The sequence below is a fragment of the Schistocerca cancellata genome, chromosome 6 (genome assembly GCF_023864275.1).
Source record: "Schistocerca cancellata isolate TAMUIC-IGC-003103 chromosome 6, iqSchCanc2.1, whole genome shotgun sequence".
NCBI lineage: Eukaryota > Metazoa > Arthropoda > Insecta > Orthoptera > Acrididae > Schistocerca > Schistocerca cancellata.
Genome location: NC_064631.1, coordinates 15,916,985 through 15,989,073, shown reverse-complemented (window position 1 = coordinate 15,989,073; position 72,089 = coordinate 15,916,985). Strand labels below are relative to the sequence as shown.

The 72,089-nt window shown below is 45.1% G+C and overlaps 1 protein-coding gene across 1 annotated transcript; it reads right to left on the bottom strand.

Moving 5' to 3' along the window:
- Nucleotides 1–46,009: 46,009 nt before the first annotated feature.
- On the bottom strand, nucleotides 46,010–66,923 carry LOC126191135 (thyrotropin-releasing hormone receptor-like). The gene is made up of 4 exons (XM_049931885.1): nucleotides 66,882–66,923; nucleotides 66,369–66,568; nucleotides 50,210–50,504; nucleotides 46,010–46,021 (listed from the first exon to the last, which is right to left on the bottom strand). Exons 1-4 carry the CDS (start codon nucleotides 66,921–66,923, stop codon nucleotides 46,010–46,012), a joined length of 549 nt encoding a protein of 182 aa, XP_049787842.1.
- Between the last annotated feature and the right edge of the window lie 5,166 nt (nucleotides 66,924–72,089).

Below are 72,089 nucleotides of genomic sequence, written 5' to 3'. Positions count from 1 at the left end.
TTGTACAGGTGTATAATCAGTTTAAATAAAACTTTCTTAAAATTTGCGTGTGACTTGATTATTTTTTATCAGGGAAAAAATAAAGGTAGCTCAAGATATCTTTAGCGATCCCTCCTTGAGGTTTTTCTGTATCTACCACCGAGGGAAACGCATATTATTGAAGAATAAACAAATAAAAATAATTTCCGTACTACTAACAATGTACGGTGGCCATATATTTGGAAAGGCACACGGATCTAAGTCATTTCCACTCACCATCACGCAGTAGACATAATGACCAACGAGCCACATGATGGTATTGATCTTCGATCGAGGAAAGGAGGTTGAATCCGGACGCACGAGAATCTCCCCCGAGGTAGCCGCCTCCGACGTCCTGAGGAGAAAAGCCAGTTGTCGGCGAAGCCATCTCCAATGGTAATGGCCGCAGGAAGTCAACCGATGAGATAATGTGTCAGTTCCATGGCAACGATTGCAGTGATCCGTTACACTGAGGCCAATACGAAGAAGTCGCACGCTGGTAGGTACAGTATCATGACGAACTTGGTACCACCAGGACGTCACTTCATTCGGGAAAATCGGGAGGCTGATGTTAGGCCAAACAATCTTCCAGTTCATTTCTGGCGACAGGGCTTCCACAGAGGGAAGACTATAAGGAACTGGCCAGCGGCTTAGCTGCATTTTTAGGGAGAGAATCGCTTGTGAAAGGATATTTACTCCTAAGTAACTGACCTCAAGAAAAAATTCCTTGACGTGCCGTAATTTATAGCTAATTCTACCAATATCCACTGGAGGGGTTAAACTCGCCGGTCGGATACAGTCATAATGGCGGGCTGCAAGTGACTGGGGGGCGCTTTGACACGTTAACACGGTGTGACGGATGAATAAGGCAGAAGCTTTAACCCGAATGTCAGGGAGGCCCAAACCTCCCTGCAGTCGAGGGCGCGCCATGTGCCCATAACGCACGCGAAATACAGAGTGGCGCCATATAAACATGCCAGTTAAACTTTTGCAACTTGCGGAACACCATCGCAGAAAGTGGAAAGATGTGTGCAATAAAATAAGCCTTACTTAACACATACGTTTCCATGGCCCTAACCTTTGATGAAGTGAGAGGGAACGACGCTCGTGTTCAATGATTGCACCCTGAATCTTATCCGTGACAGACTTCCAGTTTATCGTTGCCATCTTTAGCGGACAACTGTCAATTATAACACCCAACGATCGATATCGGGTGACCTTCGAAGCCCATGGAATTTCAACATCGTCAAATCCTCGGAAATTGAGTAAACGACATTTCTGGTCATTAACTCGCGCTCCCGTAAGACGACAAAATGCTTCCAAAGCTTCCTTCAGCAGTGGTATATCATCGTGGGTACGGAGAAGAACCATAACGCCATCAGCATATGCACGTACGGTAAACGTTTCTCCCAGTAGCGACCAGCCACCCAAACGTGCAGCTATAGTTCGCAATAATGGTTCCAGAACCCGCACGTAGAGCGACATAGATAATGGACTCCCTTGAAGGACGCCCTGACACATCGCGATGGTGGAAGTAAGACGGCCATTTACGTCAATGGACGCCCGAATACCAGTGATTAGAGAGGTAAACAGCCGTCGTGCAGCGTTGTTAAAACCAACAGTCGTCAGTACTCGCATAAGGAATCCATGATTGACGTGGTCGAACGCTTGGTGAAAATCAATGAAAAGCAAATCGCTTGGCACGGGAATGGTGGAAGCAATCGACATTAAATCTCGACTTTCGGCAACGGGAGTCAGGAGAGTACGACCCGGAAGACAACTTTGATGACTCGCGATGATGGTAGTCTATAATACCGATAGTCGGCTATTGACCGCTCGCACCACTATTTTATAATCATCGTTGAAGAGGGTTATCGGACGGACCTGATCCACACGCAAACGTCCCGACTTTTTGGGAATCAGGATTAATTTAGCAACCTTAAAGCTGGGAGGGAGAAGGCCTTCCTGGAACACTTCATTTGCCATGGAAGTTATCGTATCTCCTATTAAGGGCCAAAATCAAATAAAAAATTCTTTGGGAAGGCCATCGGGGCCAGGTGATTTGTGGGAGGGAGAACGAGCCACAATGTCAAGTATATCATCGCGATGGAATACAGAGAAAAACTCTTCCTGGTTTAACAACACGATCAAGGAGGGAGGTGAAATCAACAGACGGTGGACCGTCTGAATCCACTTCAGCATAAAGCTCGGAATAGAACTGGTAAAGTTCACGCATCATATCAGATTGGGAGGATCACTCACGCCCATCTAGAGAACGAGTGGTAGAAAGGCACGTTCTTTGAGATCGCTTGTGAAGCCGGAGAAGATGATAGAGAGAGGTCAACTCATCCTGTGTGATTGGACAGGACTGGGAACGCAGTCGGATCCCGTCCATTTGCCTACGTTTGAGTTGGAGAAGTTTCGCCTTCACTCGGTGGACGTCGACGACCCTCAAGGGGGCATCACAAGCATTGTCGTAAAGATCGCGAAGGATTGCACAATAAAATTCCCTAGTGGGCCGTATTTCAGCCGCCTTTTCAGCGCTAAAATGCTTGAGTGTATTTCGAATCCGGGGTTTAGCAAAGGTAACCCACCATTCGAGAAGTGAGGAATAACGCGTCTGGGACTGGGTTGTCCGCCGCCATACGTACGCGATGATATCTTCCAGAGAGGGGTCCGTGAGATGTAGAGTGTTTGGCTTCCGTAAAGGGCGCGAAAGATGGACCCGCTGCGGGATGTGGTTAAAAGTCATGGAAATAGCACAGTGATCAGTGAAGCTCATCAGTCGATAGAAGCTGATTACATATGGGGGCAGATAAATAAAAGCGATCCAATCGGCTACTAGAAGTAGCTGTAAAAATCGTAAACCGCACCAATGTAGGATATCTGCAACCCAAGCATCCTGGAGATGCAAGGACGTCACCATATCATTAAGTTCACTACAAAATGTATAATTTGGGGTCTGATCAACACGGCGTAAGACGCAGTTAAAACCCCCCGTAACAAAAACTTGCGCAAATAAAAAACTTCTTCCTTATAGAACCGCGAGCGATCGGATGAACGACCGGATCCAGACGGAGCGTAAAGAAAAATTAAGGTGAGGTCATAAAAACTAGTCTATACCGCGACTATCATCTAGCGTTTCGAAGTCCCTCAGCGGCATTCCATCTCGGTAAAGCAAAGCCATACCGGTAGAATTTTCAAGCGCGACATTGAAAAATATAGAATACACAGGAAGACAAAACACATCAAATAATACCTCTTGTAAACAAACGATATCAGCTTGGGAATCGTAAATAAACTGGCGTAACGTAGCAAGCCGCAATTGGAAACGTATCCTATTAACATTGAGGGTTAGAAATGTATACGCCTGCATCCGTTAACACATGTAAGGTCAATAAAGCAACATTAAGAAAAAACCACTATCATGTCCGTCCCTCCCCAAAGTGCGTTTCTGGAGGAGGTATCGAATATATTGTTTCCCCCTACTTATACCTCCCGAGGAGATCACGAATGTAAAATTAGAGAGATTAGAGCGCGCACAGAGGCTTTCAGACAGTCGTTCTTCCCGCGAACCATACGCGACTGGAACAGGAAAGGTAGGTAATGACAGTGGCACGTAAAGTGCCCTCCGGCACACACCGTTGGGTGGCTTGCGGAGTATAGATGTAGATGTAGATGTAGATGTAGAAAGTCCGGAGGCGGCGAAAAGAAGGTACAATGCTAGTCCTCCCCACCTGACGCCGACGAATCGTCGCCTTTCTTCTTAAGACGCGCCGCGGCACGGGCAGGTTGAAAACGCTGTTTCACAACACTCCGTGAAAACATACACTCTTGATGTGGAAGGGTTGGGGACACATCAAGCTCCGATTTTACAGAGAAGCCATCGTCACCGCACTAATCGGAAATCGAGGAACACAACTCAGAACGACCAACAGCAACATCAGGTACAGAAGAGACAGGTAATGCAGTTCCGGTGTCGGGTGGCACCTCCTGAACATCAGGAAGACAACCCGTAGAATCCAGTTGCTCGACCGTCTCAGTGTGGAGGAGGGGTGGTACTGCACTGGAACACTGTAAAGGCTAGCCAGCAGGCGACGTCTCTGCGGGAACAAAGAAACCCACGGGAATCGTCACGTCGACGGGTGCAGTGGGGGACGCAGATTGAACACACATTTCAACATCAACGGAAGCAGCTACATCCTCTCTGGTAATACTGGAATCACAATTAGCATCAGTAGACAACGCATTACCGCCAGAAGGTGCATCCTGTGTCAACGTCGTGTCAGAAGAACGAGACTGGAGTGGGGCGTCCTCGAAATCTGTACCGTCCTCAGTCCGCCGGCGTTTGACGTGCGCTGCAGGAGCCGACGTCCCCTCGTTGACGGAAGCCGCACTGGTACGCGTCGGTAACGGTGGAAATTCGCGAGGAGTAGGGGGTAATGTTGCCCCTACATCACTTAAACCTGGAGACTGACTGACAGCTGACTGCGAAGTTACTACGTCTGCTAACGTTAGATGAAGACGTTTTTGATAAGACGACGTCAGAACAGTGGTACGGCGCGGGCAGTCAGATCTGAGATGACCGCTTTCGTTTCAGAGAAAACAAGTTCCTTCTTGCCCTGTATACGTAACATGGATTCGGTAACCACAAACAGTTAAGTGGGAAGGAATATTCTTTTTAACGCACATGTCCACAGTCCGGATACCATTATAACACTGGAAGCGATGTTGTGCTGACCAGCGTTCCCATCGGATATGCCGTCTGACTCCAGACGGAAGCATCGCTGTTTTAAGAAGTGAATCGTCCACTTCAGGAGGAAGGTTATGAATTCTAACCGGAGTATACTCGAGTACCGCGTTTTCAAGGAGGAGTTGACTAACGGAACCATCGCGATGTGTAAACAACACTTTAGAACCAACCCGGGAGAGAAGTCTTTCTACTTGAACGGGATCATAAAACATCACAAAGAATGCATACAAATCAGAATCAAAGTAAGCAATATCTACCTGATTGGATGTAACACGGATAATATCAGCCAACCAATCGTGAATTTCTAAGGAGCTAGGTTGAACACGACGAGTACTCTTGTCAAAACTGAAACGAACAGTAGCTCGACGAGGAACAGATTTAGAAGACTCGACAGACACCATGGCGCGGGCAGAAAACACCGCCGCCAAGAGGAAAACGACAACGAACTCCGCTACGCTACTACGGTGTGACTCCGGCCGCTACCCCAACGAGACTGAATAGCTTCGACACTAGCGGCGCTGCGGGACAGGCGGAAGTTAACGACAACCTGCTCGCTCGACACGCAAGGCGACACTTTACTAGACCCGACGCTGCAGCGCGCGTCGAAGCCTACCCGCCGCACGTGGGTAGGCAAATCATTAACAGCAGTGCTGGCCAGTGCTGTAGCCCCCCTCAACCTCCCAACCCCCTCAGCCATCCAGCACCCAGGGTCACACAAGCAAGGTGGCTGCCTGCTATGAGCGAAATACCTCCATACATATCTTGCGTAAAGCAACTAGAAACGCTGAACTGGAGCAGACTGCATACGCGAATTTTTCACCCCTCTTGGTCGACTGTAGTGCGATCCAAAATATCCGGACGCTTCCGCCGTGCAGCCGCTACCCGAGAATCGCGCCCTCCCTGACCCCACCCTCTGTAGCCTCGCTCCCCTGACGCGCTGCTCGCTACTGCCGGACTTCCAGCCAGCAGTCTGCCTACACTAAGAATTTCTGAATATGCCCTGTCTCTTAGTTCCAGAAAAGTGGTACTATTAATATCCCATCACCGTGCCACATTTTTTTCCGTAAGCTTCCGTACATCATCTGGACTCTGGGATATCGTCTAATATCGTGTCGGACTTCCTTTTGCTGTGCGAAGTGGAGCAACTCCACTTGGAATGGACTCAACAAGTAGTTAGAAGTTCCCTTCGGAAATGCTGAGCGATGCTTCCTCTACAGCCGTCCGTAACTGCGAAAGTGTTACTGGTGCAGGACGCACAACTACCGTCTTGATTATCTCAAATAAATTATCGATAGCATTCATATCGGAAGATTTGTGTGATCAAATCATACGACCGAACTATCCAAAAAAAGTGGCTCTGAGCACTATGGGACTTTACATCTAAGGTCATCAGCCCTCTAGAACTTAGAACTACTTAAACCTAACTAACCTAAGGACAGCACATACATCCATGCCCGAGGCAGGATTCGAACCTGCGACCGTAGTGGTTGCGCGGTTCCAGACTGAAGCGCCTAGAACCTCTCGGCTACACCGGCTGGCTCGAACTATCCAGAATGTTCTTCAAATCAATCGTGACCAACTGTGATCCGATAATACGGCCTGTTTTAATATTTTATTAATAAAAATTCCGTCCATGAAGAACTGCACATGCCATGCAAGTAGCAAAACATAATCAACGATCGGTTCGATTAGACCACAGGACACAGTACATTCCGTATCAACACGCCCCACACGATTATTGAGTGAGCCGCGGTTTGCACAGTGCGTTGTTGACAACCTCGGTCCATAGATTCGTGGGATCTGCACCACACTCGAACCATACCATCAGCTCTTACCATCTGAAATCGGGACTCATTTGATCAGACCGCGGTTTTCCAGTCATCTAGGAACTAACTAATAAGGCTAGGAGCCTAGGAGACGCGCTGCAAGCGATGTCGAACTGTTAGCAAAGGCTTCCGTAGCTCGTTAACGCGAAAGTTGGCCGCACTCTCCTAACGGACACATTCGCAGTACGTCCCACATTGATTTCCGCGGTTACCTCACGTAGTGTCGCTGGTCTGTTAGCACTGAAGACTCACGCAAACGCTGCTCCTCTCGGTCGTTGAGTGAAGGCAGTCGGTCTCTGCGTTGTCCGTGGTGGCGGGTAATGCCTGAAATTTGGTATTCTCGTCATGCTCTTGACACTGTGGCACTCATAGTATTGAATTCCCTAACGATTTACGCAATGAAATGTCCCATGCGTCTAGCTCCAACTATCATTCCGCGTTCAACGTCTCCTAATTCCCGTCGAGCCCCGATAATCACGTCCACAACCATTTCACATGAATCACCTGACTACAGATGGTTGCTCCGCCAATGTACTGCGATACTACCACCATCTATGTGTATATGTACACTACTGGCCATTAAAAATGCTACACCACGAAGATGACATGCTACAGACGCGAAATTTAGCCGACAGGAAGAACGTGCAGTGATATGCGAATGATCAGATTTTCAGAGCATTCACACAAAGCTCCGGTCTGTGATGCAGCGTCAAGGGTAACCGCAGCCATGGTCTCCGGGCTAATAGTCCGTGCCGCTGCAAACTTCGTCGAACTGTTCGTGCAGATGGTTGTTGTCTTGCAAACGTCGCCATCTGTTGACTCAGGGATCGAGACGTGGCTGCACGATCCGTTACAGCCATGCAGATTAGATGCCTGTCATCTCGACTGCTAGTGATACGAGGCCGTTGTGATCCAGCACGGCGTTCCGTATTACCCTCCTGAACCCACCGATTCCATATTCTTTTAACAGTCATTGAATCTGGACCAATGCGAGCAGCAATGTTGCGATACGATAAACCGCAATCGCGTTAGGCTACAATCCGACCTTTATCAAAGTCGGAAACGTGATGGTACGCATTTTTCCTCCTTGCACGAGGCATCACAACATCATTTCACCAGGCAACGCCGGTCAACTGTTGTTTGTGTATCAGAAATAGGTTGGAAACTTTCCTCATGTCAGCACGTTGTAGGTGTCGCCACCGCGTCTGTAGCACGTCATCTTCGTGGTGTAGCATTTTTAATAGCCAGTAGTGTATTTTATACACTGTATGCCATCCAGTAACAGCCATTATCGTGTGTTACGAGTACTTTCGAGCAACCCAGCCCTAACGTGTGCTACTCAACGGTAGCGGTTTATTATGTAATAGCTCTCACTGCGATATCACTACCCCCACCGAGGAAATGTTTGCACATTTATCTTACGCCCATAACGTGCGACTCCCCCCTCTCATGTGGTATTTACCAGAGCAACCGATGGTACTACAGTCGCCTGACAATTGGCCATCCCTCCGCAATCACCCACATTCCCAGCTGATCCAATCTTTAACTGCCCCGGTAGACAAGGAGTCGATGCAGATCACGCTAGACCGTGCCACCATGCGTATCACGGATTGGCACAACCACCATCATCTCAGTCGTATAGTCATTCCCAATTCTGTAGGTACACCTCTAATAATTACCCTTATTGGTTTATGGCTGCCGCGCGGGATTAGCCGAGCGGTCTGGGGCGCTGCAGTCATGGACTGTGCGGCTGGTCCCGGCGGAGGTTCGAGTCCTCCCTCGGGCATGGGTGTGTGTGTTTGTTCTTAGGATGATTTAGGTTCAGTAGTGTGTAAGCTTAGTGACTGATGACCTTAGCAGTTAAGTCCCATACGATTTCACACACATTTGAACGTTTTTACTGCTGTGGGTAGCTTTCAGAAAAGGACGTTTTGCGTGACTTCGGTCGCCCCTTCTTGCTGTCTCTGAACAGCAGCCTCCCAGGGAATATCACGCTTAAGTTTTTGTAATGGGAACAGGAATGTTTCTTGTTGCCCCACACTGTAATAGTCCAGTAGAACATGGCCATGGTCAGAGTACCATATGAGTAGAAAAGGAATATTAAATAAATAAAATATCTCCAAAAAGAAAAGGCGTGGCCCTCCTTTAGGTGTAAGCAACAAAGCGAATCACCGTATGCGTGTGAAGTAATGCAACAGTGGTAATCCCCTCCCTTGTGATCTGTGCTTCGCCCCTTCCGGAGCCGCCCACTTGTTCGCTGCAGCGGAAGTCGGAGCGCGCCGCAGCCCGCCATTGCCCGCCGCGGCCAGCGACCTCCGCCGCTGCCAGCGCCAACAGCTGGCAGCCGCACCTCGCGCTGCCACTCGCAGCGCCGCACCAGCCGCCTTCGTCCAAATTTTGTCACGCAAGGTATTAACACAAAAAATATTGTCATTCTTTCAATACTTTTCCTAAGCAAAATTGCAAATTTTTTAAAAAAATCAAAAATCTATTGTAAAAAATTATGTAAGGTTGCCCTTCCCAGGAGCCCCATAGTAACTGTCAATTTGCCTCTACATGCTTCAATTCCTGTGGAGGGGAGAAGGGTGTACAGTGGGGGTGGTTACTCAATGGATGTGATACTAACGAAATTTAACTTTTTATATTTCAATTGACGTTCGCCAGTGCCTTCTGTCTGGCGGCTAGTTTCAGCTCGTAAGTCACGTTGCATTGTACCGGACAGAATCACATCAAAACTCACGTGTTGAACCGTCAGCAGCTAACTCACGTGTTGCTGACGAGGTAACGCTACCGAACCGCGCGTGTACAATTTGGCTGTGCATTAGGCAGGTTTACGGGTGGTCGCGTGGGGGTCGAGCCGCGGCCAGCCGCTGGCAGCGGACACGCCGTTCGTTGTCTTCTGCTGGCAGCTTCCTACCGGGTTAGACGCTCTCCTCTCCCGCTCTCTTGGGCAGCAGACCATTCAGTTTCGGCGGGCTCTCAAGGCCTGCCTTCAACCACTTTTTACTGAAATAAACCATGGTGTTTATCATAAAATGTTTAACTTCATCACCTCAACGGGTGCCTACTGCTTTCCCTTCTTCGTCAATCCTAACACACTGACGGTGTATCGAGCACCGTACGGAAAGCAGAAGTGAGGCAACGGAATCAGTAATATCATCCGACATAGTGGTGGAAAGAAATCCAGAAGTTAACAAGTCAGTTATGCAACCTTCGGTGGCAATAGCGGAAACACAAAAAAGTCGTGAGATTCCACTTGTATATCCACAAGAGGTTGCATCAGCAATTTCCCATACGAAACAGAAGCAAATGGGAGGAGAGCACTTAACACAGGTGAGCGAAGCAGGTAATGTTCGTTGACAGCAATAGTGTGAGAAACGGTAATTGCGCGCATTCAAACAGAGCGCCAACCGACTCTCCAAACGTACGCGAATGACGCAAGAGGAGAGCAAGTTAAGGCGACACAAGCACAAAATTCTCAATCTCCAAGTTACAGTACAACAGGTTATATACCTAAATTCAATATGAGTCAAATACAAAGACAAAACACTGATCCGGTAACGGGAAATGTAAACGTATCTTTCAGTCCAATACACGAGGAACGGTACGGTTTACATATCTGCATACCACTGCATAGATGCGACGGTAGATGGGAATCAAATATGCCATCTCAGAATCCAAATGTGGTATAACGGATAAAGGAAAACATGATGCAGTTGAAGGGAACGGAAAAGGTTGTGAAAACACAAACGCCATATAGTGAAATAGAAAAATTTGACAATGATCACTTTTTGACAGTGAGAAAATTCCAACATTACAAACAAAGCGGGAATGGCTTACACCCCCGCACGTTTTAAAATCAATTTCACATTGGTTTTTCAGAGCATTGGCCACTTAGCCATAAACTTGACTTAATTTGTGGGCATATAGATGGCGGAATAGCGGAAACCATGCAAAGAGTAGCTACAAACTGTCAGTCGTATGAGAAATTTAAATCTGCATTCTTGGAGCAATACTGGTCCACGGAAACCCAAAATAGAATAAAATATGAATTGTCACAGGAGGAGTCATTCGAAAATTCAGGTGAAAAGAAACCAGTCAGATTTCTTGAAGAAATGACAAAAAAGAATCAGTGTTTAGATAATCCACACAGTGGTGGGGGAACCGATACGGATGTGCACAATGAAGTTACCGTTGCGTTATCAGCAGTCGTTGGTTGGCAGAGCAGGAGATAATATACAGGCATTTAAAGAGATGTTAACAGAACTTGAAATCATCTTCAGCGAAGATGACGCGAAGAAACAACGTGTAGTGAGAGAAAACAGTGGTAGGGGGAATAATAGCAACCGATTGAGCTTTAATATGCTTACAGTGGGAACAACAACGTAGGAAAAGGCAACCGTTTTGCAAAGAATGGTAATCACCCTCGGGGTAACAATAGTAATTATGGTTTTGGTGGGCCATGAAATCAGGGATAGCGTATATGGTAATTGTGCCGAAACTTTCCGTGCCCACAATCATTGGAGCCGATTTCATGTGTCAAAATCGTGTTACACTCAATATGAACGAATGGTCTATGATTCTCGGGAAGGTAAGTCTTAATTTTAAAGAGAAACTCAGACATGAAGCGATGCAAGGGGTTACAAACAACTAATGTTGCAACTGGATCTGTATCAATAGGAAGAGGGACATCGACGGTATTAGGAGGCGAAAGAAACAATACCTGTAGATGACAAGGTAACGGTGGAAATTCATCAGAGATAGATAACAAGCTGCGAAAAGTAAGGGATATTTCAGATACAGACAGAGCCGAATTAGAAGCAGTATTATGACGAAATGCCGAGGTGTTTCTACCAAAACCCAGTGCCACTAAGAATTTTCAATACGAATTCCAGGTTAAAGAACACAAGCCATTTAGAGTACCGCCTTACACTATTCCACTGTGTTACCGAAGATAAGTATTTTTAGAATTACATAAGACGCTAGAATATGACAATATTGAAACTTAAACCTCAACATACAACAGTCCCTTGCAAATTGTAGATAAGAAGGATGGGAGTATTAGGTTGGTCATTGATGCAAGACAGATAAATTCCATAATCATTCCTGAGAACGATCGCCGAGAAAAATTGGAAGAGCTGTTACAAAAGTCCTTTGGGCTTAAAATTTTCTCTTCCCTAGATTTTGGCAAATAGAACTAACACCTGAATGTAGAAAGTACACGGCTTTTATCGCATGTGAACGAAGTTATCAATTCCAAAGGTGCCCTTTCGGACTGAACATATCCTCTGCTACTTTTATAAGAGGTTTAGGGACTGTGTTCGATAAAGAACTCCTTCACAGTCTCACCTGTTATGTCGATGATATATTAGTAGCTGATCCATCATGGAAACTTCATAATGAGGTGCTTGATAAATTGCTAAGGATATTAAAAGAATGTGGGGTAACCGTAAAAATAATGAAATCCAGTTTTGGGAATAAGAAGGTTGAGTTTTTAGGCCGTATTATCACTGAACAGGAAACTGAACCTAATCCTAGCTAACTGCAAGCCATACTGAACAATGGCACCCCATATAATGGAAAGACGTCGTGTGGCTTCTTGGTACTCATTAACTTCTACAAAAGATTCATTTGGATAAAATCCCCTGCTACCCCACGTTTATGTGCGTTAACTAGCAAAAAGATGCCCTGGATGTGGGATGCCCAAGCAGAACAAGAGTTCCAACAACTAAAAAGGTCACTGTTAAAGGCAGCACTTTTAGCGCATCCCGACTTAACGAAGGAAATCTGTATGGTAACCGACAGTATGAAAACAGGCTTAGGTGTTGTACTATTAAACAATACGAGGAAGACGGACAATGGATAAGAAAGACAATAGCTTTCGCTAGTCGAGTCCTTACTAAATGTGAAAAAAAAATTATTCGATCACAGATCGTAGGTTCAGATCCTTTTTGTTTGGTCGAAAAACAATTTGTTTACAGACCATAAGGCACTAAAATTTATGTTAAGTGCAAAACTATTGCCAGGAAGATTAGGTCAGTGGATGTTAATGTTGCAGGAATATGATTTTCGAATCACTTACGTGCATGGACCATCAAATACCATAGCTGATATCCTCTCACGATTGTCAGAAGGAGTTAACAAAAGCAGAGTGAGCAATACGGAAGAAGAGCAAGTAGTCATGTATTACCTGAAAAACGTGCCATTTGAAAATTACGTCACCAATACTTTGAAACATTTAGGCAGGGAACAAGACAAAGACCCAGACCTCGCCAGGATTAAAATTAATTGGAAAAATCGTGAATCAAGGGACATTAGACATTTCTACCTCATAAAGGACAATATCTTATTCTATAGACATAATACAAATACGCCTCTATACCACAGGAGCTGATAAATAAGTACATTTTGTACACTCATTTGAGTAACAGCCATTTTGGTCCTAAAAAATCTTTTTTTTTTTTAATTAAAGATGTCTTGTCACTTCACAGATGTGGAACAACAGCTTCTAGCTAAATGTAAGAGATGCCAGAGAGAGATAAACATGTAACCTTTCAAACGAGACCACGAATGTTCCCTATCATTCTGGAGAAATTGAGACACACAGCAGCAACAGATCTCATGGGTCCATTACCTTGTACACAGAGAGTTAATGTATTCATTTTCGTGGTCCTATAATTAACGTCAAAACACGTGACGTTTACTTCCTCGAATAAAACAATGGGGAGGGGCATAAGCACAGCGCTGACACAGGATTTCCTTCAACAATGGTCCACAATATCCTTAAACACAATGGCAAAACATGCTGTGGCGACATAAAATCAAACCTATTTACATTTCCAAATACAAGCCAAATACCAACCAAGCTGCACAAATGATGAGAGATTTGGGCACCCTCTGTCGTTTGTATTGTAGCAAGCAGCATAAGACATGGGACAGACATTTGTCTGACTTCCAAGATGTTATAAACGAAATACCACATAGCAGTACGTTATTACCTCCAATCACTATTCTGAAAAATAAACCAGCACCAGATAAAATCTGAGAAATAATTCAATTCCCACCAGTACCCCGAGTACAACATCAACATCTAGTTAAATTAGCAGTGAGCAATTTGAAAATTGCAGTGTTAAAGAAAAAGAACCGAGTAGAGAAAATGGCAAGCTGATGAGTATTTTCACTAGGACAAAAGCTACTAGTAAAAACCCACCATCTCTCTAGCAGGAAAAAACACCTAAGCCATCAGTTCCTTTCAATGTATAAAGACCCCATGGAAATGAGTGTAGCAGTCCATGATAATGCAGTTGAAATGATTAATCCAAAAACAGGAAAATCATTGGGTTTGCACCATGTGAGTCATTTGAAATTCTTTAAAGGATAAACAAAAGGAAAAAGAGTAACTCCCCAATAAAATTAAGTTGTGTTAAATGTCCAGAAATCAAAGAGTAGGAAAGATAACAGAATGCATACAAATAAAGCTTTTTAACTTGTACTTATCTCTTTTGAATAAATAAAGCAAATTTCATACTAAGGTATAAGGATAATTGTGAAGGAAAAACAGTAAAGTCAGAACAAAAGTAATTCTTCTGCAAACGAAATATGTTCTGGGGATAAGTAGAGAACAAGGAGAAAGATAGATCGGCATGTGGATAGTTTGATGGAATACTAATAGTTTCTCTCTTAAGAACGTAGTTGATGATTTGTGGAAGGTACCACAATTTGATACTGAAATAGAGATATGAGGGAAATAAATATAAGAGGTCGTTAGGAGGTAGGAATTGAAAGAGAGAATTGAATTATTAATCTAAGCAAGAAACATGTTATTTCATGAAAGGGGGTAGCTAGAGGGAGGTATGTTAAAGCTAGAAAGGACTTAAGAAGACAGAGTATGATGGGGGAAGAAAGGAATACAAAAGTTGGCTGTTTAGAAGAAGGAATAAGTACAACTGAAAAAAATAAGCTCTAAAACAATGCAATAGAACAATAGAGAAAATTTTTGAAAAAGAAAAGAAAAGAGGATAGATATATGTTGTATTTTGAAGTTTTGTTGCAGCTAATGCTGCAAAGAAGAGATTGCAGAAAAAAAGACGCTGGAGTCGAAGATGCGAAGTTTTCATGATAATATGATGTACCTGTAGTTAGAAAGAAAGGGGGTGGAGGGAACTCACTAACCTTCATCACCATCAATTTCACTCTTACTATCCGTCATGATGAAGATGAGGAAACCATGACCTTTATATTAAGAAAATATTAAGTAGAATGGGGATAAGAGATGACTAATAAAACAGTGATAAGAAAAAGATTTTGCATAATTTAAATAATAGCTTTTGTAAAATTTACTAAGAATTCAATGTTTGTATAGTTTGTCACTTTATTTGAAGGAGTAAGTATTACAATAAAGTAGATAATGATATGATGTAAATTAGAGAATATGTGAGGAGGCAAAAAAAGTAAGAAAAAAAGAATTGTGACAAGTATTAAATTAGACATGATGTCATCAAACATGATGCAGCATCATTGTGCCCAGATCGACATGAGGACTGAGGAGAGCAGTTAGGTGTGAGAGGAAGGGACACTCAGTGTGAGTGCCTTTTACATCAGCTTACGAGATGACGAAAGAAGAGGTCTTGGTGAACACAACAGTCCAAGAGGATAGCCGACCGGTGTGGCCGTGCGGTTCTAAGCGCGTCAGTTTGGAACCGCGTGACCGCTACGGTCGCAGGTTCGAATCCTGCCCCGGGCATGGATGTGTGTGATGTCCTTAGGTTAGTTAGGTTTAAGTAGTTCTAAGTTCTAGGGGACTGATGACCTCAGTAGTTAAGTCCCATAGTGCTCAGATCCATTTGAACCATTTTTGAACCAAGAGGATAACACCTCTCTGAAATAGTTTGGAGATTTTGACGCATCCTGGATACGATCAACATGTACTACAACATGAGATTTATTCATATGAAAGCCACATACACAAGCATTATAACAACGGTTTTGCGAAAGTGTTAGATACTTGACACTTCTATCGTGAGCTGGTTAGAGCAGTATTAGGAGAGATGATGAATGTCCACCAAACCGCAAACCGGAATGGAGGCGGACATATTACATCAAGGACGAGCAGGGGGAGGATGGTGGGAGGAATTACCTACGTGGTCCCGCAAGGCTAAATCTGAGGTCCACTAGTGTTCATCTTCTGTGTAACATATAATAAGAAAAATCAGTCTTTTGTAGATGACATTATTATTTCCATCAACCCAAGCACTCATACAGAAACAGAAGAAATGGGAAAGAAATTTGTTAAAAGTATCATTGTCACGTTTTCTGAGAATGGCCTCCCCCTTATTTTTTTCTTAAGAAAAAAGAACAAAGATAATCAGTTATGCACATCTAGGCGTATTACAACAATGATAAGCGTGACAAATGGTGAGGAAATAATAAATAAAGTGAAATCTTCAAAATTCTTAGGTGTCCATATTGATGAGAATTTTAACTGGACGGATCACATTTTTGAACTCTTAACATAACTTAGTTCAGCCTCATTGGCACATAGAGTCATTGAAGAGCTTGGAGAGAGGCAGCAAGTTGACATATTCTGCATATTTTCATTGGATAACGTCATATGTAATAATGTTTTGGAGTAATCTTCAAGAAACGATGTGCTGTAAGAATAATATGTGGTGCTCATCTACAGTCATCTTGTAGACATCTGTTTAAGGAGTTGGACATTCTCACTGGAGCTTCACAGTATATTTATTTGTTTACGAAGTTCGTTGTAAATAATCTGTTACGGTTCAAAAGGAACAAGGATATATACACTACTGGCCATTAAAATTTCTACACCAAGAAGAAATGCAGATTTGTCATTGGACAAATATATTATACTAGAACTGACATGTGATTACATTTTCACGCAATTTGGGTGCATATATCCTGAGAAATCAGTACCCAGAACAACCACCTCTGGCCGTAATAACGGCCTTGATACACCTGGGCATTGAGTCAAACAGAGCTTGGATGGCGTGTACAGGTACAGCTGCCCATGAAGCTTCAATACGATACCACAGTTCATCAACAGTAGTGACTGGCGTATTGTGACGAGCCAGTTGCTCGGCCACCATTGACCAGACGTTTTCAATTGGTGAGAGATCTGGAGAGTGTGCTGGCCAGGGCAGCAGTAGAACATTTTCTGTATCCAGAAAGGCCCGTAAAGGATCTGCAACATGCGGTCATGCATTATACTGCTGAAATGTAGGGTTTCGCAGGGATCGAATGAAGAGTAGATCCACGGATCGTAACACATCTGAAATGTAACGTCCACTGTTCAAAGTGCCGTCAATGCGAACAAGAGGTGACCGAGACGTGTAACCAATGGCACCCCATACCATCACGCCGGGTGGTACGCCAGTATGGCGATGACGAATACACGCTTCCAATGTGCGTTCACGGCGATGTCGCCACACACGGATGCGACCATCATGATGCTGTAAACAGAACCTGCATTCATCCGAAAAAAATGACGTTTTGCCATTCGTGCACACAGGTTCGTCTTTGAGTACACCATCGCAGGCGCTCCTGTCTGTGATGCAGCGTCAAGGGTAACCGCAGTCATGGTCTCCGAGCTGATAGTCCATGCTGGTGCAAACGTCGTCGAACTGTTGGTGCAGATGGTTGTTGTCTTGCAAACGTCCCCATCTGTTGACTCAGGGATCGAGACGTGGCTGCACGATCCATTACAGCCATGCGGATACGATGCCTGTCTTCTCGACTGCCCACCGATTCCATATTCTGCTAACAGTCATTGGATCTTGACCAACGCGAGCAGTAATGTCGCGATACGATAAACCGCAATCGCGATATGCTACAATCCGACCTTTATAAAAGTCGGAAACGTGATGGTACGCATTTCTCCTCCTTACACGAGGCATCACAACATCGTTTCACCAGGCAATGCCGGTCAACTGTTGTTTGTGTATCAGAAATAGGTTGGAAACTTTCCTCATGTCAGCACGTTGTAGGTGTCGCCACCGGCGCCAACCTTATGTGAATGCTCTGAAAAGCTAATCATTTGCATGTCACAGCATCTTCTTCCTGTCGGTTAAATTTCGCATCTGTAGCACTTCATCTTCGTGGTGTAACATTTTTAATGGCCAGTAGTGTATAATAACAATACCAGACATTAATTACTCCACATTAAGGCTATCTTTATCACAAATAGGGGTGCACAATGCTTCGACAAGGATTTTTGATCTGTTACCCACTGAAATAAAATGTTTGACAGACAGCAAAGTAAAATTTGAAAAGTCACAGAGAAAATTTGTCCTTGACAACTCCTTCTCTTCCATAGAAGAATTTCTATTACTGTAGTGTGTAAAACAAGGTGGGTAGCAATTACTAACTTACGTCTTATCTCTACAAATTAATTTGCGATGTGAATGTAAAATGACTCATTCCATGTCTTTACGACCTTTCGTGCAAAATGATCCATGGAACGTGTAACTGACTGACTACGTATGTTACAGATGGTTTTTTGCGGATGGTTTCTTCGTCGTGGAATACAGCACAATATATTAGCTTAGTGCGGTGTACATGTCGCAAAGCACTTGTTAGAGAATAGTATGTGACTGTGTAGCATAGGTCTTAACAATAGTACTTTGCTGTGGGCAGATTAATGTTTCTAACCACAAGGAAAACTACATAAACCAACAGAACAGAGGTATTGTCAGTCAGTGCTATGTTTCGATACTGAAATGTCGTCGTACCTTAGTCCTATTAAAAGCTTATGTGTGACTGATGTAGGAACAAACCAGAAAATATTGCGTAATAACAATGTGTAAAAAAGGCATTATAAAATAATAGTATCGCTACAAAAATTATTCTTACTGTAGCTGAAACAGTTTCTGACAAAGCACAGAAGGAAAGAGAAGGACCGCATTTAACACAATTATCAGCATGTCTGGATGGAAGTAATAGTGTTCTGATTTCTTCCAGGAAACAGATTATACACGGCTGAACAATGTTAGAAGCTCTCACGGTCATACAGTCTTCTTAAGCTGCCTTCAGAAGATTTGATGGAGGTTTAATATTAGCTGCGTCCATTGCAGTAACTTTTGCATCTTTTTTTCTGAGAAATATGATCCACAAAATCATTCACCATAGGAAGAAGGAGGCGATCCAGTGTCCAGGGCAGTTCTAGGATAGTGTTCGAAGAAGTATGAATACCTTATACGTCTGGCATAGGCCTCAAATGTGGTTTCACTGCATGTTGCATCCGGGACTGGGATCAAAGGTGGCTCTACCACACGTTGTGTTCAGGATAGGCTTGAAGGTCGATCCACCAGCGATATATTGGTTGGTTCATTGCTTGATTGCAGATTAGGGAAGAATGGGGAAGGAAGTCGCCCGTGTCCTTTTAAAGCAGCCACCTCGGCATTTGCCTGAAGCGATTTAGGGAAATCACGGAAATTCAGGATGGCCGACGAGGATTTGAGCTGTGGTCCTCCCAAATGCGAGTCCAGTGTGCTAAAGACTGCGCCACCTCGCTCAGGGCTGAATCTAGAGCAGTGTCTGAAGGTGGACCCACCCATCATATGTCTGGGTTTGTGATCACAGGTGGATCCATCCACCAGCGGTAGGTCTGGGGCAGCGTTTGGCCACCACACCCCTTCCCCTACCCCACTACAAACTAATATCTGCACATACAGGAAAATGCCACAATTGCACTAAATGTTTACAAATGGACGTAATTACAGGTAAATATAGAATACCTGGCCATAAGTGACATAATGATCACGTGAGCAGTAATGTTAGCGTCTTGGATCTTTAGAGTAGACTATATATAGAGAGCTTTGAAAGTGTCTTTCAGTAATATAGTGGCTGTCTGAGGCTGCTGTAAAGATGCATCTTTCGTGGGTAGAACTGTTTCTTGTATGAAAGTTGTAACTTGTGCAGATACCCACTTTCATCTTCTGAAGCAGCATCGTTGTACAGGTCCACATGTGATCTGTGAGAGATTATATTAGCTCACCCTAAATGTCGAGCATATGATATGGTTTTGGAAACCAGTGGCTGGTCGTCAGCTATTAGAAACAACGTGATAAACTAAGTATAAGTGAATTCTTTTATACCGATAATAGAGGTGAAGCCCTATGTTTTTATTGTGATGGAGATGTGAAATATTGGAATGAAATGCAAAATCCATGTACTAAACGTGCTGTAAGATTTTCCAAATGGTTGATTGTGCCCTCTGGGAAAGGTAACAATTTTGTAGATAATATTTGTCATAACAGATACGCAAAAATTCTGCAAAGACTGCAGCTAATATTAAACCTCCATCAAGTCTTCTGAAAGCAGCACCACACTACCATGAGACATGCTCACTTGTGCAAAGTCTGTCTCTGGGAAGAAATGGGGATCCTATTCCTTCCACACAGACAAACTGCTACTTGCGCTAAATATGAACCTTCCTTTTCCTTTTATACTGTGTGTCAGAGACCTGTTTCAGCTACAGTAAAAGTATTTTTGACGGAAAAGGCGATTTGGTAGGTAATATTACTATTTTCTTACATGCAGTATTTGTATATATTCTAAAAACACGATTTTAAAATGCAATATTTTCTTCTATTTTCCTACATCAGTCACACATACATCTGCTCGTTATATGCTGGCTATGATTATACTTTGATCTTAAACTTCGTTACTTGTGTTAGAGAATCGAGATTTTTTTTTTTTAGCATCGAAACATAAAACTGACAAACAATACAATAGCCTTGTCAATGGATGCAGTCTAACAAGCAGTTCAAATCATTAGTTTGTTCCTGGCAGAGTATTACTGTTAACATCTGTGCCACACAGTGCCATGTGATTCGGTAACAAGCGCTTTGTGACATGTACTGTACACTGTGCTGGTAGCGACTGCATTCTGTATTTGCAGGTGTTCAGTTATTTATTCATTTAGCCTGATCTGATGAGAGCTATCAGGCCCTCTCTTACATTGGACCAGGGTTCTCACTCAGTACCTTTTTTACGTCGTAGTTTCCCAAGAAATAGCAATTTTAATATGACAAATAGCATTCAAATGACTTCAGTGTCTGGAGTGGCAGTGTTGATAAGCAATACTGACTATGAACTACTTAAGTACTTGCAGTATTTGTACTACTGCAACTGCTGCCACTAATAGTGATAGCAGTAATAATAATAATTACAGTGACAGTAATAAAAAAATGATAGCAGCAGATATAAACTGAATTTATACCTGTACACGATAGACATTTTGTGATATAGCGAGTACTGGAGAAAGGTAATTTAAAGAGACTGTACCAGCTGAAAATACTGAGAAATGAGGAAGATCTGGATGGAAAGAAGGATGTACAAGGGCCACGAATTCGTACAAAAAATGGCTCTGAGCACTATGGGACTCAACTTCTGAGGTCATTAGTCCCCTACAACTTAGAACTAGTTAAACCTAACTAACCTAAGGACATCACACAGATCCATGTGCGAGGCAGGATTCGAACCTGCGACCGCAGCGGTCGCGCGGTTCCAGACTGCAGCGCCTAGAACCGCTCGCCCACTTCGGCCGACCGAATTCGTACACGGGCAGTGGTGATCCATATTGCTGCTTTAATAGGTACGTCTTTAACTGTCTTCTGACGCTGTAGATGTCATTCAGTTCTCTAATAGAACGCGGGAGGCTATTCCAGAATCGGATACCTGCTACTGAGAACGACTTCGAAAAAGTGGCCGAATGATGGAGTGGGACAAAAAAGAATTTGCTCTGATTGGAACTAGACTTTCCGCCATATTGTTTACAGAAGAGCGTTAAGGTCGACGTAAAATACACTCCTGGAAATGGAAAAAAGAACACATTGACACCGGTGTGTCAGACCCACCATACTTGCTCCGGACACTGCGAGAGGGCTGTACAAGCAATGATCACACGCACGGCACAGCGGACACACCAGGAACCGCGGTGTTGGCCGTCGAATGGCGCTAGCTTCGCAGCATCTGTGCACCGCCGCCGTCAGTGTCAGCCAGTTTGCCGTGGAATACGGAGCTCTATCGCATTCTTTAACACTGGTAGCATGCCGCGACAGCGTGGACGTGAACCGTATGTGCAGTAGACGGACTTTGAGCGAGGGCGTATAGTGGGCATGCGGGAGGCCGGGTGGACGTACCGCCGAATTGCTCAACACGTGGGGCGTGAGGTCTCCACAGTACATCGATGTTGTCGCCAGTGGTCGGCGGAAGATGCACGTGCCCGTCGACCTGGGACCGGACCGCAGCGACGCACGGATGCACGCCAAGACCGTAGGATCCTACGCAGTGCCGTAGGGGACCGCACCGCCACTTCCCAGCAAATTAGGGACACTGTTGCTCCTGGGGTATCGGCGAGGACCATTCGCAACCGTCTCCATGAAGCTGGGCTACGGTCCCGCACACCGTTAGGCCGACTTCCGCTCACGCCCCAACATCGTGCAGCCCGCCTCCAGTGGTGTCGCGACAGGCGTGAATGGAGGGACGAATGGAGACGTGTCGTCTTCAGCGATGAGCGTCGCTTCTGCCTTGGTGCCAATGATGGTCGTATGCGTGTTTGGCGCCGTGCAGGTGAGCGCCACAATCAGGACTGCATACGACCGAGGCACACAGGGCCAACACCCGGCATCATGGTGTGGGGAGCGATCTCCTACACTGGCCGTACACCACTGGTGATCGTCGAGGGGACACTGAATAGTGCACGGTACATCCAAACCGTCATCGAACCCATCGTTCTACCATTCCTAGACCGGCAAGAGAACTTGCTGTTCCAACAGGACAATGCACGTCCGCATGTATCCCGTGCCACCCAACGTGCTCTAGAAGGTGTAAGTCAACTACTCTGGCCAGCAAGATCTCCGGATCTGTCCACCATTGAGCATGTTTGGGACTGGATGAAGCGTCGTCTCACGCGGTCTGCACGTCCAGCACGAACGCTGGTCCAACTGAGGCGCCAGGTGGAAATGGCATGGCAAGCCGTTCCACAGGACTACATCCAGCATCTCTACGATCGTCTCCATGGGAGCCTGCATTGCTGCGAAAGATGGATATACACCGTACTAGTGCCGACATTGTGCACGCTCTGTTGTCTGTGCCTATGTGCCTGTGGTTCTGTCAGTGTGATCATGTGATGTATCTGACCCCAGGAATGTGTCAATAAAGTTTCCCCTTCCTGGGACAATGAATTCACGGTGTTCTTATTTCAATTTCCAGGAGTGTAATTACACCTTCTTCAACGTGACATTATTCTGGTGGAGGCGCCGAGTATTGTAACTTGTGATGGCGCACGTTATCCACGACACAGTGGCTCCCATCAGGCCACGACAGAGCCGCCGTTTACGTGGGGAAAAACCCGAGTTCGACCCATATTCAACAGATCGAAATCTATCGGAGACAGAAGAAGAAAAGAACGTTACGATGACAGCAACTGTGTGCCACCACATGAGGCATCCTTCCCAGTTCTCTGGTGACGATGACCAAGATCCAAACAAGTGACTGAAGCGTATAGCCAAATTTAACAAATGGTTCAAATGGCTCTGAGCACTATGGGACTCAACCGCTGTGGTCATAAGTCCCCTAGAACTTAGAACTACTTAAACCTAACTAACCTAAGGACATCACACACATCCATGCCCGAGGCAGGATTCGAACCTGCGACCGTAGCGCCAAATTTAACAGATGGGATGAAACCGTGTGTTTGGTTAACGTATCTTTCTACTTGGATGGCACAGCCAAGCAATGGTATGAGATCAACGAGGAGAATTTCACAAGCTGTGAAGTACTCCAGTCGGAGCTGGGCAAGTATTTCGGCGACACACAGCGACAGAAGTGTAAGGCTGAAGATAAATATAAAGTGCAGGGCACAGCGTCCAGGAGGAACTACAGCATCCTACATTAAAGACGTCTTGGATCTGCGTAAAATAGTGGATCCTAGAATGAAGGAGGAAGATAAGGTTGTACATCTCGTGAAGGGTGTTTCTGAGGACATGTATCAAGCCCTATTCCTGAAGGAGGTTTCGACAGCAGACGACTTCATAAAATGGTGCCAGTATATCGATCGATATAATGCATCAAAAAGAATTAGACGCAAGAAGTTTGAATGGGTTCCAGACGTCGTATCGATGTCTGTGATGGACGAAGAAACTGATTTCACAAGTGTTCTTCGTTAGATAGTGAGAGAGGAAGTCCAGAAGGGACTTGGATTGCACTACGAGCAGAAAACCGAGACGCTTCAAGAGGTCATAAGGGAGAAAGTGGAACAGGCATTGAACCCAACCTCTCGTCCTTCATTTCCGTTTCAAACGGTGAAAAAGTCGAGGCCCAGGCGGAGTTACGTTCCTAGAATGTTGCATGAGGAACCTGTTTGGGCACCAAGGAAGACAGTCACCTGGAGGACCCAGGATAACCAACCAGTATGTTTCCACTGCAGATGCCCGGGACATGTGGTGCGCTATTGTCGAGAAAGGTGGCGAATATTTGATGACCCCCGCGCCAGAAGACAGCAGACCGATCTTAGCTGACGCCAACTAGGGACGACCAACAAGAAGATGTGAGAGCAGGACGACATAGGTCACCATCGCTGCAAGCTAGCCGCTGGAGTGGACGCTCCCCAACACGCCGATCAAGGTCTCCATCGCCATTTAGAAGCTCCAGCCGGTCGCCTAGCCGCCGCAACCTGGGAAACTAAAGGGTGCGACCTCCCTTGGAGGTGAGCCCGCATAAGAGAGAAATCCTCAGCCGTCGATCACTACAAAAATGATATACCTCATGGATGGCTGACCAGCCCAAGCTCTTGAGGTCTCTGGAGCATCATAGTCAGTCATTTCGGAGAAGTACCGCAGCCAGTTGCAGAAAACCGTATTCTTCGACAGCAAAACATCTCTGCTGAAGGTGGCTAATGGGAAGTATGTAAAAGCCACAGGAAGATGTGTCATTCGTGTGGGTATAAGTGGCCATACACAGCCCGTAGAATTCATCGCCTTAAAAGAGTGTAGTCATTCTCGGATGGAACTTTTTGAAAGTTTCTCTGGCCATTACAGAGTGTGGTCGCTCAAAGATTATGTTAGACGAGACGAGATACTGTTGACAGGAAGATGCGCATCTGAGTGTGTGGAGACTATGTGTGCTGGATGAAGTGATCATTCCTGCAGTCAGCGCTAGAGAGGTAACTGTCATGTGTCATACCATGCATCAACCCATGGATTCTGTAGTGGACTGTAAAACAAGCATACCACTGAAGACTAACTTGATTATCCCAGCCTCTGTCTTCTCGTTTAAGAACGGATTCGGTGAATTGTGGATAGTTAACTGTCACCGAGAACCGTATATCCTTCGAAGACACATGTGCGAAGCAAACGCTGAGCCGTTAATTGCCGATCAGCTGAGCGTCATAGAAACCTCCCATGCCGAGTCTGTGGGAGAAATTGGCGCTACCACTACAAGTTCTATCTCTACTATCACGAGATCTCACTAAGGAACAACAGAAGAAGCTACTTGCCATTCTTTAAGAGTTCTCTGAATGCTTCAATCCACAGGTGAAGAGCAAATTAGACAAATCGACGGTGAAGCACTGGATTAGCACTCGAGACCATCAACCAATAAGCCAGAGGTCATACCGTGTGTCAGCAATGGAACGTCGAATAATTCGTGACAAGGTGGAGAAAATGATGAAGAACGATATCATTCAGCCTTCGCAGAGCCCATGGTCGTCACCAGTGGTTCTTGTCAGGAAGAAGGATGGCAGTTGGCGCTTTATCTTGATTACAGGAAGCGTAATAAGATAACTAAAAAGGACGTTTACCGCCTTCCACGAATTGACGATACACGAGATTGTCTGAAGGGGGCTACGTTTTTCTCAACCATGTACTCAGGATACTGGCAGATCAAAGTAGGTGACGCTAATCGTGAGAAAACTGCATTCATCACCCCTGAGGGCCTGCATGAGTTTATGGTATTGCCGTTTGGTTTGTGTAATGCAACAGCAACGTTTGAACGGATGACAGATAATCTTCTAAGCCACCTGAAATGGACGACGCGTCTTTGTTATTTATATATGACATTATAGCGTTCTCAGAGACATCTGACGAATACGTAAAAAGACTGAGGGCCGTTCTCACTGCACTCGAGGATCTCTCTGCTGAGCAGAAGAAGGACGCCAAGATATCTCAAATTATGCTTGCTCTAAATCGGTCAGAAGATGTAAAAGGACAATTTAAGGTAGTTAATGGATTACTCTGCAAGAAAAACTTTGATCCTTTTGGAAAGAGGTGGCTACCAGTGATTCCCAAGCACATGCGCTTAGATGTTCTACAGAAATTCCATGACACACCTGAGGCCAGACATTTAGGACTTATTAAGACATACGATAGGATCTGCAACAGATTTTTCTGGCCAGGTTTACTTAGGAGTCTCCGTCACTATGTGTCGCACTGTTGGGCGTGCCAGAGGAGGAAGGCAGTGCCTGAGAAACCAACTGGCCGACTCATACCAGTTCCATCTGCTGAAACGCCTTTCCAGCGTGCTGGGATTGACGTCCTTGGACGATTTCCAACGTCTGCTAATGGCAATAGATTGATTATTGTTTGCACTGATTATCTGACACGGTATGCCATTACAAAAGCCGTGAAAACAGCCGAAGCATTCGAGGTAGCCAAATTCATCGTGGAAGACATCGTATTGTTCCCCAAGGTCGTTAATTACAGATCGAGGGAAAGTTTCTCAATCGAATCTTGTGAAAGATATAAACCGTCGGTGCAACATTACTCATCACATGACGACTGGCTACCATCCGAAAACTAATGGGCTTATTGAACGCCTTAATTTCTTGGCCGACATGCTATCAATGTTCGTCAATGTTGAGCAGAGCAACCGGGATGAGGTGCTGCCTTTCGTGACGTTTGCCTACAACACCGCCAAACAAGACACCACAGGATTTACTCCATTTTTCCCGGTGCATGGGCGTGAGGCGACTACGACGATGGACACTGTGTTTCCGTTACAGTCTGATGACGTGGTCGACGACTACATCAGCCAGGTGTTAACCAGAGCTGAGGAAGCTCGGCAGTTAACTCGACTCCGCACGCTGCAGGCTCAAGAAAGCGATCGCCGAAGGTACGGCGCGAGCCACCGCCCTGTTGTCTACCAGCCTGGGGATCTCGTCCGGATCTTCACTCCTGTTCGGAAGGTCGGTCTCTCTGAGAAGCTCCTCAGGCGCCACTTTGGACGTTAGAAAGTTGTAAGACAGTTGTCTGGTGTTACTTATGAAGATTTTGACCCCGACACAAGACGAGAAAGATGAGAGATACAGCCCAAGTCCTTCGAATGAAGCCCTATAAGGATCCTGCAAACAAGGGTAAATTTGAAGCTCCAGCGACGGGCAACAAGCGGAAAGGTGACGAAGAGTGTAGCGGCAAAAGAAGTTCTAAGAAGATCACCGCCAGGGCGAACATCAGTCTCCAGGAGTCGGAGTATGCAGGACCGATGACTCGTTCCCCGACTAAGAGGACGTAACACCGAGACACTGTTCTCTTAAGGAGGGAGCAATGTCGCAGAAGAAACTGAGTAGCGCAGTCAACGTGGTGTAGAGGTTACGATGCTTGACTGTTGCATGGAGGGTCGTGAGTTCAAAACTCACCTGCATTGTAAAATTGTAATTTCTATATTCCGTTCGACTACATTCTAGAAGTATCCACAAATGTCAAGAATAGTTTTACTGGAATGTTCTGTAACTCTATATATACCGTACGTGTCCTGGCGGGAGGCTGTTCGCTCCGCGCTCGTGTCTGTGCAAGTTTTGAATAAGCTCTCGTTAAGTGAAGCTAGTGTTCGTCATTCATCTAATTACACCTTCTTCTACGTGTCAATATGATGGTGAAATATGATTAGTCGAACATCGCTGACGTAACGACCGCAGGAATTCATAGCCAGTTCTATGCGCATTGAGAAAGCCCTTGCAGGATGACATCGCTGTAATCAGTAACTGGAAGCGTAGGTGTTCGTACAAGATCCTTTTTGTGTTCGGAGGGAGTAGCATTTTGGCTTTTGTAGGGCATGGAGAGACAGTGATGTCTTACTGCACACTAGGCTCTTTGCTGAAGCAGAGAAGTTGATATTTGTCTCTTTTAGCTTGAAGATGGTAGGGATTCCCGATATTTTGGGCTAATGCACCTGGAACGACCAACCACTACCACTTGGATGGGTTGAGCATTAACCCTATACCCTGAGCCCATTTTGATGGTCTACAGAGATCGGTATTGAGATTCTCGATAGCAGTCTTGGATTTGCACTGAGTTACAACTCTAGGCCACCTGTGGTGTTTGCAGTGGGAGAAAACATGTCACATCGTATACATGCGATGGAAAGAGTATTGGATCTAATACCGAACCACGAGGGACGCCTAATACTATCTGCCTCCCTTGTGACTTAATAATGCCGGACGTGACGCATTGCTAGAGAGGTATGGGAGAAGCCATTGGACAGCACTTGAAGAGAAATTTAGGCTGATAACTCTGACCAATAACATGTCGAAGCTAACAGCGTCAAAGGCTTTGCTGAAGTCTAAGCCGTATATGACAGTTGCCTCTTGTGCATTCATGGCAAGCTGTAGGTCACCTCTTATCTTCATTAAGGCAGATGTTGTGCCACGATGGTTATGGAAACCTAATTGGTATTCGTCTGGTAGGTTGTTTGTAGTTATGGACTATATTTCCTAAGGTCGTGAACAGTGCAGAGAGAATGCAAATAGGTCACACTGAGATGCGATGTGGCAAGGTCCGTTTTAGGAAGTTGATTAACTAGTCCCTGTTTCCAAGCCACAGGGAGCATACTTCTAGTTAACGGGTGGTAGAAGTTACCTGTTGCAGTGGGCAGTAGTGGGTCAATGATAAGATTAATTCTTTCGACTGTGATGTCATCATGTCCAGCAGATGATGATCTGATACGCATGATGACTTTTTTGACGGTATTGCAAGTAATATTCTTTAGATACAATTTTTCGTGGCCACAGTTGCTTACTCTCGTGAAGTAGTCAATGATTCTCTGTTTTGTTTGTGGTACAGTTTTGGTTGTAGGTAATGTGAAGTACTGGTTCAGTTCTTCGGCTGGGACAATAGGATCAGTTGCAGCTTTTACTTTGCCAGTACCAAGGGGGAGAAATATTGTACTGTCAACGCACAAAATCATCCGTATCATACACATTATAGAGCGCTCCCTGCAGACACGTGTCATATCACTTTAGTAAAAGCATTAGACAGCAGATGTTTTCGGAATTGGCAGTAGATATTATAGCGTATTTTAATGTAGGCACTAGATGTAGGACGGAAGGATCAAGTCACATATCATTACCCTAATAGCGGGAAGGCTACGTGTTCTGGGGACGTAGCACCATTTACCGTACAGGGGAGCAATGTTGCAGTATCAAGAGGCACATGAGGAGAAATTGTAATGGAGGTACTGGGAATAGAAGAAACCCATACAAATCAGAACTGACTGGGATTGAAATGGAACATCACCCTAGAATATTGCAATGGTTTTGTGTGTAGATAACTATTAGCTTATGGGTTCGGATGGAAGCGACATTTTTTAACAGAATAGATATATGTGATTACCTAACGTCTGGCAGAAACGTTTACATCCTCCTCCGCTAAGAAGAACATGGTTTTTAAGTCCGACTGATTACTATGGAATGGACTATTCGAGTTTGACCATGTGGAAGGTTGCCTACGTGTAGTAAATGCCACTGACACGGTAGTGTTACATTAAGGCAGGAGAAACATATTTTTTCACCACAAAACTATCGCATATAGATATTACGGAATCATGATATTACCTAATTATAAAGATATCACAGAATTATGATAAAGATATGTTATGTCATAGGTCTTATGAAGATAGAACCACGGTGTAGAAAGAACTTAAACTACACCCTGCTAAAGTTTTCAAGTGTGAAAAAAGTACACATGTAGCGCTACAGCTGTAATCCAGCTGTTCTATAGAAGTAGAAAAATGAATACATGTGTCATCAAGAGGGTAGCGAATGACAGCATGTGTTCGATAGCAAGTGTAGTATATATGGGCTTTCTTTGCCCGATTTCCTACACTTCATTCTAAGTGTTCTAGTGGTACTGCGACAATAAACACACTAGTTAACATAATTCGTCGGACATGGTGGTGATTTAAGATCAGATAATCAGTTTATAAAAAAAAAAAAACACACGCACATCTTCCTAACCAAAAAGAATGTTTTCAGGCTCCTTGCTCCCAAGGAAGCAAAGCAGTAATATCCATAATGGAATTAAACACATATTGCTACATGCTTGATGTAGCATGTATTTAAGTGTAGCTGTTGCGTCTAAAAGGTAAGAATGCTCATTACTGTTCTGTTACGCTACTGGCTGGAATAGTAACCACCTAGGGGTAGTTGTTCAGACCAAGGTAATGTAGAATGACTGCATGTGGAAATGTAATTCATCCACAAAAGATGAAATGGCTTACACACAACACTTGTTGTTGTTGTGGTTTGCAGTTTGAAGACTGGCTTGATGCAGCTCTATCCACTGCCGATGTTAACAAATTTCTCTTCTTCAGAAACGCTTTTCTTGGCGTCGCCAGCATACATTTTATATCCCATGTACTTCGGCCGTCATCAATTATTTTGCTAACCAAATAACAAAACTCTTCTACTACTTTCAGTGTCTCGCTTACTAATCCCATTCTCTTAGCCTTACCTAATATAATTCTACTGTATTATCCCTGTTTGGATTTTGTTGATGTTCATTTTGTATCCTCCTTTGAAGATTCTGCCCATTCCGTTCAACTGTTCTTCCAGCTCCTTTGCTGTCTCTGACACAAGTACAAAATCGTCGGCAAACCTCGAAGCTTTCATTTCTTCTCCAAGCACTTCAATTTCCTTTACTGCTTACTCAGTGTACAAATTAAATAACATTAGCGATAGGCTACAACCTTGTCTCACTCAATTCTCAATCACTCCTCCCATTTCATGTCTTCACAATTCTTATTACTGTCGTCTGGTTCCTGTAAAGTTGTAAATAACATTCTGTTCTCTTTATTTTATCCCTGCTACATTTAGAATTTCAAAGAGACTATTTCAGTCATCATCGTCAAAAGCTTTCTCTAAGTATACGAAGATACAAATGCCACAAACGTAGGTTTTCCTTTCCTTAACCTATCGTCAAAGATAAGGGCTGTTCCGGCGTAACGGCAAGCGCCGTCGCGAGAATCAAGAACGAGACAGCAGGGAGGGCTGTGAGGCGACGTCAGCCAGTAGCACGCCGACTGGGACGCCACCACGACAGGAGCGTCCCCTACACGACGAGAACAAAAGCGACGCGCCGCCTAGCCAGGCCGGGCACTAGAAACCGCGCACTGGAGGCGCGCACTGGTAGACCCAGACTAGAACAGACGGCAGTGATATTAACGATAGCAGTGACTTACGAACTTGAGTGTTTAGGTTGCATTGAAACTGTATATATCAAAGGACATTGATTATTTGCATGTCGCCAGTTGCTCCGACCCATCATGTAGAAATAAAAGTTAAGTATTATCAATTCAGTTACTGTAATAAACTCCATTAACATTATTTGCTAGCATGTTGTCTAGTTATACGAGGAAACAGCTTCCTAGGCACCCTGTACGAGACGAATGGGCAGAATTCCACATGAGCTTCAGTCCCAAAGGGAGCAGGGCGAACAAAGGAAGAATGTAGATCCAGGAACCATTGGTATAAACCACCATTCCGTCTGCAGGCCACAAGTGGCCCATCGGGACCATCCGACAACCGTGTCATCCGCAGTGGAGGACGCGGATAGGAGAGGCATGTGGTCAGCACACCGCTCTCCCGGTCGTTATGATGGCATTCTTGACTGAAGCGTCTACTATTCGGTCGAGTAGCTCCTCAATTGGCATCACGAGGCTGAGTACAGCCCGAAAAATGGCAACAGCCCATGGCGGCCCGGATGGTGACCCATCCAACTGCCGGCCACGCCCGACAGCGCTTAACTGCGGTGATCCCACAGGAACCGGTGTATCCACTGCGGCAAGGCCGTTGCCTGGAACCACTGGTATAACAGTTGTAAATTGTCGTAGCTGTGTTGGGAAGGTACCAGAGCTCCAAGCGCTAATAGAAAGCACTGATACTCAAATCGTTATTAGCATTGAAAGCCAACTAATGTCTGAGATAAGTTCTGGCGAAATTTTTCCGAAGGACCTAACGGTGTTCAGAAAGAGTAGACTAAACACAATTGGCGGTGGCGCTTGTTGCTGTTAGAAGTATTTATCTTGCAGCGAGATTGAAGTATATGGTTCCTGTGAGTTAATTTGGCAACCGGAAAAAAATAATAATTGGATCCTTTTACCGACCCCCAGCTCAAATGACACAATTGCTGAAAGGTTCAAAGAAAACTTGAGCTCGATTTCAAACACATACCTGACTGATACAATTATAGTTGGTGGAGACTTCAATTTACCCCCGATCTGTTGGCGAAAACACCTGTTTAAACCCGGAGGTGCGCATAAAACGTAGTCCGAAATTGTGCTAAATGCATTTTCTGAAAATTATTTCGAGCAGTTAGTTCATGAGCACACTCGAATAGTAAACGGTTGTGACAAACACTTGACCTCTTACCAGTAAATAATTCTGAGCTAACAAGGACCATCAAAACGGATACAGGGACTAGTGAACACAGGGTTGTCGTAGCGAGACTAAATATCGTATCTGCCAAATCCTCCAAAAATAAACGAGAAATATACCTATTCAAAAAGCAGATAAAGTTTCACTTGCCACTTTTCTGAGAGACAGTCTCCACTCATACCAAACTAACAATTTCAATCCTCTGAATGCGAAAATATTTTGTTGACGCCGATCTACATAGGGAGAAACAATCATCGTAATAAAATAACGGAAATCAGAGCTCGCACGGAAAGATATAGACGTTCGTTTCTTCCTCGCGCTGTTCGAGATTCGAATAATGGAGAATTGTTGTGAAGGTGGTTCGGTAAAACCCTCTGCCAGGCACTTAAGTGTGGTTTGCAGACTATCCACGTAGATACAGACGTAGGGTCAGTATCGGTTGGCATGTTTCTACATTTCTCCAGAATCCAAACTGATCTCCCGCGACATCGGTTCTACTAGGTTTTTTTCCATTCTTGTGTAAAGAATTCGTGTCAGTATTTTGCAAACATGACTTATTTAAACTTATAGTTGGGTAATATTCACAGCCGTCAGTACCTTCTTTATTTGGAACTGGAATTATTACATTCTTCTTGAAGTCTGCGGATATTTCCCCTGCCTCATACATCTTGCACACCAGATGGTAGAGTTGTTCCATGACTGGCTCACCAAAGACTACCAGCTGTTCTAACGGAAAGTCGTACACTCCCGCAACCTTGTTTCGACTTATGTTTCCCAGTGCCCTGTCAAATTATTCTCGCGGTATCACATCCCGCATGTCATCTTCATCTACGTCGTCTTCAATTTCTAGAATATTACCTTCAGATTCATCTCTCTGGTATAGACATTGTACAAGGTATTCAAACACTGTCTGAATGGCTTGTAAGGCAGGTAGTGCCGAGAAACAACTGTTAAAAAAAATGCGATACGTTGCGTCGTTTCCGAGTTATTTACCACTAAAGTTCGCTAATCAGCCGTTGCGCGTGCAAATTCAAGTAATTCGTGAGAGACGGTTGTTCATTTAGTTTCCTACAACCGAAGAAGAGAGGGGTACGCTGGACGGCGGTAAGGATCTAATCTGAGGCAAAGGCGAAGCAGTGCCGTGCGCCGCTTTGAGAACAACTGACTCTAATTGCAGCTGGCGGGCCGTTTTAATTTGCGCGTGCAACGTCCTGATTGGCTTACTTCAATGCTAATTAAATCTGATACGGCGCAGTATACCGGATTTTCTTCGCAACCGTTATCTCTCAGAACAACCTACCCTACAACACCCTTACAAACTTTTCAGACTGTTTCTGACCACTCTGTATATACTCCTTTCTACCCTATCTGCACGATTAAAGAACTTATTATTTAACGCTCTGATCCGTGGAATGCCAGTTTTGTTTCTCTGGATTACATCTTCCTGAGTAATCTCCACCCAGAGATCCGAATGTGAGACTATTTTAACTCGCAAATATTTTACACACCATGACGCCATCACCAGTTAACAATACAGCAGTTGCATGTCTTCGAGAATAACTGTGGCTGTATTGTGCCCCTGTTTCGGCCGTTCGTAGTACCAGCATAGCAAGGGTGTCTTACTTGTTGTTGCAAGGCCAGATCAGTTACTCATGCAAACTGAGAAGGTTTCAGGAACCACACCTTCGTCTGGCGTCCCAACTGAGACCTTTGTGGTGACACCTACAGTACGGATATCTGTACAACTGAGGTACAGAAGCCAACCCACCAATGACAAGGTCTACTAATTCAAACTACTTTTTTTCTTATTGTTGTCAGCTTGGGACCCTTATCTGTTTGGATTAAATCCATCGAGGAGCGTCTTCTAAAAGAATCTCCTCCGTCAGATCCGGTATACTTTGCAACCTTGACCAGCACAGGAACTTCAGAGTGTTGTCGAAAGAATCAGCTGGAATCGTCAGATACGATTTACAAATCCTGTGAAAGCATGCGATGTGTATGTCTGAGAAGCAACTCACGGCACATCTTCTTCGGCACTTCTCAAGAGATGCTGTGCACTACCCCTTATCGTTGATCGGAAACCAACGACACTTATCAGCAAAGTTTGATCTCAGAAAGATTGAGGGAGCGCATCTCTATCTCAATGCTTCAACCGTCTTAAGCAATACAATATCACAGATCTAATGTGTCGAAATCCATCCGTAAAGTACCCATGTTCACCTTCCTTACAATGACACTGAGCTCAGTGACTCACAGGTGCACGTGCTAAGCCCCAGTAGTCAGCAGTCGTGTGAAGTTAGCACCCCTTTTTCAAGAAATATACATTTTTTTTTCACAGTTCTTGATAGATGTAGCATAGTTCTAGAGTTCTTTGTACAAAATTTCAATAGTTCTGTAGAATTTAGCGACGAAAACAACAATACTCGAAAAAATTTTCGTATCGAAAACATTCTTTGGCAATTTCCGCAAAATGTAAATAAGTACAAGAGTTCTGAGCACAGTTCTGAACAGAGCTCCAAGAGTTCTTTCGAAAATCCAAGTAACGTTTTTTTGTGCAGCTAATAGTTCACGAGATAATTCCATTTTAATGAGAAAATCTTTTCACTTACTGTGAAGTTGGCAACCTTTTTTTCAGAAATATATATTTTTTTCAGAGTTCTTGATAGATATTGCATAGTTCTAGAGTTCTTTGTACAAAATTTCAATAGTTCTGCAGAATTTAGCGAAGAAAACAACAATACTCGAAAAATTTTCGTATCGAAAACATTCTTTGGCAATTTCCGCAAAATGTAAATAAGTACAAGAGTTCTTAGCACAGTTCTGAACAGAGCTCCAAGAGTTCTTTCGAATATCCAAGTAACATTTTTTACTGCAGCTAATATTTTTTGAGATAATTGCATTTTAATGAGAAAATCTTTCCACTTACTGTGAAGTTGGCACCCTTTTTTTTCAGAAATATATATTTTTTCAGAGTTCTTGAGAGGTATGGCATAGTTCTAGAGTTCTTTGTACGAAATTTGAATAGTTCTGCAGAATTTAACGAAGAAAACAACAATACTCGAAAAAAATTTCGTATAGCAAACATTCGTTATTAATTTTCGCAAAAAGTAAATTCCGACATAAGTTCTGAGGGCAGTTCTGAACAGAACCCCAATAGTTCTATCGAATATCCTAATTACAATTTTTTGTGCAGCTAACACGTTACGAGATAATTGCAATTTAAGGAGGCAACCTCTTCACTTACTGTGAAGTTGGAATCTTTTTCTTCAGAAATATATATTTTTTCAGAGTACTTGATAGAAATGTCATAGTTCTAGAGTTATTTGTACAAAATTTGAATAGTCCTGCAGAATTTAGCGAAAAATCAACAATACTCGAAAAAATTTTCGTATCGAATACATTCTTTGTCAATTTTCGCAAAAAGTAAATTCGTACAACAGTTCTGAACAGAACACCAAGAGCTCTATCGAAAATCCTAATAATATATTTTTGTGGCGATGATGTTAGACCCACTTTCTCCACAGAAAAAGTAAATTCGTTCAACAGTTTTGATGAACAGTTCTGGTTAACACCTCAAGCCTTCTATCGATAATCATAATAACATTTTTTGTGGTTATAATAGTTTGTATGGTAATTGATAAATTGTGGGGCACACTCACTCAAAAAAAAAAAATTATGTCTGTTCGTATGTTCTGATGCCAGCTCTGGATAGCATTGTAAGAGTTCTATCGAAAATACTACTAACATATTCTGTGCAGGTAATTGTTTACATAGTAACTGCCTTTATTAAGGAATGCTTATGAGCATTTCCCTTGAAGTTTGAACCCCTTTTACGATAAATATACATTTTTTTCATAGTTCTTGATATATATGCAATAGTTCTAGATTTCCCTGCTCAAAATACGAATAGTTCTGCAGAATTTCGGGAAGGAAACAATAACTCGGCAAAATTTTGGTATGGTAAAAAATTATTTGTCAGTTTGGAAAAAATAAATTTGTATAACAGTTCTGTTGGCAGTTCTGGATAGCACCGGAAGAGTTGCATTGAAAATGATAAGAACATTCTTGTGGTGATAATAGTTTATACAATAATTGTTCTAATCTGATACTCACTTTCTCTACTATAGCAAAATTCGTAGAATAGTTCTGATGACAGTTCTGAATATCACCCACAGAGTTCTACCAAAAACTATAATAACATTATTTGTGACGATGACATTATATCAGATAATTAATGTGGGACTCACTTTTGTCATGTAAAAGTAATAAATTCGTACAAAAGATCTGATGGCATTTCTCAATACGACCCTAAGAGTTCTACCGACAACTGTAATAACATTTTTTTTGTCGGGATAACAGTTAATGAGATAATAGCATTTTCGAGAGACCCACTTGATCTACATTATAACAAATTGGCATAACCCTTTTGCTGACAGTTCTGGATAGCACCGAAACAGTTCTTTTAAAAACCCTCATAACATTTTTATGTAGATTATGAAATAGATTGTGTGTTCACTCTGCGGTGGGTGTGCGCCGATGTGAAACTTACTGGCAGATAAAAACTGTGTGCCGGACCGGGTCTCAAACCCCAGGCTATGACAAAGGAATATCGTCACAATATCCTTTCGTCCAGGAGTGCTTCTTCTGCAATTTTCGTAGGACAACTTCTACGAAATTGGGAACGCAGGAGATGAAGTACTGCTGGAAGTACAGCTATGAGGAAGATCGTAAATTCTCACTTTTATTTTGGAAAACCGAAATTCGAAAACCCGGATGTATATTCTACTAAATACAAAAAGTCTAAATGTTCAGCACTATACAAATGCCAGTACACCTTCTTAAGACTGACTGTAGTAACTGTAGGTGGATCTGTGGGATGTGCACGCTTAGATGATTCAAGGAGAGAAGGCTCGTCAGTGCAAAACAAACAGATGGCTGAGAGAGCAGATACATTCACACGCGCCACTAACCAGATGATGTCACACCTGTCGAGAATCGCACCAGAGGTACAGTGATCTGTGGTGGAGTGCTGTTGGCGTGGTTACTATGCAACTTACTTGATGGGCATCAATACACCGTTATATTAATGTACAATACTTGAGAAACAATGTCATTCACACACTCCGAGTTCCTTATCACTCAGTACTAGACTAAATTACCGGCCTAGTGATAAGCAGCCTATGTACCTCACCGACTACACATCTTCGTGTTATAAGAAAAAAAGAGAAAAATACCAAGGGACACAAAATATGAATCCGGATAAACCGGAAATCCCGATTACTGAGGACCAAATAAACGAGGTTCTTATTTACAAATTTCGAACTTCTTATTAACTTTAATACTGTATCCCCACAACATAATAACACCTCTATCAGTCATGTATTGAATTAGGATTTAAACATACTACTTAGTTCGTTTGTACAATATATTCAGTAAATATACTTACATTTCTATACGTTGTAAAGACTTTTAACTCTCGCTGTAGTGTAACTCATCAAACTTCCACACTTCCTTTCTAACTAGAACAAATGTTTGCAACAATATTAACGACAGCAATTTCAAATTTATTCGTTACACACAGCACGTTTTTATGTATCCTAGCATCTGGTGATGTTGCCACATAACTTTCATCCATGAGGGTCCTGGGCATATTTTTAGCTGTTAGTGGGTCCTGGATGTCATGAGAGCACAAAACAATTACTGTTTTACGTAATAAAATTCATCTGGTTCTTCCTGATTCTAAAAATATACACTTCATGTATGCCTTTCATTGTTGTATGATTCAGTATCGACGCTAATGCTCTCTTGATGAGATATGAGCCGATTGCTCGTTTTTATCCACAGTGCCCTTTCGTATTTCATTTCAACGATTAATTTATTTGTTTATCAACGTAGTAAGTAGTACTAAGCTAATCCAGAATGTAAACTGCATTTAAATTCTGTTTGAACTGTTTAATCGTCAGTGTCCGCTGTCTGAACGTCAAATATCAGATTAATACACTGCGCCTGGTTGCATTATTTTCTAGGAATTTTATTATTTTAAGTGGGAAGTACTAGATAATGTTGAAGAAATCCAAAGCATATTGTTCGAAGAGCATAATATTATTCGAAATTTACCTGTACCAATAGGTGCAGCCAAAGCAGCATTTGTGATGCTGTAATTACCTCAGATAACTATATTTGTCTATTGTAGTTTTGTATTCCAATCAGAATTTTGAGAGCATCAAAGCTTCATTTCAGCGTGAGAGAGGGGTAAAATCAATAGATGATATTGAATTGAAAGCCTTCATCAGTCTCTTGTTTTTAATTGTTGTTAACAAAAGTAACAGATAAAGCCTGGAAGGTCTGTGTGGAACTGATGGTGATGGCATTGAAAAATTTCACCTCGCAAATGAACATAAAACGTTTCAATTTTATTCTGGAGAGCCTTAGATTTTACAGTCGCGCTATTCGTGATGAAAGGAGACAATTAGACAAGCTAACAGCTATTCGGGAAATATTTACTGTGTTTGTACGCAACTACCACAAATCTTACACCCTTGGAGAAAATGTTACAGTAGACAAGAAGCTGGAAGGATTCTGTGGAAGGTACAGTTTTCGCCAATATGTATCAATCAAAACAAACGAGTATGGATTCTTAAGTGTTGATTCTTAAGTATTTTACCTGTACAATATACGCTGTGTTGCAACCAGAAGGATTTACCGACTGAGCAATAAACATTTTGATGTTGTTCTGTGACTGTGTAAACCTATATATCAGTCAGGTCGAAATGTGAAAGCGGACAACTGGTTTACTAGTATTGGAATGATAATAGAGCTATGAAGGGAGAATTTTTCTTTTGTTGGCATGATGAAGAAAAACAAGCGTGGAGATTTCTCTAGAGTTTGCTGTCAGTAAAAGAAGGGCTGCCCACATTTCCTTTTTTGGCTTCCACAAGAGTGAACTCTAGTTTCCTCCGTACCTAAAAAGGGGAAGTGAGTGATCCAGGCATCACGTTTGCATGAAGATAATTCGATAGATGCTGACATTGTAGATAAACGGAAGCCATCCACCGTAAATTTTACAATAACGTTACGTGTGGTATTTTCACAGCGGATAAGCCGAATGCTTTGTACAACGCTGCAAGAAATGTGCGCCGCTGGTCAATGGTTGTATTTTTGTAATGATCAGTACAGTTGGAATCTATGCACAAGTGATTTATTGTGGCAACAGTAGGAATTGTATCAGAAGGAAAGGGTTCCTGAATCAGCTATGTTATACAATGTTGTTTTCTTCGCTAAATTCTGCAGAACTATTGAAATTTTGTACAGAGAACTCCAGAACTATGACTTATCTATCAAGAACTCTGAAAAAAATATATATTTCTGAAAAAAAGGGCGCCAGCTTCTCAGTAGGAGCTCTTAGGGGGTTCTTAATTAAGTTGCAATTACCTCTTAAACTATTACCTGCACTAAAAAATTCTACTAGGAATTTCGATAGAACTCTTCATGTGGTGTCCAGAACTGTCATCAGAACTGTTGTACGAATATATTTATATTTTCTGTAGAGAAAGTGTGTCCCACATTAAATCTATTTATCACAAACTATCATCGCCATAGAAAAATGTTATTAGGATTTTCGATAGAGCTCTTGGGGATCTGTTCAGAACTGTCCTCAGAACTGTTGTACAAGTTTAATTTTTGCGAAAATTGACAAAAATGTTTTCGATAGAAAAATTTTTTCGAATATTATTGTTTTCTTCGCTAAATTCCGCAGAACTATTGAAATTTTTTACAAAGAACTCTAGAACTATGGCATACCTGTCAAGAACTGTGAGAAAAATATACATTTCTGAAAAAAAGGGTGCCAACTTCACAGTAAGTGAAAAGATTTTCTCCTTAAATTGCAATTATCTCGTAAACTATTAGCTGCACAAAAAAGTGTTACTTGGGTTTTCGATAGAACTCTTGGAGTTCTGTTCAGGACTGTGCTCAGAACTGTTGTACTTATTTACAATTTGCGAAAATTGACGAAGAATGTTTTCGATACAAAAATTTTTTCGAGTATTGTTGTTTTCTTCGTTACATTTTGCAGAACTATTGAAATTTTGTGCAAAGAACTCTAGAACTATGGCACATCTATTAAGAACTGTGACAAAAATGTATATTTCTCGAAAAAGGGGTGCTAACTTCACACGACTGTAGTCAGCGCCATAAGAACTGCAGATGGTGTATGTCCTATGTACAACGTAAAACACTTAAAATTTATGTAAAGATTTGCTGAAAATGGCCTGAGTACTAGATCGCTTCCTGTTTATAGGAGGGATGATTTGAGTTGAACGTACCATGAAACAAGTGAAATTATCGTATTATTTCAATTTGAAGATCTTCATGCTGCTCCTGATAAGCTACAACCTTTAGAAAAGCATTTATGCCTGCTCTCCAAGCCTTCATACAACACACTTTGGATCAAATTTTATCACTGCTAGTCGTTATCTGTCCTACTTCCCTTGAAAATAGAGAAGTGGAAGAAGCATTACGTGCCTTTGTGAATAAGGTGTACTCTGTCTAGTAACTTTAAAAGTTTAGAGGTGGCGTGAATCTGTGTCGTTTATATGCTGCACTATGGATCGCTATGGAGAGATTCAGTCAAAGGCAAGCATATGTTAAACCACTGTACGATGATGTTGTCTAGTACGTGTTGGTACACATAGTTCGTGTTCCCGGTTTAGGGTCGATATTCGGTACGCTTCCGAGATGATAAAGTTTTCTCGGATTATCAGTCAAGGCTTCGTTCTGCGGCGACATTTCGACAATTTTCCTACTCGTCATCTTCAGGCGAAGTGTTTCTTTCAGGTCCATTGTGTGCCTTTATAGTCGCCCTCGACTGCAACTACTATGCCGGAAAGGGTGTTGCCGATGGTGGCGAGAGTTGCGCACGGTACATGGGGTGGGGGGGAGGGGATCAGAAGGGAGTGGGGGGGGGGGGACTTGCGGCGGCGCGCTGGAGGGTTCGAGCGTTGGCTCCTGGCGCTGCCTGACTATTCCACGCGCTGCCTTCCGATCAGAGCGCTCTTGCCGTATTCCCAAGCGGAGCTTAGCTATAAAAGGCTATCCCGTTTGACAAGATCATCGTGGACCCATATCTACGCTGCCTCTTTGATGACAGAGTCCCAGAAGCCGTCCACTCAGCACAGCGCCTTTGTCTGTTTGAACTTCGCTGTGGCTGTGCTCTGCGACTGCAGAGGTGCACTGTTTGGGACGTTCACAAATAATGCTGTAGACTCTAGATGTCCGTAGTCCTAATTTGTCTTTCATTGAGCCGAACGTATTTTTGATTTTAGCCGATGAACGGAAAATGGTTCGGATGCTATTTCTCTCCAAAATCTTGGCGCTCTTTGTCGTGGAGGTCCCGCACGCGGAAGGAACGTCAGACGCTTTGAGTCTTCTTCTGAGTCGTCTTGTTTCATATTCTCGTTCGGCTGCGGAGGGCGTCTTATCTGTGTCTCCGAGTAGCCGTTCCTGCGAAAAGTCTCCCAATATGCGGTAACTCGGTGGGTAGACTCTGCTTGTCGCATATGTCTGGTGCTCTATGCACCAAGGTGTTGAGCACGGGTGTCAGTTGTGCTGGATGATAGCAGCAGTTACACGACCGTGCGCGTCTTTTTTCTGTAGACAGTATGTCCCAGCGTGCCGTCAGTTTTCTGCTTTATCAGGATATCGAGGAAAGGTAGGCATCCGTTGCCTTCTATCTTAATATCGAACTTCACAATCTCGCGTATGCTGTTAAGTTGATCAAAAAATTCTTGCAGGTTTTCTTCGCCATGCGGCCACGAATATGAAGTGTTTGTCCACACACGACGCACCTCCTCCTTCGGCATGACAATGCGAAGCAACACGCGACTGCCGCGACATCTGTGAGAGTCTGACGCCCGCGCGTCGCCGTCACTGATCGTCCTCCTTACAGCCCCGACTGGACCCCAGTCCGATTTTCATCTTCTTCCGAAACTAAAAGAATGCCTACGAGGACTTCACTTTGCTAGCGATGGAACGGGGCGAGCAAACGTCAGGTATGTTGTTGGGAGAAACGTGCGCGCCTCTGGGGTTAGTTTGTTGAGAAATAAATATGTAAACATGAAGAATAAAGGTGTAGAAGGTTACTAAGTTATGTTTATTTAAAATGCTTGAGAGTTTTTAATATAAAAATTTGAAGCAATACTTTTCAGCATACCACCGTCTCTCTGAAGCACAACATTGTAAATAAGTGGTCTATTGATTGCGGGCCGTTGCAATGAAGACTCCTTTAAGTACACGTACCAAACATTTCACTTTAGTCACGTCGATCGTGTGGAAAGAAATAAATTTCCTTTCAAATAGACGCCTTCACCTATATCAAAACGAAATTAGGATTATACACTCCTGGAAATTGAAATAAGAACACCGTGAATTCATTGTCCCAGGAAGGGGAAACTTTATTGACACATTCCTGGAGTCAGATACATCACATGATCACACTGACAGAACCACAGGCACATAGACACAGGCAACAGAGCATGCACAATGTCGGCACTAGTACAGTGTATATCCACCTTTCGCAGCAATGCAGGCTGCTATTCTCCCACGGAGACGATCGTAGAGATGCTGGATGTAGTCCTGTGGAACGGCTTCCCATGCCATTTCCACCTGGCGCCTCAGTTGGACCAGCGTTCGTGCTGGACGTGCAGACCGCGTGAGACGACGCTTCATCCAGTGCCAAAGATGCTCAATGGGGGACAGATCCGGAGATCTTGCTGGCCAGGGTAGTTGACTTACACCTCCTAGAGCACGTTGGGTGGCACGGGATACATGCGGACGTGCATTGTCCTGTTGGAACAGCAAGTTCCCTTGCCGGTCTAGGAATGGTAGTACGATGGGTTCGATGACGGTTTGGATGTACCGTGCACTATTCAGTGTCCCCTCGACGATCACCAGTGGTGTACGACCAGTGTAGGAGATCGCTCCCCACACCATGATGCCGGGTGTTGGCCCTGTGTGCCTCGGTCGTATGCAGTCCTGATTGTGGCGCTCACCTGCACGGCGCCAAACACGCATACGACCATCATTGGCACCAAGGCAGAAGCGACTCTCATCGCTGAAGACGACACGTCTCCATTCGTCCCTCCATTCACGCCTGTCGCGACACCACTGGAGGCGGGCTGCACGATGTTGGGGCGTGAGCGGAAGTCGGCCTAACGGTGTGCGGGACCGTAGCCCAACTTCATGGAGACGGTTGCGAATGGTCCTCGCCGATACCCCAGGAGCAACAGTGTCCCTAATTTGCTGGGAAGTGGCGGTGCGGTCACCTACGGCACTGCGTAGGATCCTACGGTCTTGGCGTGCATCCGTGCGTCGCTGCGGTCCGGTCCCAGGTCGACGGGCACGTGCACCTTCCGTCGACAACTGGCGACAACATCGATGTACTGTGGAGACCTCACGCCCCACGTGTTGAGCAATTCGGCGGTACGTCCACCCGGCCTCCCGCATGCCCACTATACGCCCTAGCTCAAAGTCCGTCAACTGCACATACGGTTCACGTCCACGCTGTCGCGGCATGCTACCAGTGTTAAAGACTGCGATGGAGCTCCGTATGCCACGGCAAACTGGCTGACACTGACGGCGGCGGTGCACAAATGCTGCGCAGCTAGCGCCATTCGACGGCCAACACCGCGGTTCCTGGTGTGTCCGCTGTGCCGTGCGTGTGATCATTGCTTGTACAGCCCTCTCGCAGTGTCCGGAGCAAGTATGGTGGGTCTGACACACCGGTGTCAATGTGTTCTTTTTTCCATTTCCAGGAGTGTAGTTTTCATGTGGAGATACATTGTTGTTATTGTGGTCTTCAGTCCTGTGTCTGGTTTGATGCAGCTCTCCGTGCTACTCTATCCTGTGCAAGCTTCATCTCCCAGTACCTACTGCAGCCTTCATCCTTCCGAATCTGCTTAGTGTATTCATCTCTTGATCTCCCTCTACGATTTTTACCCTCCACGCTGCCCTCCAAGACTAAATTGGTGATCCCTCGTTGTCTCAGAACATCTCCTACCAACCGATCCCTTCTTCTTGTCAAGTTGTGCCACAAACTCCTCTTCTCCCCAATCCTGTTCAATTCCTCCTCATTAGTTATGTGATCTACCCATATAATTTTCAGCATTTTTCTGTAGCACGACATTACGAAAGCTTCTATTCTCTTCTTGTCTAAACTATTTATCGTCCACGTTTCCATTCATGGCTACACTCCATACAAATGCAGGAGATACATTAAACAACCAATAAGAAATAAGATGAATTTAAGGTTTTAAACTATAGTTATTAGCCAGAACATTATGACTAGCGACCTGCTATCGGTATAAATCTGCCGAGGCGATCGCAGCGTCACCTGGCGAGGAATGACTGGTAGTCAGACACACGCACGGTGCCTGTGGTATCGGCGAGCGTGCTGTCCGCGTGTAGAGCGGGGAGGACGCGTGATTTATCTGAGTTTGGGCGAGGGCATGTTGTCACAAATGGCGCGGAGGCTCGCCACGAGAATTTTGGAAGCTGCACGAGTTTTCTGGTGTTCCAGAAGTTCTGTGGTGAGTGTCATTAATACGTGGTGAAACGAAGGTGAAACCGTGTTCCGACGTCGCGGAGTTCCGTGGCCACACCTCATTACAGATGTCGGACGTCGTAGGCTGGGCAGACTGACGAAACAGGACTGATGGCGAACTGTAGCAGAACTAACGTAAGACTTTAATGCTGGGCGGAGAACCAATATGTCTGCACACACAGTGCACCAAACACTCCTAAAGATGTCCGCCGCTCGTGGTCTCGCGGTAGCGTTCTCGCTTCCCGAGCACGGGGTCCCGGGTTCGATTCCCGGCGGGGTCAGGGATTTTCACCTGCCTCGAGAAGACTGGGTATTTGTGTTGTCCTCATCATTTCATCATCATTCAGGAAAGTGGCGAAATTGGACTGAGCAAAGACTGGGTAATTGTACGGGCGCTGATAACCACGCAGTTGAGCGCCCCACAAACCAAACATCATCATCATCACTCCTAAGGATGGGCTTCCGCAGCGGACGACACTTTGCATGTGCCAATGTTAACACCACGACATCGGCAACTACGACTGAAATGGGCACATGACCAGCGGCACTAGCAGTTGGCGCAGTGACAAAGCGTTCCATGGTCTGACGAATCCCGACACCATCGTCATCATACAGAAGGGAGGGCGCAAATCCGTCGTCTTCCAGGGGAAGAGCGACTGACACCTCTACTGCGAAGATGGATACAAGTTGGCGGCGGCTCCGTTGTGTTACGGCAAACACTCACGTGGGCATCCATGGGTCCAATGAAGCTCGTGTAAGGCACCATGACGGCCAAGAAGAGTCGTACACTGGTCGCAGACAACAAACACCCCTTGACGACGATCGTGTTTCCCGATGGCAGTGGTCTTTTTTGAACAAGATATTGCGCCATGTCACAAAACCAGGAGTGTGATGGAATGGTTCGAGGAACAAAGTGGTGAGTTACATTTGATGTCTTGGTCTGAATCTGATAGAACGCGTCTGGGATATGATTGAATGTTACGTCACAGGTCATCGCCCTCCCTTCCAGAATTTACGGGAATAAGGTGACTCGTGTATGCATATGTGGTCCCAGCTCGCCCCGATGACCTACCAAGACTTGACTGCTTCCGTGCCAAAGATGGACATACGGACTAGTTGGTAAGCGGTCATAATGTTGTCGCCGATCAGTGCAGCATCTGTAACGAAAGGAGAAATTGAGTCTGCTCATTTAATACACGGGCGGCATTCCATGCCATGTGTCTATCGATTTTTCAGTATTTCCAGTAGGGACATCTTTCTGCTTTTCTTAACAGAATGTAAAACTTCACATGCTACATAGTCCGAAAGTTTTTCTGCTAAAAGAGCATTAGAAAAGGTTGAATATTTCTTTCTTCCTCTCCATATGCTTTCATATTTACGTAGCCTAATTGCACCATCTCTATCTTACCGACCAATATACATTTTTTCACACTGCCTGCAAGTGAGTTTATATACGTCATCCTGTCCCAAGGGTTGCAGTTTGTCTTTACTGCGCTGGCGTACGCCTTCGCCAGCACCCTGGTCGGCACTTGGAAACATTATGTAGCAGGCCCTGAACTAGGCGCGCCTACGACAAGAGAAGACCGAGACACGCCCCCAGGCTGCGTGCCGATAACGCCCCCTGCTCGGCGTGCATATAGGCCGCCTCCGCCGACATAACAGTATCAATCTCTAAACCTCAGCACGTCGCATCGGGAGCCTGTTCGCACTGCATCTCAATACGTCGCACTGCGCTCTAGTCTTCCACAGTGATGGTCGTCGCCTCGCAACTTAGCTAGCTGTGAGGGAACGTTAGTCATTGTATTCAGTTGTGATATTGACAAGATTCACGAATTAGTACATGTTATCTGATTGCTGTTAATCACTGACCTTCAGACAGAACATCACTGAAGTTAAGTACTCAATTGCTTCCTGTAATAAAGTGTGTTTGAACCACGTGTGCATATGCGCTATAGTGAGAGGGGAGCGGCCACCCGCCTATCATGCCACCCTCTCCTCGCATTCAGCCGGTAACCACAAAACATCATAAGAGGGCACAGTCACAGCATTTTCTATTGAATAAAAATTTTGATATGTTGTGATTAAATGCCGAAATGTTGTCGATATACGTAATTTTACACTACGTGTATAACTGTTGAGTCATTGCTGTTGACAGTGTACAGTAGTGGTGTAACTGTGCTTTTCCTTTTTTTCATAGTATATCATCAGTTAGGGCACAGGCATAGTCATTGCTGAGAGCGATATGTCTGATGGTCTGTAGTTCTGTTTGAAAGGCTGATTCAAATAATGGAACAGATAAGAGGCGAAGCACCGTGGAATGAGAAGCTACATATTTGTGGCTGTGTGGGTGCTGGGATCTTTCCGGTGTTATTGCATCAGTAGCTAAGTTTATATCTGTAAACGCTAAAAAAGTGTCGTCTTGTATTGATATCTACATTAAGGTCCAAGAAATTTAATAAGAGTTGTAAATTCAATTTTCTTGTCTTGTGAGTTTAAATGTTGCAGTAACGTATCTAATTGTCTAGTATTACCGGTGCACAAACACATCATAGACATATCTGAGACAGTACTTAATTTTGCTATTCAGTGGCTGTTGCTCTAAGAAATTTTTCGAGAGAGCCTATGAAAATTTCAGATAGTATAGGACTGAGAGGTGAACCCACAGCTAGGTCATCAGTCTGACTCCAATACTTGTGTTGAACCAGGAAGTAATTCTGTTATACTCACATTTGAATTGCATCGATTACGTCATGTAAATCTGAACGATTTACTTCGAATTCGTGCAGAAGATCTGTTAAGCATTTGTAAATCAGTTAGTGAAATCGAATGACACTAGTCTAGAACTGGGTGAGATTTACATATCTTTAATTTTTTCAACTAGAGTCACAGAATTCCTGATACAAAACTTACGTCTAGAACAGGCTATCTGTTTAATGATAGAGTCTTCCTCTTTTTCTAGCAGGTAACATAGAGCAGAAAAGGATGACGTTACTGGGAATACTGGAACATCTTTATGTAATCTGAGCAAGCCATATAGTCTAGGAGCCATGGGATTCATCTATTTCTCATCAGTTGTTAAATGTATCTACATATAAAAACTTCTTTTATCCTGCCCCTTTTTGAGTTAATGCAAATATTTCTATGTGACAAAAAATGTAATTTTCCCCATGTAAACACTCTGCCATTTTTGTGTCTTCTGTAGAAACAGCATCTGTGTAAGCCGCAAATGATGTTTATCTGTCCTTGCGTCAGTCAACTGAAAAGCCGAAAGTGTGTAAGTAGGCTGTTTATGTTTTCTTATTGGCAACGTTACGTAGCGCTCTGTGGTAAGTAGGCTGTTTATGTTTTATTATTGGCAACGTTACGTAGCTCTCTGTATGAAAATCACTGGCTGTGCTGTGTGCAGTATGTGGCTAGTTTGCATTGTTGTCGGCCATTGTAGTGTTGGGCAGCTGGATGTGAACAGCGCATAGCGTTGCGCAGTTGGAGGTGAGCCGCTAGCAGTGGTGGATGTGGGGAGAGAGATGGCGGAGTTTTGAAATTTGTAACACTGGATGTCATGAACTACTATGTATATTATGACTGTTAAGGTAAATACATTGTTTGTTCTCTATTAACATCTTTCAATTGCTAACTATGCCTATCAGTAGTTAGTGCCTTCTGTAGCTTGAATCTTTTATTTAGCTGGCAGTAGTGGTGCTCGCTGTATTGCAGTAGTTCGAGTAACGAAGATTTTTGTGAGGTAAGTGATTTGTGAAAGGTATAGGTTAATGTTAGTCAGGGCCATTGTTTTGTAGGGATTATTGAAAGTCAGATTGCGTTGCGCTAAAAATATTGTGTGTCAGTTTAAGCACAGTCATGTATAATTTTTCTAAGGGGACGTTTCAAGTTCTTTTCCGTTTCAATATGAACTGCCACGGACGGATATTCACCTGGGCTCGCTTGGGAACTGTGGTAGTAATGAAAGGCACTTTATGTACTGCAGAAACGTTACAACAGACCACGCGGATCGTTCCGTGCTCCGTATCTTGCCTGATGGACACCGCACCTTACAGCAGGATGACACAGCATGTCGTCAGGACAGGATCGTGAAACAGTGATTTTAGCATCGTGACAGTGAATTGGTTCTGACGTATTGACCAACTCGTGTAAACGTAATGGGACACAGCAGTGTCGGTATCAGGCGCCAGCTCAGTGCTCACAACCACCAGCCCACAGTTTATGGGAATTACACGAGCTGTGGAGAGACATCTGTTGTCCAGAAATCGCAGCAGTATTAAAATTATAATGTGAATTGATAGGCTCCTAAAGAGGCGGTCATAATGTGTCGGCTCGTCAGTCCTTGTTTGTGTCAGCGAGTTTCATTCAGAATGAGATTTTCACCCTGCAGTGGAGTGTGCGCTGATATGAAACTTCCTGGCAGATTAAAACTGTGTGCCCGACCGAGACTCGAACTCGGGACCTTCGCCTTTCGCGGGCAAGTGCTCTACCATCTGAGCTACCGAAGCACGACTCACGCCCGGTCCTCACAGCTTTACTTCTGCCAGTATCTCGTCTCCTACCTTCGAAACTTTACAGAAGCTCTCCTGCGAACCTTGCAGAACTAGCACTCCTGAAAGAAAGCATATTGCGGAGACATGGCTTAGCCACAGCCTGCAAGGTTCGCAGGAGAGCTTCTGTAAACTTTGGAAGGTAGGAGACGATTTACTGGCAGAAGTAAAGCTGTGAGGACCGGGCGTGAGTCGTGCTTGGGTAGCTCAGATGGTAGAGCACTTGCCCGCGAAAGGCAAAGGTCCCGAGTTCGAGTCTCGGTCGGGCACACAGTTTTAATCTGCCAGGAAGTTTCATATCAGCGCACACTCCGCTGCAGGGTGAAAATCTCATTCTGAATGAAACTCGCTGACACAAACAAGGACTGACGAGCCGACATTCTGGAAACATCCCCCAGGCTGTGGCTAAGCCATGTCTCCGCTATATCCTTTCTTTCAGGAATGCTAGTTCTGGAAGGTTCGCAGGAGAGCTTCTGTAAAGTTTGTAAGGTAGGAGACGAGATACTGGCAGAAGTAAAGCTGTGAGGACCGGGCGTGAGTCGTGCTTGGGTAGCTCAGATGGTAGAGCACTTGCCCGCGAAAGGCAAAGGTCCCGAGTTCGAGTCTCGGTCGGGCACACAGTTTTAATCTGCCAGGAAGTTTCGAGTTTAATTCAGTTCGACATCCTGTGTCTCGGCGACGAGGAGCTACGGCGGCGGCGCGCGGCGCGGGCAGCGAGCGGCGAGAGCAGAATGGCGTCACCTGGCAGCGGGCGGCGACGCCGGCGGTGTCGACGTCTGGGGGCGGCGCCCCGGCGCCCCGGGAGGCGCCGCGGCGGAACAGGGCGCGCGCGATGAGCGCGTACAGCACGCAGGACAGCAGCAGCGGCGCCACGTAGAAGGCGAGCAGGTCGCAGAAGAAGTAGAGCAGGTAGTGGGCGCGCGGCAGCCGGAAGTCGCAGGCGCGCAGGTCGGGCAGGCCGCGGTAGCGCAGCGGCCGCGTCGACGTCAGCGCCAGCCAGGGCGCGCTGTAGGCGGCCGCCAGCGCCCACGCCAGCAGCGAGATGCGCTGCGCGCGCGACACCGAGCACAGCGCGTGCGCCCGCAGCGGCCTGCCGGCAGAAGAGGCGCAGGGCGGCCGCCTGTCATCCTGATACACAACAGCGAGGACCAGGCCCCGTTGCTTTCTTCTCACATCACTCGTTTATTACAGCAGAGAAATATACATTTTAAGACAAAATTTAACTGCATGAAATATTGCTCCCAGTAAAGGTTAACGTAAGCAGAGACAAAACTTAGTTCTCTTAAGGGTTTCTGCTGGCAACAAATTTTAAGGAGGCAATGTAATGTTTATATCAATTTAGCTCAAACACGTATCTAGTGATTGAAGCACGACACAGACACCTTAACAATTTCGGCAATAAATAAATAGCGTGGATTTGTACTCACAGTAACCAACTAATCGACAGCCTTGCCACTGAATAAGTAGTAGGCCATTTGGAACGAATTAGCAACACTCCGCAACTAGGGGAGTTAATACCGACAGTCTTTAAATGTCTTGCTCGCCGTTAAATAAACAAACTTACAGTAATTAAATGAGTAACAAATCAAACACACTACGCTCTACTGAAACTCTTCAGTGGGAGCCGAGCCAAAATGAAGATTCCATTAACTGACTAGCACTCAGCTAGCTCACACTAAAGCTCATCTCTGTGTTCCCAGACACACGTCGGGCAAACTTATACGAGACAAGATTTTGAAGGGAGCACATCAGAAAAACCGGTAGTGGAGCTAACTCGAGCCACTGAAAATTAAGGTACTAGACCGGGGCACAAGGTGGTTTACAATGAGGTTGCCTTAGTGCTATACTGCGCTCCAAAATACACTCCTGGAAATGGAAAAAAGAACACATTGACACCGGTGTGTCAGACCCACCATACTTGCTCCGGACACTGCGAGAGGGCTGTACAAGCAATGATCACACGCACGGCACAGCGGACACACCAGGAACCGCGGTGTTGGCCGTCGAATTGCGCTAGCTGCGCAGCATTTGTGCACCTCCGTCGTCAGTGTCAGCCAGTTTGCCGTGGCATACGGAGCTCCATCGCAGTCTTTAACACTGGTAGCATGCCGCGACAGCGTGGACGTGAACCGTATGTGCAGTTGACGGACTTTGAGCGAGGGCGTATAGTGGGCATGCGGGAGGCCGGGTGGACGTACCGCCGAATTGCTCAACACGTGGGGCGTGAGGTCTCCACAGTACATCGATGTTGTAGCCAGTGGTCGGCGGAAGGTGCACGTGCTCGTCGACCTGGGACCGGACCGCAGCGACGCACGGATGCACGCCAAGACCGTAGGATCCTACGCAGTGCCGTAGGGGACCGCACCGCCACTTCCCAGCAAATTAGGGACACTGTTGCTCCTGGGGTATCGGCGAGGACCATTCGCAACCGTCTCCATGAAGTTGGGCTACGGTCCCGCACACCGTTAGGCCGTCTTCCGCTCACGCCCCAACATCGTGCAGCCCGCCTCCAGTGGTGTCGCGACAGGCGTGAATGGAGTGACGAATGGAGACGTGTCGTCTTCAGCGATGAGAGTCGCTTCTGCCTTGGTGCCAATGATGGTCGTATGCGTGTTTGGCGCCGTGCAGGTGAGCGCCACAATCAGGACTGCATACGACCGAGGCACACAGGGCCAACACCCGGCATCATGGTGTGGGGAGCGATCTCCTACACTGGCCGTACACCACTGGTGATCGTCGAGGGGACACTGAATAGTGCACGGTACATCCAAACCGTCATCGAACCCATCGTTCTACCATTCCTAGACCGGCAAGGGAACTTGCTGTTCCAACAGGACAATGCACGTCCGCATGTATCCCGTGCCACCCAACGTGCTCTAGGAGGTGTAAGTCAACTACCCTGGCCAGCAAGATCTCCGGATCTGTCCCCCATTGAGCATGTTTGGGACTGGATGAAGCGTCGTCTCACGCGGTCTGCACGTCCAGCACGAACGCTGGTCCAACTGAGGCGCCAGGTGGAAATGGCATGGCAAGCCGTTCCACAGGACTACATCCAGCATCACTACGATCGTCTCCATGGGAGAATAGCAGCCTGCATTGCTACGAAAGGTGGATATACACTGTACTAGTGCCGACATTGTGCATGCTCTGTTGCCTGTGTCTATCTGCCTGTGGTTCTGTCAGTGTGATCATGTGATGTATCTGACCCCAGGAATGTGTCAATAAAGTTTCCCCTTCCTGGGACAATGAATTCACGGTGTTCTTATTTCAATTTCCAGGAGTGTATTACTTCAAATTGTCAATTCAAAATTAAGTGCACATAAACCATAAACCAACATTAATTATTGAGAAGTGACACCAGGTCGCACGAAGGGATGACAACACTTAATTGAAAAGACGAAAGCCGGAGCCGGCAGTAACATCAAACACCTTCTCCGAGTTTTAACCAGGAGTCATTTCCCGCTATACAAGAAAACATTTAACGAAGCACAAGGAAGTAACCCCAAAGAGAAAATTGAAATAGAACCCGCAAAAGATTATAAAGGACAGGGAACCCCAACTATTCAAATTTAAAAGAACTAGCTCTCCCCAAAGGCAGTGTAAACGCGAAGGCCACACTTGAGAGGCCACCAAAATTGGTTACACAGGGTCTTATACATTTGCTCGTTTTCTTTAAAAGAAACACAAGGCTGCTTAAGTTCTGCTGGACGTCCGGTATGGCTCGTGTAGGATACACCAGGCAGCAACCCAAGCTAGGCGGTCGCAAAGCACGGCGAGCAAAATCAGGAGAGCAGACAGGCAGGCAGCCATCACATATCCTCCATCCTGAACCGGCAGGCTGCGTACGACCAACTGCACGTATACGTGGTTGCTTCCCACCTCGTACCTCGCGGCGTCTCAGCAGGTCGCCCGAGCAAACGTCAACTGCCACCCGCCCCGCGAATGCGAAAAACAACAACGCAAGCAAAGATAAGAAACATCGAAGGATCGATAATGGACATCCAAGAGACTGGCGGGCCAGTCACGCGCGTCACGGCTCACATCCCAACCGGGAGGGCACCACGAAACCTCAGTGAGTGCGGCAAAGGGCTGCCTTCCGGGGACTGCGGTTACAGTTTGTTACATTCTGTTTGCTCCCTCCCTGACACGTATTAGGTTGGTGCATAAGTTCGTAGAATTTTTGTGTTGCGTGTTAGTATTTCGGTTGCTACGCTTTCATTTATCGATCGCCATTTGTTTGTAGTTCACTGTTGCTATTTGAGTTTGCGTATTGTCATTTTGTCTTGGGGTTTACGAGTGGAGCTGTGGGCGCTAAAAAACGGAGTTGCAAGTAGAGAAATCGGAATATTTCCGACGAATTCTTCGATTTCTAGCAGGGGAGGCAGCCAGAAACATTTGCGCCATGTACGGGGATAATGTTACTCGACAGAAACAGAAAGAAAATGGTTTTCTCGTTTAAACGAGGATCGTTTTGTTATTAGTGACTCTCCGTGTTCACGAATATCTTCCGTGTTTGATGAAGATCGTTTACAAGCGTTAATTACAACGTTCCAAGTCAGTCTACTGAATAATTGACAAATGTGATGAACTGTGATAATTCCACCACCGTGCGACATTTGCATGCAATGGGGAAGGTGGTTGGCATGTCTGCCTGCTCGTCATAAACTAGCTTGTGAACGACACTGACTATTCCTATACTGTACCATTTCTGCTGCTGAGAAATGGTGCCTTTATGCTAACATAAGGAAAGGAAAAGAATGATTGAGCTCAAACAAGGCGGCAGCTCCCTGCACAAAGACTTGTACGCAACTACAAGACATGATGTTATGAAACTTTTCCGAGATGTTACCATCACTGCCGACATTTATTGTTAACAGCAGAGACACGTTGCAGATGCAGCCCAAGAATAACGACCAGGACGACTGAGAGAAGCGACGCTACTCCACGATAACGCAGCCCCCTTTCTCCTACACCTACAAAAGCCACTGTGTTGGAGTTGGGTGGGAAAGGCATTCCCCACCCACGTTGTTCACCTAACATCTCGCCCCCAGATTTTCGCCTTTTCCGATCTCTATCGAACAACTAACTTTCAAGGCAGGGTTTAGCGAAGATGACTGGCGCCCGGGTCTCGACATTTTACTCTCCCTTCCCCTCCCCATCGCCGTCCGGGCCACAGCACTTATTGGCACCCCCCCCCCCTCCCACGGTGCCCGGGCTACGACTGTACACTTCAATGCCCCCTCACCCCTTCCAGAAACACGTCTACAGTAGAAATATAACATACAAAATTTACTCTAATAACAATATTTTTTCCGAAAAACCTTGTTTGTGCTCCAGACCATTTGGCGTCTCTCTGCAAGTGGCACCTGGTACCTGACACATCCCTTTGCCCCCCTCGCTGCTTCAAGCAACTTCCAGTGCGGATGAAAATACGCTCCGAACGTGGCTCGAGGAGTTATACGCCTCAAAACTGGTTGACTGCTACGGCTACGGAGTCGAAAAGCTACCCCAGCTGTGCAGAGTGTTGTAAATAGCTGAAGAGAGTATATTACTGATGACTAAAGTCTCTGTCATGTGTATGTGTTGTGTTCGTTAAAATTATGGGAAAATACTCCGATCTTATGCTCCTACCCAACAATTTGGCCTCACTTTTGATGTGCAATGGTTGCCAAGGATTAAATAGAAACAATAACAAAAAACGAAAATAGTCTGGCAGTGATATGGACACTTGTTGGAACTTCCACTAGAGATGCAAATTTATCCACACTCATAGAAAATAAATACGACACTTATTTACAATCTTTTGCTATTTAAAATGTCTGTCAATTGAACATGACATCATGTGGATGGGCGCTATTGTTTTGGCAGAAGAGCCAACAGTGTGTTACGAGAGGAGGCCGAAATCCACGCGTTTAGCTCACGCAGGCTGGCGTGAGGAGGGAAGGACTATACTGACGCGAGGTCTGGAACATGACAAGGAATTAGAATTCAGAAAGCGGACGCAATTAGTTTCATACTTAACTTCAATCCATTAATGATGAACGTCGCTCTTGACGGTACATGATTCACAATATTATCTGTTCAGGATACATAGTAACTGAATATGGCGCCTTGCTAGGTCGTAGCAAATGACGTAGCTGAAGGCTATGCTAAACTGTCGTCTCTGCATATGAGAGCGTATGTAGGCAGTGAACCATCGCTAGTAAAGTCGGCTGTACAACTGGGGAGAGTGCTAGGGAGTCTCTCTAGACTAGACCTGCCGTGTGGTGGCGCTCGGTCTGCAATCACTGATAGTGGCGACACGCGGGTCCGACGTATACTAACGGACCGCGGCCGATTTAAAGGCTACCACCTAGCAAGTGTGGTGTCTGGCGGTGACACCACAGCCGCTATTTTCCTTCCCACACTTTCACGTAAATTAGACGTCAAATATGCTGGGCTGGCACTGGAATTCGATTCATTTCGTCCGAAATTTCATCCTTCGGTTCCTGGATGGTGTGTAGTGGGTCCCACCGAGAGATTCAGTATTTGAAATGATCCCAAAGGACGAGATCACACCTGAAGAGTCAAGGGATGTTGGAGGACAGGAAATGTCTCCGTTCTTGCAGATGAGATGGCCAGAATAGATTTTCTGTGTAGTGTTAACGGAATACTACGAGATATGGCAAGTGGTCCCTTGTTATCGGGAGAATGTGTTTGTATTTGCGGAACATCAGTAAGCTGTCGCACTAAAAAATGGTTCAACATGTGAACACAGCTTTGTGAATTCACAGTAACATCAACGCAGCGATCATCTTCAAAAAGATAAGGCCCAATGATTCCAGACAATGATAACCACACCACGTTAAGACTTCCTGACGTGAAATGGCGTTTCATGAAGCTTTTCAGGATCTCCACTTAACCAGTATCTATAGTTTTATTGTTAACTAAGTGTGACACATAAAAATTGTACTCATCGCTCATGATCAGGTTGTCGCACACACCTGAGTTGAGTTCCCAACAGTTCCTGGCAAAAGCGCTGTGTGTTTGGGAGGCTCTACACATTCAGTCTTTTGCACTATCTGAATTTTGCGTGGGGCGTACTGCAGTTCTATGTAATGTACACTCTGATCTGTTATGTCAAGTTATAGCGCACGGTTGCATGCAGAACGCCTGGGACCTTGGCTGTCGGCTTCTTCCACTCTTGCAACAATCTGTCGTGTGCTCTCACGTTTTCCACTTCCACCCTTCTTTCGCACCGTATCACGTTTCCACAAACACCTCTACCCATTCCTTCATAGCATGTGGCGACGGGATTGAAGGATAACGTGAGGGATTGTAATGAGCGCGAAACACACACTGGTGGGCCATGTACAGGGTCCAGTCACGTCAATCTGGCCAGCGACCGCGTTCGACGTCAACGTGCAACAGCCCACCTCAGACGACAGGTGGCAGCACGAGCAGTGTGGTGTTACCGCCAGACACCACACTTGCTAGGTGGTAGCTTTTAAATCGGCCGCGGTCCGCTAGTATACGACGGACCCGCGTGTCGCCACTGTCAGTAATTGCAGACCGAGCGCCACCACACGGCAGGTCTAGTGAGACGTACTAGCACTCGCCCAGTTGTACAGCCGACGTTGCTAGCCATGGTTCACTGACAACTACGCTCTCATTTGCCGAGACGATAGTTAGCATAGCCTTCAGCTACTTTTGCTACGACCTAGCAAGGCGCCTTACCAATTGATATTGTGATTATAAAGCCTGTACAGTAATGAGCGATGTTCTACAAATGTGGATTAAAGTTAAGTATTCCAGAAGCTACGTACTTTTCTTTATAGCATTCATTACGTATCCTGTTTCAGACCTCACGCCAGCCTGCGCGAGCTTATAGTGTGCATTTCGGTCTCCTCACACCAAACAGTGTTGGCACTACTGCCGGCACTTCAAGCAGTGCAGGGTGCAGAAAGCGTGCGATGCGCACAACAGTGCAGTCGTCATCGTCATGCAGAAAAAGTGGTTAAAGCGTGCCGTGGGTGGCAAAATGGTGCTATCCAAAACTGTCGCCGAGGCTGCCGTGAAGCACCACGGGCCATTGGTGACAGGGGTGAATAATGGCTGGTGAGACGAGTACAGGCGAACAGATTTGCAACTGTTGACAAACTGACCGCCCAGATGAACCAAGGGGCTGTCAACAGAGTCTCCTCAACCACTGTTCAGCGAACGTTGCTTCGTGAGAGCCTCCACAGCAGGCTCCTGGTTCGTTCACCCATGCTGACTTCTGTTCTTGCTGATGATGCTATCTTGAGTAGTCCCTGCACGCAGATACGAATGCAAGAGTATTGCATCACCATCTAGCCGTACGGTTGGGAAAAGTAGCAACTGTAATTTCCCATTGTTGTGACCCGTTCGCAGTACCAGCACAGCGAGGCCAAATCAGTCATCGACAGACTGCTGTCCCTGCAGCCACTGAAACGGCTGTTGCCCCTCGTCAGGAGCCACAAACTTGTCTTACATGATGCACTCCGCATAGTGTTCGCTCATTGTAGATGTAGAACCAAACGAAATACTCAATAAAATGGGTATAAAATTATAACTGGAGCCCCCATATGGACTACCAGACTCACTTCCTGATGAAACCGAAAACTTAAGAGAAAACTTCAGTTCACTAGTTTTCTTAGTGATGGGAATGAAAAAACATCCTATCAAACTTTAGAAATTGCTTCTCTAACTACAATAGATTGTTTGTAAGCTCACGCATGATCGTTACATTTTAGATCTAATGGCAACAATCAGACATGACCTCTTTGATGATGTCCAATTCAGAGCTGGTATCAGTCACCTTGAAGCAGTTGTACCACCAGTGATTACCAAAATACAAAGGGAAATTTAAATAAGTAAAAAGATTTGTATGTTCAGTAAATTATATGAAGAAGAGCCAGTGTCGTTTCTCCACCAGGAACTTGAAACTTTTACCTCGAGACGGGAACATGTAGAGGAATTCTGACACAAGATCAAAAGTGTTGTTGATCTGCACTGGATAGATATGTACCCAGTTGAATATTTTGTGATGGGACGGATCTTCTATGGTATACACATATTATAAATAAACTTGTAAATAAAGATGGGCTGCTGGATATAGATGTAAAAGAAAGCACAGGGCTATAGACAGATAGGTATTGCATTAAAAGCGTTTGGCTGCCAAGAGAGCAAAAAGTGAAGCTTTCAATCAATGACCTATCAGATTATTATCGAATGTCCTTTGACAAAAGCCGGGAAAATTCTGGTCTTATGCAAAGGTTGGCAGTGACACAAAAGTTAGTGTTGAGTCACTCATGGACGAGACAGGACCTGCAGCTGAGGCGAGTAAAACAAAAGCATAAATACTTAAAAATGGTTCAAATGGCTCTGATCACTATGGGACTCAACTTCTGAGGTCATCAGTCCCCTAGAACTTAGAACTACTTAAACCTAACTAACCTAAGGACATCACACACATCCATGCCCGAGGCAGGATTCGAACTTGCGACCGTAGCGGTCCCGCGGTTCCAGACTGAAGCGCCTAGAACCGCTCGGCCATAGATACTTGACTCCGGTTTCAAATGTTTCTTTACAAAACATAAGTGTTGCTCCAGTTTAATTCTCGTAGCACAAAAAGGTAAGACGAATAGTAATTTGTTTCACTGGCTCTAATAAACAGATGAAATCATTAGAATTAAATAAAGCTGCAGGACCCGATGCAATCGCTATGATATTTTTGGTGTCATTGCCAGACACCACACTTGCTAGGTGGTAGCCTTTAAATCGGCCGCGGTCCGTCAGTATACGTCGGACCCGCGTGCCACCACTATCAGTGATTGCAGACCGAGCACCGCCACACGGCAGGTCTAGTCTAGAGAGACTCCCTAACACTCGCCCCAGTTGTACAGCCGAATTTGCTAGCGATGGTTCACTGCCTACATACGCTCTCATTTGCAGAGACGACAGTTTAGCATAGCCTTCAGCTACGTCATTTGCTACGACCTAGCAAGGCGCCATATTCAGTTACTATGTATCCTGAACAGATAATATTGTGAATCATGTACCGTCAAGAGTGACGTTCATCATTAATGGATTAAAGTTAAGTATCAAAGTAATTACGTCCGCTTTCTGAATTCTGATTCCTTGTCATGTTCCAGACTTCACGTCAGTATAGTCCTTCCCTCCTCACGCCAGCCTGCGTGACCTAAAACGCGAGCATTTCGGACTCCACTAGTAACACGGTGTTGGATCTTCCGCCAACACAAAAAATATTCTATACAGAATTTGTAGGTTAACTTGTTGTTGTTGTTGTGGTCTTCAGTCCTGAGACTGGTTATATGCAGCATGCTAATCTATCCTGTGCAAGCTTCTTCATCTCCCAGTACCTACTGCCACCTACATCCTTCTGAATCTGCTTAGTGTATTCATCTCTTGGTCTCCCCCTACGATTTTTACACTCCACGCTGCCCTCCAATACTAAATTGGTGATCCCTTGATGCCTCAGAACATTTCCTACCAATAGATCCCTTCTTCTGGTCAAGTTGTGCCACAAACTTCTCTTCTCCCCAATCCTATTCAATACTTCCTCATTAGTTATGTGATCTACCCATCTAATCTTCAGCATTCTTCTGTAGCACCACATTTCGAAAGCTTCTATTCTCTTTTTGTCCAAACTATTTACCGTCCATGTTTCACTTCCATACATGGCTACACTCCATACAAATACTTTCAGAAATGACTTCCTGACACTTAAATCTACACTCGATGTTAACAAATTTCTCTTCTTCAGAAACGCTTTCCTTCCCATTGCCAGTCTACATTTTATATCCTCTCTACTTCGACCATCATCAGTTATTTTGCTCCCCAAATAGCAAAACTCCTTTACTACTTTAAGTGTCTCATTTCCTAATCTAATACCCTCAACATCACCCGACTTAATTCGCCTACATTCCATTATCCTCGTTTTGCTTTTGTTGATGTTCATCTTATATCCTCCCTTCAAGACACCATCCATTCCGTTCAACTGCTCTTCCAAGTCCTTTGCTGACTCTGACAGAATTACAATTTCATCGGCGAACCTCAAAGTTTTTATTTCTTCTCCATGGATTTTAATACCTACTCCGAATTTTTCTTTTGTTTCCTTTACTGCTTGCTCAATATACAGATTGAATAACATCGGGGAGAGGCTAAAACCCTGTCTTACTCCCTTCCCAACCACTGCTTCCCTTTCATGTCCCTCGACTCTTATAACTGCCATCTGGTTTCTGTACAAATTGTAAATAGCCTTTCGCTCCCTGTATTTTATCCCTGCCATCTTTAGAATTTGAAAGAGAGTATTCCAGTCAACATTGTTAAACGCTTTCTCTAAGTCTACAAATGCTAGAAACGTACTTTTGCCTTTCCTTAATCTTTCTTCTAAGATAAGTCGTAAGGTCAGTATTGCCTCACGTGTTCCAGTATTTCTACGGAATCCAAACTGATCTTCCCCGAGGACGGCTTCTACTAGTTTTTCCATTCATCTGTAAAGAATTTTTGTTAGTATTTTGCAGCTGTGGCTTATTAAACTGATTGTTCGGTAATATTCACATCTATCAACACCTGCTTTCTTTGGGATTGGAATTATTATATTCTTCTTGAAGTCTGACGGTATTTCGCCTTTTTCATACATCTTGATCACCAGATGGTAGAGTTTTGTCAGGACTGGCTCTCCCAAGGCCATCAGTAGTTCCAATGGAATGTTATCTACTCCGGGGGCCTTGTTTCGACTCAGGTCTTTCAGTGCTCTGTCAAACTCTTCACGCAGTATCGTATCTCCCATTTCATCTTCATCTACATCCTCTTCCATTTCCATAATATTGTCCTCAAGTACATCGCCCTTGTATAGACCCTCTATATACTCCTTCCACCTTTCTGCTTTCCCTTCTTTGCTTAGAACTGGGTTTTCATCTGAGCTCTTGATGTTCATACAAGTGGTTCTCTTATCTCCAAAGGTCCATTTAATTTTCCTGTAGGCAGTATCTATCTTGCCCCTAGTGAGATAAGACTCTACATCCTTACATTTGTCTTCTAGCCATCCCTGCTTAGCCATTTTGCACTTCCTGTCGATCTCATTTTTGAGACGTTTGTATTCCTTTTTGCCTGCTTCATTTACTGCATTTTTATATTTTCTCCTTTCATCAATTAAATTCAGTATTTCTTCTGTTACCCAAGGATTTCTACTAGATCACGTCTTTTTACCTACTTGATCCTCTGCTGCCTTCACTACTTCATCCCTCAAAGCTACCCATTCTTCTTCTACTGTATTTCTTTCCCCCATTCCTGTCAATTGTTCTCTTATGCTCTCCCTGAAACTCTGTACAACCTCTGGTTCTTTCAGTTTATCCAGGTCCCATCTCCTTAAATTCCCACCTTTTTGCAGTTTCTTCAGTTTTAATCTACAGCTCATAACCATCAGATTGTGGTCAGAGTCCACATCTGCCCCTGGAAATGTCTTACAATTTAAAACCTGGTTCCTAAATCTCTGTCTTACCATTATATAATCTATCTGATACCTACTAGTATCTCCAGGGTTCTCCCATGTATACAACCTTCTATCATGATTCTTAAACCAAGTGTTAGCTATGATTAAGTTTTGCTCTGTGCAAAATTCTACCAGACGGCTTCCTCTTTCATTTGTTACCCCCAATCCATATTCACCTACTACGTTTCCTTCTCTCCCTTTTCCTACTGACGAATTCCAGTCACCCATGACTATTAAATTTTCGTCTCCCTTCACTATCTGAATAATTTCTTTTATTTCATCATACATTTCTTCAATTTCTTCGTCATCTGCAGAGCTAGTTGGCATATAAACTTGTACTAGTGTAGAAGGTGAGGGCTTCGTATCTATCTTGGCCACAATAATGCGTTCACTATGCTGTCTGTAGTAGCTTACACACTCCTATTTTCCTATTCATTATTAAACCTACTCCTACATTACCCCTATTTGATTTTGTATTTATAAACCTGTATTCGCCTGACCAGAAGTCTTGTTCCTCCTGCCACCGAACTTCACTAATTCCCACTATATCTAAATTTAACCTTTCCATTTCCCTTTTTAAATTTTCTAACCTACCTGCCCGATTAAGGGATCTGACATGCCACGCTCCGATCCGTAGAACACCAGTTTTCTTTCTCCTGATAACGACATCCTCTTGAGTAGTCCCCGCCCAGAGATCCGAATGGGGGACTATTTTACCTCCGGAATATTTTACCCAAGAGGACGCCATCATCATTTAATCATACAGTAAAGCTGCATGCCCTTGGGAAAAATTACAGCTGTAATTCCCCCTTGCTTTCAGCCGTTCACAGTACCACAACAGCAAGGCCGTTTTGGTTAATGTTACAAGGCCAGATCAGTCAATCATCCAGACTGTTGCCCCTGCAACTACTGAAAAGGCTGCTGCCCCTCTTCAGGGACCACACGTTTGTATGGCCTCTCAACAGATACCCCTCCGTTGTGGTTGCACCTACGGTACGGCTATCTGTATCGCTGAGGCACGCAAGCTCCCCACCAACGGCAAGGTCCATGGTTCATGGAGGGGGGGGGGGGGGGGGGGTAGGTTAACTTATCCCCTCTTTTAATTGTAACCTACCACAGATCTGCCGAACAGAAAACCGTGCCCTGTAGTAAGTACAGGTGACATCCGTGTAAAAGAAAGGTAGCAGAAGTGACACTCAGAACTACCGTCCAGTATCCTCGACGTACGTTTCAGGTAGAATCTTAGAACATACTGCGTGTTGAAAGGTAATGAGGTATCTCGAACAGAATGACTTCATCCATGACACCGAGTATGACTTCCGAGAACATCCATCATGTAAATCCCAACTTCCACTTTTCTCACATGACATCCTAAAAAAGCCATGGATAGAAGCAGCCAGGTAGACGCAGCAGCCCTCGATTTCCGAAAAGCATTTGACGCAGTCTCTCACCTAGGCTGTTATCAAAAGCACTATCGTATGGGGTGTCAAACGAGGTTTTTGACTGGACTGAGTGGCCGTGCGGTTCTAGGCGCCACAGTCCGGAACCGAGCGACCGCTCCGGTCGTAGGTTCTAATCCTGCCTCGGGCATAGATGTGTGTGATGTCCTTAGGTTAGTTAGGTTTAATTAGTTCTAAGTTCTAGGCGACTGATGACCTCAGAAGTTAAGTCGCATAGTGCTCAGAGCCATTTGAACCATTTTTTTTTTTTTTTGACTGGACTGAGGGTTTATTCGTAGGGATGACGCAGCAGGTTACCTTGGATGCAGAGCCATCTACAGACGTGTAACTTATGGTGTGGCCTAGCGAAATGTGTTGGGACTCTTGCTACACATGTTGTACGTTAATTGCCTTGCGGAGAATAATAAGAGTAACCTCAGCGCTTTTGCAGACCATATTGTTATCTACAATAAAGTACTGCCTGAAAAAAGGTGCACAAATGATCAATCAGACGTTGATAATATTTTAAAGTGGTGCAACGATTGTAACTTACTTTAAATGATCAGAAATATAAAAGATCCTACAACACACAAAATGAAAATACACACATGAAAAAAAGTTTTGCATCACCTGGGTTCCGAGAGTTCCGGAAGCTGTACAGAAAACTTGACTAGAGATCAACATATACATCATTTCCGCCCTTTTTTGCTCATGAAATCCATACATTGCATGTTGCACCACCATACAGCCAGACCTTTAGGTGTAGTGGTCCAGATTGCTGTACACACTTGTACCTCTAATACCCAGTAGCACGTCCTCTTGCATTGATGCATGCCTGCATTCGTCGTGGCATACTATCCACAAGATCATCAAGGCTCTGTTGGTCCAGATTGTCCCATTCCTCAACGGCGATTCGGCGTAGATCCCTCAGAGAGGTTGGTGGGTCACGTCGTCCATAAACAGCCCTTTTCGATCTATCCCAGACGTGTTCGATAGGGTTCATGTCCGGAGAACATGCTGGACAGTCTAGTCGAGCAACGTCGTTATCCTCAAGGAAGTCATTCACAAGATGTTCACGATGGGGGCTCGAATTGTCGTCCATGAAGACGAATACCTCGCCAATGTGCTGCCGACGTGGTTGCACTATCGGTCGGAGGATGGCATTCACGTATCGTACAGCCGCTACGGCCCCTTCTATGACCACCAGCGGCATACTTCGGCCCCACATAATGCCACCCCAAAACAGCAGGGAACCTCCACCTCGCTGCACTGGCTGGACAGCGTGTCTAAGGCGTTCAGCCTGACCAGGTTGCCTCCAGACACGTCTGCGACGATTGTGTGGTTGAAAGCATATGCGCCACTCATCGGTGAAGAGAACGCTATGCCAATCCTGAGCGGTCTATTCGGCATGTTGTTGGGCCAACCTCTACCGCACTGCATGGTGTCGTGGTTGAAGAGATGGTTGACGTCTGGAGTGAAGTTGGGCATCATGCAGCCTATTGCGCACAGTTTGAGTCGTAACACGACGTCCTGTGGTTGCACTATCGGTCGGAGGATGGCATTCACGTATCGTATAGCCGTTACGGACCCTTCTATGACCACCAGCGGCGTACTTCGGCCCCACATAATGCCACCCCAAAACAGCAGGGCACCTCCACCTCGCAGCACTGGCTGGCATTATTCAACAATTTGGCATTGCTGTCAGGGTTTCTTCGAGCCATAATCCATAGGTAGCGGTCATCCACTGCAGTAGTAGCCCTTGGGCGGCTTCAGCGAGGCATGTCATTGACAGTTCCTGTCTTTCTGTATCTCCTCCATGCCCGAGCAACATCGCTTTGGTTCACTCCGAGACGCCTGGACACTTCTCTTGTTGAGAGCCCTTCCTGGCACAAAGTAATAATACGGACGCGATCTAAGCACGGTATTGACCGTCTAGGCATGGTTGAACTGCAGACACCACGAGCCGTTTATCTCCTTCCCGGAATGACTGGAACTGATCGGCTGTCGGACCCCCTCCGTCTAATAGGCGCTACTCATGCATGGTTGTTTACATCTTTGGGCGGGTTTAGTGACATCTCTGAACAGTCAAAGGGGCTGTGTCTGTGATACGATATCGACAGTCAACGTATATCTTCAGGAGTTCTCGGAACTGGGGTGATGCAAAGCTTTTTTTGATGTGCTTATGTATTATCCTACGACTACAGTATAAACGGATCACAGCTTGATCGATCTACTCTTACAAATAAGAGGATGCAATAATTTACAGGGACATGAAGAGGAATATCGCGTAGTGCCAGTTGTGGGTAAAGCAGGTGGCAGACTGCAGTTCCTTGGTAAAATACAAGGGAATGGCTGTAGTCTACGAAGGATATTTGTACACAAAACCCTCGAGTGACGTGTTCTTCAACATTGTGCGAGTGTGTGGGACCCTTACCAGACAGGTTGAACGATAGATATTGAATGCGTTCAAAGAAGTGCAGTACAAATCTCCACAGGGTGAGGGTGTGACGGAGGTGCTGAAGGAACTGAAATAGCAGACACCTGTAGCTATGCGCAAAGTATCCCATGAAAGCCTACATAGAGACTTTCTAGAAGCAAGTTCAAGTTTTGAATCTAGGAATATATTTTCGCTGTAAAAGGGATCTCGAAGACTAGATTAAACTAATGACAGCGACCACAGAAGCGTTTAAACAGTCATTCTTCCTGCACACGCCCGTGAATGTTTTGGGAAAAAGTCCTAGGGGGATGTACGCTCTGCCATGCACTTTTTAGTTTTGTTTAGAGAGTGGTCTACTCTTTAACTAATAGCTGGAGATAGAGGGATTCTTTTATAACAACAGTCCTCAAACTGTGCTGTAAGCTAAGTGTGTAGAATACTGTACGGCTTTACATACCGTGAGCCAGCTGTTACTGTGTGCCTACGGAATTACATAGCTAAATTGTGCTTCGAACAGCTGTTGCCTGAAACTTGACTGGGACTGAGCGAGGAGGCGGTTACCTGCAGATGGCGATGTAGCGCTCCACGGTGAAGGCGACGAGGCTGAGCGCGCTGGCGTTGATGCCGAGGTTCTGGCAGAAGACGAAGGCGGCGCAGCCCACGTCGCCCCACAGCCACTGGTTGCCCACCAGGTAGTAGCTGGCGATCTCGTTGGGCACCGACGCCACCAGGACGAGGCAGTCCGCCACCGCCAGGCTCACCTGCGGGCAGCGCGAGGCTCTCCGTACTGGTCCGCTCACTCACCAGCTATCGTCCGCGCGCAGGCTCGCGACCCTGCCGAGCATCGACGCCACTGGCACTGGGCACTGCTAGGCTAACCGGCAGCCGACGTGAGACTCTTTCTGCTGACACACTCAGCCTCACTTTCCCAACCAGGCAGTTGCTCACTATGTCATTTGACACCGATGGCACCAACATTAGTTAAGTGCATTAACATAAGGCTCACTTTCTACCACTACCAGTCTCCCTGTACAAGTCTCCCTGTACTTACTAGCATGGCCACTGGTTGCAAACGAGCTCCGCTGCCACCGTCGCCAGGTAGTCCCCCACCGCCATACTCACCTGCAGCCAGCACAAGTCTGTTTACCTACCGAGCCCCTGGTTTCCCATTTGATAATAGCTCGTGACCTTTCTGGACACCAATGTCAGCAGCACAGTACAGTATCCTAAGTCTTTTTGTACATACCACCAATTTACTCCAAAATAGCAGAACTTTACCTCTAAGGACAGAGACGCCACTAACACCATTTAATGTGCCACAACCAGGCTAACATATGGGCAACACAAATCGCAACGTACCCGCAACGGGAAATATATTCATGTCGGAGTATATTATCCAATACTGATTTTAATTTCGGGCTATTTTCACATACTTTGTCCCTGGTGTTGGGACATTATTGTCCACAGGACATTGCTTTAGCTGTCTAGGCCACAGCAGCTCTTTGATAAATTTCCATTACATACCTGAACTACCATTACATACCTGAACTGTACTTCAATTGAGCCACTTCTACGATAAACATTATCTCGTCTTACCTGCCTTTTAGCTGATGGATTGGTTTCCCTTAAGCCTTCAATGCTTTGCGTAACGAAATTTTCCTCTGCTCTGGAACATACCTGAAAGAGATTCCTGGACTGATGTAATTTGTTTTTGAAACAGTCAATGTTGACAAGCAACATACACCATGAGCAAGTATTCTACTGCCGAGCCAGAGAGGAAACACGGTTGCTGGAGCCAACATCGCGTAAAAAGGGTACTACTTCTCCGTGGACACAGTCTTCAGTATAAATTTAGTGCAGCTGTCTCGTAACAAGCTCCACACATCTGCCACGATATTTACTCCTAACAATGCAATTTTTCGTGCCAATTTCCAAGATGAAATTAGAATATACACTCCTGGAAATTGAAATAAGAACACCGTGAATTCATTGTCCCAGGAAGGGGAAACTTTATTGACACATTCCTGGGGTCAGATACATCACATGATCACACTGACAGAACCACAGGCACATAGACACAGGCAACAGAGCATGCACAATGTCGGCACTAGTACAGTGTATATCCACCTTTCGCAGCAATGCAGGCTGCTATTCTCCCTTGGAGACGATCGTAGAGATGCTGGATGTAGTCCTGTGGAACGGCTTGCCATGCCATTTCCACCTGGCGCCTCAGTTGGACCAGCGTTCGTGCTGGACGTGCAGACCGCGTGAGACGACGCTTCATCCAGTCCCAAACATGCTCAATGGGGGACAGATCCGGAGATCTTGCTGGCCAGGGTAGTTGACTTACACCTTCTAGAGCACGTTGGGTGGCACGGGATACATGCGGACGTGCATTGTCCTGTTGGAACAGCAAGTTCCCTTGCCGGTCTAGGAATGGTAGAACGATGGGTTCGATGACGGTTTGGATGTACCGTGCACTATTCAGTGTCCCCTCGACGATCACCAGTGGTGTACGGCCAGTGTAGGAGATCGCTCCCCACACCATGATGCCGGGTGTTGGCCCTGTGTGCCTCGGTCGTATGCAGTCCTGATTGTGGCGCTCACCTGCACGGCGCCAAACACGCATACGACCATCATTGGCACCAAGGCAGAAGCGACTCTCATCGCTGAAGACGACACGTCTCCATTCGTCCCTCCATTCACGCCTGTCGCGACACCACTGGAGGCGGGCTGCACGATGTTGGGGCGTGAGCGGAAGTCGGCCTAACGGTGTGCGGGACCGTAGCCCAACTTCATGGAGACGGTTGCGAATGGTCCTCGCCGATACCCCAGGAGCAACAGTGTCCCTAATTTGCTGGGAAGTGGCGGTGCGGTCCCCTACGGCACTGCGTAGGATCCTACGGTCTTGGCGTGCATCCGTGCGTCGCTGCGGTCCGGTCCCAGGTCGACAGGCACGTGCACCTTCCGCCGACCACTGGCGACAACATCGATGTACTGTGGAGACCTCACGCCCCACGTGTTGAGCAATTCGGCGGTACGTCCACCCGGCCTCCCGCATGCCCACTATAAGCCCTCGCTCAAAGTCCGTCAACTGCGCATACGGTTCACGTCCACGCTGTCGCGGCATGCTACCAGCGTTAAAGACTGCGATGGAGCTCCGTATGCCACGGCAAACTGGCTGACACTGACGGCGGCGGTGCACAAATGCTGCGCAGCTAGCGCCATTCGACGGCCAACACCGCGGTTCCTGGTGTGTCCGCTGTGCCGTGCGTGTGATCATTGCTTGTACAGCCCTCTCGCAGTGTCCGGAGCAAGTATGGTGGGTCTGACACACCGGTGTCAATGTGTTCTTTTTTCCATTTTCAGGAGTGTATTTCGTGGAGCTCAGTTGGTCAGATGCATTGTCTCGTTTTTAGATAGTTTTCATTCAAATTCCGTTAATTACTTTGGCTTGCTGGCTGAGACCTGTGACCTGACATTGACATTCCCAGTACGTCAATACTTTCTGCGACACCCTTCCGGCTGCGCCGACGATGTCCTGACTCGTCTGGCTGGAAAGCGTGCTCGGCGGCGTTTGTGCTGCAGTTAACGACGCTCTTTAAGCCACCCATTCACAGTTCGACGAGTCGGCTCACTTCGCTGGTCAGCGACCCATCTGAATGGTTCAAATGGCTCTGAGCACTATGGGACTCAACATCTTAGGTCATAAGTCCCCTAGAACTTAGAACTACTTAAACCTAACTAACCTTAGGACATCACACACACCCATGCCCGAGGCAGGATTCGAACCTGCGACCGTAGCAGCCCTGCGGTTCCGGACTGCAGCGCCAGAACCGCTAGACCACCGCGGCCGGCTGACCCATCTGAATGTGGGTGTGTGGGCACACTGTGGCTGTGAAGTGGACTCTGCCTGCTCCCAGCTGTGTGGCAGATTGATTTCTCCGTGCCAAAACAAATGGGAAAACAACGGAGTGTGAGGTGGCAGGTAGAGATCGGGGCTAGCACACAATGGTGCGCTGCTGGAGCCGACACATCTCGTTCCCGGACCTGGGGCCCCATTATGTATCTTTCCGTTATTTTGTCGATCTGTTCGGTTCGCGAGCGCACCGAACGGTCTTGTTTTCGACACGGAGCCCCAACATTATTCAGTACGCGTTTCGAAAGCGATGCCGAACGGTCCTAGGGAAGTGAAACGCTGTTGTCAGTTCTCCTCGAGCCAATCAATGAAAAGCAATCTGCCTCAGATCTGTGCATGCGTCCTGCAGCGCCACAGTGGCAGCAACTCGAAGAGGCCAGCAGCCGACACAGGCACGCCATTCTTCACAGCACCGAAAGGTGCGGTTAGAGTACGTAATACTGTTCAAATTTCGCTGACTATGGGCTTCCATAAATGCATGATAACGATAGTGTATTGACTGTGTTCTGGAAACTATCGTACATGTCACATTATGTTATTTTATACTCATTCACATCGTCTTGTTTTGGATTTTACGTTTCGGAATATGAGTTAGGAATGGAGTGTAGTAGTACATTGTGCAAATACATTTATAGAAACACCCGAAAAATTCGTCATTTTTTCTGTTTTCCGTCGCTCCTTACTTGTTTCAAAATTCATGATGATACATTCCGTCTATGTAACTAATTGAAGGCAGTTTGCTTATTGCCATTTGCGTTTCGCTTCCTCTATTCGTGATGATGCTTCACACGTAAAAGAAGCGAAACGCGCATCGGAATAAACTGCCTTCAATTAATTGCATATACGTAACACATCTCCAAGAGCCCGAAAAATTGTTTAAGAGAGTGTCAAAGAATAAGAAGATGCATAGAATGTGGTTGTAGCCTACTTCTGTAGATGACACATCAACGATTTGTTTCATAAAAACAAAATTCAATAAATGGCCTTTTGGAGAGCGTGTGCCGAGTGCAGTTATAGAAGTTCGTTGTAGTTTATAACACGCACCTGATAAATGAAAATGTTTCATATAGTCTGAAAATAATGTGGCGGGAACGTTTCATCTCTGACTACTGTTATTAACGATTCTTGTGACAAGGTAGTGTATAAAGACGATTGCTGCTAGTTTCATTCGCAGCAATTTACGCTGTGCTGTTAGATTCCTGTCTGACCACACTCTCGGAAATCACTACGTGTCCGAAAAAAATGGTGAATTATTTGTGGCAAGAAGTAGTATAAATGTCACTGCCAGTTTTTTCATGCACAGTAATTTCATCTTTCATTTCTTGAACACACGGAAGTCACGAAATCGGAGATACTGGTTACTGAGAAATAGTGCTCTTAAGTGTAAAGTGCAATGAATATTTCAGAAAAATATTTTTTTTAAAGTGATACTAGGGAAATTTCAATTTCTTTTTCTATTTTATTTTATTTTATTTTTTATTTTTTTTATCATTTTTTAAAGGTAGAGTAGATCTGAGGGCAGAGTGGGTGGGGCTCGTGCTTGGAGACCTGGTCACGCTGTCCCCATCTCCTGACAGGATAAGGGAGACGCAGCAGAAAGAGAACATTGTACATGTATGTAATTCTTTTTTTATTAGTTTTTTATTTATTTAACTTTAATGTCCCAGAAAAAAGTCACATATAAAAAAGAATGCTAAGAAATATAGGGCCTAAGTGACATCCTCGTCACTTGGAGTAATATCCTATTCCGCGAAATTACGTAAACCTGGGACTCCCCGCCGCTTCGGGGGGTTCATGTAACATGCTGCCTACAAAGTTCGCAAAGTGCATTTTGCATTTAGAGTGACGTCGGATGATTTCGTGTTCTTCTAGTAGATAATCGCCATAGTCCATGCCCGAAATAAAGGCCCGCGAGAGCACGTAGTGCGATGCGTGTCCTCCAATCCAGCGGATTGCCGACGTTTTCTGTGACAGAAAAAAGACAGACTCAGGGAAAAATAAAGCGTCCATCGTGATCGTAGATTCGTCGGTGCTTCGGAGAAGTGCCATGACGCGTTGCGTCAACCGCCAAACATCCTTTGCCTCACCGCACTGCAGAGAATGTTCGTCGGTGTCCTGCATGCCACATATAAGGCAGAGCGGGGAATCTACCATGCGAATGTCGTACAATCCTTGGCGGTTGACTGTCTTGTGGTTGGTTAATGTATACCAAGACGATCTCGCTGCCGTGGTGAGGAGAGGCGTATGGACAGCTCGCCAAATCTGTCGTCAATTCCTCGTTGGGTATTTAAATTAAACAACATTGCCGCCATGATGACGTCTCAAAGAAGAGAAATCTCACGGGTAATGAGGCTCCTTGTAGA

What these genes read in the sequence shown, in the direction of transcription:
- LOC126191135 (XM_049931885.1), bottom strand. Translation starts at nt 66,923, where the DNA reads ATGGCGGTGGGGGACTACCTGGCGACGGTGGCAGCGGAGCTC. An exon ending in CGACGGTGGCAGCGGAGCTC is followed by an intron (nt 66,569 to 66,881) that starts GTTTGCAACCAG and finishes CGCTGCCCGCAG; the next exon opens with GTGAGCCTGGCGGTGGCGGA. An exon ending in CGCTACATCGCCATCTGCAG is followed by an intron (nt 50,505 to 66,368) that starts GTAACCGCCTCC and finishes TTCTGCCGGCAG; the next exon opens with GCCGCTGCGGGCGCACGCGC.